The sequence below is a fragment of the Canis aureus genome, chromosome 22 (assembly GCF_053574225.1).
Source record: "Canis aureus isolate CA01 chromosome 22, VMU_Caureus_v.1.0, whole genome shotgun sequence".
In the NCBI taxonomy this organism is placed as follows: domain Eukaryota; kingdom Metazoa; phylum Chordata; class Mammalia; order Carnivora; family Canidae; genus Canis; species Canis aureus.
In genome coordinates this window covers 10,531,171-10,603,259 of record NC_135632.1, presented here as the reverse complement: position 1 = coordinate 10,603,259, position 72,089 = coordinate 10,531,171, and the positions used below count along the sequence as shown (strand labels likewise).

Sequence of the window (72,089 nt, the reverse complement as noted above, 5' to 3'; positions counted from 1 at the left end):
GGCACTCACGCCTGGGGTCATTCATGCCAGTGTAGGGTCACGTCGCCCCAGCCTTGGCTCTGGGAGGCACAGAGCAGCTGGTGGCTAGCTAGCTCACTGGGATCACTTGAGGTTCAGCAAGATTAGTTTTCAGTAGTGATGCTTACTGAAGTCTGGCTGTCCAGGGAGACCCTATGTAGGTAGACCTTCCCTGGCAGCGTATCCTACAATAGGACAATAGGTCACCCGAAGAGCTGTATAGAGTAACTGAGCAGATATCTCTTGGTGCAGTCATTCCTTCTAACTAGACCGTGATAGAGCCGTGTTATAAACGGGTGGGTTTCTGAAGTAACTCCTATGAGTTGCTTCAGGCTCTTATCCATAGGATGTATTAATCTTCTAGGGCTGTCATGGCAAAAACATCACAGACTATGGGACTTAAACAATAGAAATTTATATTCTTACAGTCCTGGAGCCAAAAAGTCCAAGGTCAAGTTTTCAGCAGGTTTGGTTTCTTCAGAGGCCTCTCTCCTTGGCTTATAGATGGATGCCTTCTTCCTGTGTCCTCATGCAGTCTTTTCTCTGTGCACTTGCACGCCTCGTGTCCCATTGTGTGGCCAAATGTCCTCTTCTTGTAAGAACACCAGCCAGATTGGATTAGGACCAAACTAGAACACCCCGGAGCCTCATTTTAACTTTGTCACTTGTTTAATGGTTCCATCTCCAGATACACTCTTATGCTGAGGTACTAAGGATTGAAGTTTCAACATATGAATTTGTGAATTTGTGGAGGACACAACGCAGTCAACAACACCATGGGTCTAGAGAATTACAAGCTCTCACAAGTATTCCATGATGGCTAGCCATGTGCGTTAATAAATAATAAACATCTAATTTCCTCATTCATCAAAATCCAATTCTGATAACATCTAGGGAAACAATAAAATTTCTTGAATCAATATAATTGTTAGAATAAATGAATTTAAGTTTCATATCTCGGATGGTCACCATCACACTAACTAAATAGTGAAATTAAAGAGTTAGAGATGTTGCTGAGATGCAAATTGATAAATCATCCATTTTTTTATTACTTAAAAGTTAACATTTTAAGGAATTGAACTTAAGCAATGCTACAATTAAGGAAACAATTCTATATAGAAACATCAGTCTATTTTTAGTAAATATGTAGAATTGAGTTTTTCTCACTTCTTTATTATTAGCTTCAACCAGACCTACTTCATATACTCAGGTATAAATTGGGTATTTATTAACCTATATTAATACTAGATCATTTTGGGACTGGCTTTCTAGTTTCAGATTATCTTAAAGAAAAAAAAAATCACATTTAGTTTAGCTGCCAAAAAGGCATTTGCATCATCCATGCATACTTTAAATATTTATTTAACCCATTATGCTAATAATGGATAGCTTTCCTCGTATTTTTATTTATTTTATTTTTCAGATTACACATCTTCAGTCAAAAGATCAGCATCTTTTCTCTTATTGCTTTGGCTCTAAGATCTTCTGATTTCTCTTTTTTACATAGCAATAGAAGGAAAAGAAAGAAAAATAATTGTGTAGTTTTCTTATTTTACACATTACAGTGTACCACCAACATTCTTGTCAACATTCTGTCTATTCAGAAGATTAATTTCCACTTGACTCTTTAAAATAAAATAGCTCATCACTCATCAATTATTACTAGCAAAAATCACTGACTTATTTTAACTTGAAATTTAAATTGAATAGTTCCCTCTCAGCAATATGCCAGCAGCAGTTGAGCTCAGAGTGTAAGCAAAAGCTCTCAAAACATCTGTTTTTGGTGAAGTCATATTTTTATTTATTAAATTTATTTTCATATTCTTTTTTACTTATGAAAATTGGGACAGATTATACATTAGGAGATGAAGCGATATATTCGTATACCAAGTAGAATTTCTTTATGAGTTTTCACAAGATTAATTTAAAACAACACTTAGCAAATAGAGCTTGTGCCAAGTTTAAAGGAGTACAAAAGACATAAATTCATGGATTATAATAATTATTCCAACCATTCATTTTACGGATAAAGAAACTGGAGCTGAGATAGTATAGGCCAAGTTGTATACGGAAGAATGATGTTGAAAGGGCTTTGATTTTTAGGTTCAGAAATTGCTTAAGAAACTTGTTCCAGATGGGACTGTTGAGGAACAAATAACTGCTTGGAGGTAAGCATGCATGCACCCAATATAACCCACTAGGAGGAGTGTTGAGTTACTAGCGGTAGGTTTTAAAGCCAATAGGAAATTGAGTTTTGCATTTTGGAAGAAGAGAGTCAGTTGAGAAATGGCATGGCGAAAGTTCAATATGACTTATTGGCATAGCCTGTGACAATGCTGGCTAACAAAGTGGACTAGTGATGGGAGAAGCCAATGCCACCCATGAGAACATAACTACACTGGATGCATCTGTGAATAAAATGGGATCTGGGGAAAGACTACGGTGATGAAAATGTGGTGGAGAAAAACAAAAGGAATCGCATCATGCATTCTCATATTAAGTTCTAAAGATAGCCTCATGACTACAAATCAGTCACGTCAAAATTTCAAGAAGTAATGATAAGAAAAAGTAGGAAATTTTTAAAAAGTTATCAAAGAGAACAAAGACAGTTAAAGATGAAAACATCTAAAATTTGTTCCTAATTATTTCTTGTAGAATAAATGAACCAACTCCACATTCATCTTTCCCCAGGAATTATTGTTCACAAATAGCTTAAAAATAGTAAAACATGGTAGGTTCTTTAAAAAAAAATCATAATATGTATTTCAATTGGTCATGTGAAAAGACTTTAAAAAAGCACCTCGCCCTTTATACTTTGTTTCTGTGTATAGCAGCTCTATTCAGAGGTCTTATATTTTATAGACCTGTGGGCCGGTCTGCATAGCAGCACATATTTGCAGTGATGAGGCCAGGGGGGAAAAATCCTCTTTGCTTTCACACATCCTTTGTGACCAAAGTCATTTGACAACAAGGAGAAACACCCTTTTCTTTCTTCCCAGTGGTGTTTACGGGAAGGAGGCTGCATATTGTTTCACAGTATGCATTTGCACGTTGTTTGGAAGCTAAGCGTCCCACCCCAGAGAACCCTGAGCTGGTGGGAAAGCTTAGAGTCAAGTCACTTGAAGTGGGAAAACAACTCTGATGTATTGCCCCCTTCTCTCTGTTTTCCTCAATTGCGCAGCCCCCTACAGTGTGCTCAAACCCAGAAGTGTGAAGAGCAAAGCACCGTAAAAATATCACCAAGGCTAAGGCTACGTCTCATCTAAATTCGTTCATATGCATTTAGTCATTAATTGTATAACACTTTCTGAAGAGGGAGCATATCACAGTTAAAGGCTGAGCAACTTCATGAAAAAGTACTAACTTAATTGGGGTTGAAGAAATAACTTCTTTTCAGGTGCTTCTCTGAGGTCATGAGACTTGATGGTTTAATTGAATAAGAAATATCCAAGGTTCGTTACTTCACCCCTTTTTTTAGTAGATGATTTGGCTTGTGGAAATTAGGGTTGAAAGGCTAATAATTACTTGATAATTATCTATAGTGGGTTGAATTATGTTCCCTCAAAAGGCTATGCTGATGTCCTAACCCCTGGTATCTGTGAATGTGACTTTATTTGGAAATAGGGTCTTAAAGATATAATCAAGATAAGGTCAGACTGGGCCCTAAATCAGATGGCCGGAAATTTTATAAGGAAAGGAAGATTTGGAGACACAAAGACACACACAAAGGGAAGAGAGCGGGTGAAGGCAGAGGTAGATATTGGAGGAATGCAGCTACAAGCCAAGGAATGGCTGTGACTGCCCACAACCATCAGAAGCTAGGGAGAGCCAAGGACAAATTCTTCTCTAGAACGTTCAGAGAGAGCATGGACCTGGAAATACTTTGATTTCAGATTTCTAGCTTCCAGAACTGTGAGAGAATACATCCCTGTTGTTTTACGCCATCCAGTTTGTAGAAAATGTTTACAGCAGCTCTAGGAAACTAATATATGCTCCAAACTACAATTTTTCACTGGTTATAAATTATCTACTCATTGTTACAGTTTTTTGAGTTCCTCACTTAAAAAAAAAATTCAACTCCTGATTCTGATTTTTTTAAAGATTGATTGATTGATTGATTGATTGATTCATGAGAGACAGAGAGAGAGAGAGAGGCAGAGACACAGGCAGAGGGAGAAGCAGGCTCCACGCAGGGAGCCCGATGTGGGGCTCGATCCTGGGCCCCCAGGATCAGGCCCTGAGCCAAAGGCAGATGCTCAACTGCTGAGCCACCCAGGCATCCCCTGATTTTTTTAATATAGAAAATATTGAGATATCTTAAAATACTTCTGGTAAACTTGGGGACTTCTGAACATAATATGCAGATTTAAAGGGAAAGAAACATTCATAATTTTAATGAATCAACATCAATTGTGTGAAAATAAATATCTTCATTCCTACCTGCAGGCTGGCCTTGGCCTGCTTTTACAGGCCTCCCACAATTAAATCATTTGGTCTGTTACCTTTCTTTGAGTCTCAGGGGGAGAGACTGATGATGGTGGTGATGGTGGTGGTAATTACTAGAAATGGGATAATTCGTTTCTTAAATCTTTTAAGGTTGATAATAATTTCTTAACATGTATTGCTATGTCACACACACGTATGTACAAATAGTATAATGTGTGTGTGTATATTTGTCTTTTATTTTTTGAAAGATTTTTATTTATTCATGAGAGACACAGAGAGGCAGACACAGGCAGAGGGAGAAGCAGGCTCCTTACAGGGAGCCCGATGTGGGACTCGATCCCAGAACTCCAGGATCAGGCCCTGAGCCAAAGGCAGATGCTCAACCGCTGAGCCACGCAGGCGTCCCATATATTTGTCTTTTAGATAAAGATGTTGTAAGTTTCCCTTTCCTTTTGTCTTTGCTTGGGTTCCCTAGAAAACAATGTCTGAGGTAAAAGAGTCTGTGAGAATTTTCTAGGAGGATACGAGATACAGCAGAGAAAAGCATGGAAGGAGGGGCATTTACTGTAGTTTTTTTTTTTTTTTTTAAATCAAGTTGAGCACTTCTTTGGACAAACTTGGAGTTCATACCTTATGATAAAGCAACACCTCTCTATCCACAACAACTGTAATGAGTATGGCCTTCCATCTCCTTGACTGGGATAAGCTGGGCCTCCAAGGGTCACCACTTTTCTTGCAGTGGACCCAAGCAGAGAGCTTAATCTCTCACGCTCCACATATCTATGTCCCCAGTGAGATCAGAGATTTTCCTGACTTCCCTTGTCATGTTGTTACCCGATCTGAAGTTTGTGAATCCTACCCTTTGAATCTCGTGATTTTCTGTGCACTTCGGCTCCTGTCAACGTTGTAATGACTTCAACATTCACATGAAAGATGCACCAGAAATGTGGACTCAGTTCCCAGACCTTCTAGTTTCCAAAGACCTTGAACACTGGAGGTTAGCTAATTAGCTAACCTTCCACTATTTTTATCTTAACCTTTTAGTTTTACCAATACTTGAAACTACCTGGCCTCTAAATCTCACAAATGAAGGCCCACATCTAGAAGACACTCATGTCCAAGCTGTTTCCCAGAAAGCTGACTGTTGTGTTTGAGCTGTAAGGAGGGGATGTGGCAATGAATTGAGGGCAGCCTCTATCTATCCCAAAAGCCAACAAGGAACTGGGGCTCTCAGTCTAACAGCCTGCCAAGAAGTAAATCCTGCCCTTGACCACAGGAGTGAGCCTGGAAGCAGATCCTTCCTCAGTTGAACCTTGAAATGACTGAAGCCCTGACTAACACCAGGATAGCAATCTTGTAAGAAGCCCTGAGCCAGGAGTACCCAGCTAAGTGTGCCCAGATTTCTGACCCACGGAAACTGTGAGATAATAAAAGTTGTTTTTTAAGTCATTAAGCTTTGGTACAATTTGTTATTCAGCAATGGATAAAAAAAATGCCATTATCAATGGCCAAAAAAGAAAGTCCTCTGTTACTCTGGAAACTGACATGAATGCTGGGAACTAATGTTTTGCAATTAGGTAATTGTTAAGTGGGAAGTAACAATAGAGCCTCTGTGAAAAAGAGAGAAAATAGCTGAAAGGAGGAACATACACCCCATGATACACTCCATGAATGCATCCAAATTTCTGCCTTCCCCATAAAAGTGCTGTTGTTGCCATTGCTACTTATGATCAGCTCCTAAGGACTTGCTTTTCTAGTCAAACAGTACATAATGTGTAGAGTGACTCTAATGCATTCTTTGTGTCCTCTTTCCAGATTATGTGAACAATTTAATAACTACTTATTTCTTCCTGGTCCCAGCCTTCCCCTGCTCAGACAATTTTATTTTGTAATATTTTCATCTTATCATCCTATCCCTACTAGTAGAAGTGGAGGGATAGGATTTCCCAAATTCTCCTTCGCCACACTTTTCTGCCTGCTGCTATTTCCATGGACTATGATAATAACACTAACAAAGTGATCATGACATAAAAATCCAATCTTATGCAGTGATGGGCCATTCAAGAGCAAATCACTATCATTAACCTTGTCCTTCCATGACTGGACTCCATTGTTCCCATATGGACAATTCAGACGTTTAGAGTCTCTATTCTAACCTCATCCTGAGATTGTCTGGTACTGTATTTTAAGGACTTGTACCTCAAAATGGTATAGCTAAACCACTTCAGACTCCAGTCTACTTGTCCCGTAGCATAAGTATCTTACCAGTTTAGTCAGTGGCATCCATAAAACTTCGGTATAACATAAGGATTAACAACATGGATGAGTTAGTCGCTTAGTGTTTTAGTTTACTGATGATCTGTCCCCAACAGGGACAATAATCATCTCTACTTCATGGTGGTTGTGAGGATTAAGTGAGTTAAATACTTAAATCGCTTAGAACAGTATCTGGCACAGAGGAAGTTCTAGATGTCAGCTCTATATACCAAATATAAACTCCCCAGAAATAGGAAAACCTCACTTTTGTAAACAATCCTAAAAAGGTTCTCACACACAAGTATTTCACCCTACTGTGGCAAAAAGCATTGAGGAAGAAATGGCAGAGGGTATTTTACAGTATTTTCATTTTACAGATGAAAAAAGAGGTTTAAAAAAATTAAATAGCTAGTATCAAATCTCTTGTCAGGGATAAGATTGAAATCTAGGTTTTCTCGTGAAAATTCTTCTGAAGCTTCATCAGCCTGTCCTAGAGAGGAGATTAGGTGCCAGCAGATGGTCTCATCATATTGGATGAGGTTCAGTGGGTTGTGATTTTCCCACCTTTCTCCAGCACATGGTCAGCCTCAGGCTTTCATTGCAGAATAAGGTGGGAGGTGTGATGAGATTTAGCAACTGAGGTGAATACATGTAAAAGTCTTGCCACAATATATGGACATCCTTTTGGACAATCATTATCTAGTAGCTCAAGCTTGAGATGATGTGCTCTTTATTTTTTCATTTGCTTTACTGTCATTGTTATTTATTTCTTTTTCAATATCCTATGGTAACATAGTAATTTGTGGCCAGTGTTAAGACTGTTGGGATAATGATGCTTGCGACACCACTTCTCAGTCTTTCTTGGGAATGCAGATTTGTTTTGTGTTTGTTTTCAGAGTAAGAAAATGTCTACTATCACCATTTGATAGAAGGAAATAAAACCACAAAATAAAGCATGATGTACACCTTATATTCTATGGTATTTGAATGTTTCTTGCTTTCACGTAAGCCAATATATTCTTTTTAGCCGTACAGAAATACAATAACACAAAAGAAAGTACACATGCTAATGGAAGGGAGCAGACCATGTATTAACCAGGGAGTTAAATCCCTCTTTTTTTTTTCCACCTCTCTCCCATTTAATGCATCATTGCCAAGAGTTCTGGATATCATACTTATAAAATATCAGAAGAATATAATGAAAAATATCCAGAAGCTTGCTTTTATGTCTGGATTTAGTGTCTTTTTATATTTTACTTTTTTATTTTTATAGGAATTCACTGTCAGCAGAGAGCTATCAGGTCCTAGTGTTTATCTATAGTCCTGGTGAAAGCTCCGCCTGTCTACTTCTGGCTTGTGAGAGTTTCTTTCCTTTGGGGTGGTGGCTGGTGCCAGAATGAGAGGAAATATCATGCCCTCCGAGAGTCAAGAGCAGCTGGCGCAATTGCCCTGGTGTTTATGGGATATTATAGGCATAAAGGCACATTTGGAACTGGTTGGGGAAAGAACTTAATGCTTCTTTCTTTTATCTTTATAATCCACTTTCCTAGCAAGGATTATCCTACCGTTCATACTAAATTTAGCAAATGCAGATTAAAAAAAAAAAGCTAGGCTGCCACAAGGTACTGTGAGAAGGCAATGTATGTGCTGAGTAGATAAACTGGCTTTTATCAAATGAAACAATAAAACACAAAGAAACTTGTTCAAATTGTTGTGAGTTTTTTTTTTTTTTTGAACAATGAAAGCCATTTTTGTAAGAATTAACCAGAGGGAGTTGTGCATCTGGAAAGCGGTGAACACATAGTTTCTGTTGGGGAGAAAACTGGCATTATTGCCAAAAAAAATTATACATCCACAGTATGATCCAAATTTGTCAAGCTGGGGGTGTCATAGAGAGGAATTTGATACTAGAAATTTGCATTAGATGGCATTTTCACTATTTATTTTCAATGACATCTTTTGTTTTTGGCAGAATCTCTAGTGTTTGTTTTGTAAAGAGCTACAGAAGGAAGCCTAATATAATAAAATAAGTGAAGTATCAACAGGGCAAAATTAGGGCCGTAGGGTCATAATGGTGACTTTTGCTTTACTCCCTATAGAAGTCAGGTCTTAGACCAAATTTTGTAAATCACAGAAGTTATTCCTTAGTGCTTTGTTGTCTGTTTTTTTATACTTCATATTTTCCATTATTCTTTCTAATTATTTTTTTTTCCTAATCCTATAAGGTAGGCCATTTTGAGTGCTTATTCTCCACCTTTCTAACAAAAATCAGTATTTTGGGTGTTTGTGTCTGCTTTATGCACTTATAAATAACTAATTCAACAAACATTTGAGCAACTGTGGTACACATTTGAGGAGGTACTGGAAATACAAAGGTGAATGCATATCAAGTCAGTATGGCAGAGTGAACTTCTGCTTCAAATACATAAAAATGCTGTAGAGATAAAAACTATTAAGTATCATATGGTTGAGCTCAAATAATAAAAATGAAAAGGAAGCTGTCAGCTGCTATGAGTGAGGCAGGAACACAATCAATGCAGAACTAAAGTCAAGGTGGGGCTAGGGTTTTCCAACATAAATTTAAACCTTATGCGGTGGTTGGATCATGGGTTTTGATGCCCAAATAAGGATGTGAGATGAAGCTCTCATGCCTTAAAAGTCAGGAAGCCTCCAAATACATTTAGGAACCAAAAGGAATAGTCTGTGTATCCTGGAATATGGAATGGAAGCTTTCCATTTATCCACAGTTCTGGTAGAAGAAAGTCACCTGGGGGAAATGGAAACCCAAGCCTACCCACAGGCAGGTAGGAGATTCAAATTCTTCTCAATGTTTTGAAAGTGAATTTTGCCTCTCCCAGGGGCAAACTTAAAAATCATGTGTATGCTTACACCTGTCAGACAGGTTTTTCCCAGGAAAGACAATTCCCCCTGGAAATAATCAAAACACCAAAAATTGCCAACTGCATAATGAGGTAAACATCTATGAAAGAGTCAATAGATGTAACAAAGATAAAGCAGCTGGAATTCAATCTTAATAGTTGGTAGTCAATGTAGAACAATATTAGGAACAATATCTTCCTCTTTGTTACAATATTTTAATTTTTCTCTCAGAATTTCTTTAAAAATATAGAGGAATGAATTCTCGTTCCTACTTATGTATATCTGTTGGCTTGCCCTGCACTTCAGTTGGAAAAATTTTGTTGGATTCTGGAATTTAAAGGGAGATTTAATTTGCTTGCTTACTCATTCCTTTAACAAAACTTTATTGAGAGCTATGTTGTACCAAGTACAGTGCAGCATGCTAGAGGTACAGATTAAAGATGAAACTGACAGTGTGGCTATGGAGACAATGTCTGGTTGACAGAGAGATGAGAAAGTAGGAAGTTATAGTTCAGAATGATAGATGACATAATTAAACAGCATGGCACACACTGCTCTGGAGTTAACTCTGAAATTCTGGAGAAGTATTGGGTTAACCTACCCTGGTTACATTTTTTTTAATTTTTTTTAAATTTTTATTTATTTATGATAGTCACAGAGAGAGAAAGAGAGAGAGGCAGAGACATAGGCAGAGGGAGAAGCAGGCTCCATGCACCGGGAGCCTGATGTGGGATTTGATCCCGGGTCTCCAGGATCGCGCCCTGGGCCAAAGGCAGGCGCCAAACCGCTGCGCCACCCAGGGATCCCCCTGGTTACATTTTTAAATTTAATATATTTTTTAAAACATCCGATAAAATAAACATTTGCCTTAATAGAAATTATATATTGGATTTGCTTTAAATGTCTACTCTCTAACCAAACCTCCAGAAGATTTGATGATGTCTGTGGAATTCTTGGTGAAAAAAATGGGTTGACCCAAAATTCCATACATCTAAGTTTTTGATCACATGAGAAATTGACTGAAAAGACAACCTTACATATATAGAAGCTAATTCCATGCATCTAAGTTTTTGATCACATGAGAAATTAACTGAAAGACCACCTTACATATATAGAAGCTCAGAAACTATGTCACTATGTTACCCAATAAAAATAGTTAATGGAAAGCACATGGCAGTTAAACCAGAGATAAATCGCTTCTCGGCCTTTTGGCTAAGATCAAGTGTAAACCAGAGATAAGCTGAAAAAAGGAAAAGGAAATTTGGGTTATAAAAGGATTTAATTTTGGACCACTTAGGTAGCTCAGTCAGTTGAGTGGCTGATTCTCCATCTCAGTTCAGGTCTTGATCTCAGGATGGTGAGTTCAAGCCCTACCTTATACTCCACACTGGGTATAGAGCCTACTTGAAAAGAAAAAAGAAAGAAAAGAAAAGAAAAGAGAAAAGAAAAGAAAAAAAGAAAAGAAAAGAAAAGAAAAGAAAGAAAAGAAATGAAAAGAAAGAAAAGAAAAGAAAAAAGAAAAGAAAAGAAAAGAAAAGAAGAAAAAAAAGAAAAGAAAAAAGAAAAGGAAAAGGAAAAGGAAAAGGAAGTAACTCCAAAGCAGGTATAATTTCAAAATAAAAGCAAGTGTTAAAAAGTATTCTTGAAGAAGAAAATACATGCTTCAAGCTAATTTAGCAACAATCAAGGAAGGCTCTTTGGCTCTTAGGGTAGCATCATAGTAATCAGTAATATAAAGCACCTTATGAAAGCTGGCAAAAAGAAAGTGATTGTCTTTTCTTAAGTAAGATTGATATAATGTGAATCTGTGTTCAACATCAGAAATATTCTGAGGTGCCTGGGTGGCTCAGTTGCTTAGGCATCTGCCTTTGGTTCAGGTCATGATCTCAGGGTCCTGGGATCCAGCCCCAAGAGTTGAGAAGCCCACCTCCCCCTTTCCCTCTGTGTGTGCATTCTCTCTCTGTCTCTCAAATTAAAAAAAAAAAAATCTTAAAAAAAAAAAAAGAAATATTGTGGCAGCATTAGTGACAGGGGTCACAGAACCAGAACCACATTGAATAGTCTCAAGTTCACTTTTTTTTTTTTTTTTTTTTAATGAGCCTTGTCAGTTTTCAGATGAGGACACTGCATCTACAAATTTCAGATTTAATCTAATTACTGAGGTTGTATAGAACAAAAACTGCCTGACCAACTTCCCTGAAATTGATCTCTTCCATGATAAAATGTGTATTATTTATTTTTTTAAGAAAGGTAGCCTGTGATTTTAAATTCTTGTTCACATCAAAACCATCAATATTCATTCCTTTTCCTATCTTTCCTGTGTGCTTTACTAAAAAGTACCACAAATAAATACCACAGGCCTCTACAAGTAGTATCAACAGGTTCATCAAATCTGGAAGAAGAGGGCAGCTCCGGTGGCTCAGCGGTTTAGCACCACCTTCAGCCCAGGGCATGATCCTGGAGACCCTGGATCGAGTCCCACGTCGGGCTCTCTGCATGGAGCCTGCTTCTCTTCTGCCTGTGTCTCTGCCTCTCATTCTCTCTGTGTCTCTATGAGTAAGTAAATAAAATCGTAAAAAAAAAATCTGGAAGAAGATAATGGAAAGCATGAATGATCCAAAAGATAGGGACAAATGATTCAAAGTAAGTGGTCAGGCTTCTTCACCATTTAACACTGAGAATGATTAGAACACACTTGCCAGTGTATGTATGTAATATCTATTGTCTTTATCTTTTGTTTATTAGAAAAGTTGAAGAAAAAGCCCAAGTCTACAGTGAGAATTCTTTTTTTTTAAATATATATATTTTTTAAATTTTTATTTATTTATGATAGTCACAGAGAGAGAGAGAGAGAGAGGCAGAGACACAGGCAGAGGGAGAAGCAGGCTCCATGCACCGGGAGCCCGACGTGGGATTCGATCCTGAGTCTCCACGATCGCGCCCTGGGCCAAAGGCAGGCGCCAAACCGCTGCGCCACCCAGGGATCCCTATAGTGAGAATTCTAATAGAACTCTATGATGATGTGGTTCTGGGGAAAAAAATTTATCAGTAGAAAATCTAGTCTGGATCAAAATACCAGTTAATCTGAACTAAAATTCAGAAGTTGGAAAGGCAACAATTAAACATAATAAAATTTCAAGGGCCATGTTGATGGTTCAGTCAGTTAAGCATTGGACTTTTGATTTCAGCTCAGATCTTGATATCAGGACCGTGAGTTCAAGCCCAGTGTTGGGTTCCATGCTGGGTGTAAAGCCTACTTAAAAAAATTTAAAAATTAAAAAAACAAATAAAATTTCCTTATCTTATATAAAAGAGAACTCAACCACTACCGTAACTTGTGATTATATAATTTAGAGAATGATCTGTGTTTTAAAATTGTAAATGAAAAGTCTAGGAGAATTAAAGCAAGCTATTTACTCTTCAAATCACCAAAGAATTAAAAATAAACATGAAAATAGAAGAACATAATGTAAAAATAAATTAAAATGAATAAAAGTGACTGGAAAATCTGAAAATAAAAAGAATGAATACTATATTCTAACATGACAGTGAAACACGTAAACATAATTTCTCAACCACAGTCTAGCAAATTTATCCTAAATATATATTTTTATCCTAAGTATTTTTGGAGTTCATAGAGCAGAATACTTTTCTGGACCTTATAAATGTTATTATATAGAGGATTTAAGGAAGTAATTAGCTCACCATATTAAAAAGAAAGACAAAATTGTAAAGATGTAATGGGTAATTACATTCAAATTAAACTCAAATTATTTCATTATGATTTAACTTGCATTGTACGGTGATTCAATCAGTTTTCATATTTTGTAGTTGGATTCATTATATTATTTGTCATAATCAAATGATATTTATTCAGTTTTGTAAAAGCTGTCATTATAAAAACATATTGACTAAATGCCCATGTGTAGACATTTAAACAGCTAATACAAAATACCTTTTTTTGTCAATGAGTGCAGATTTCCCTTTTCAGCTAAAATTAAAATTAGATGTGATACAAAGGAAAGACATCAACTTTTAAACCAGGGTAAGAGTTCTGGGATTTGAATATCCTTTAAATATGTTAAAGGGAAGAGCCTGCTTTCAATTTATAGGAAGCTAAATCTTGGAAACAGGTTGAAATAAGGTTGTTATAACGACCACTCTTTTCTTAATTATACCTTTTTAAGGCCCTGTTTCTTCTTGCTGTGGGATCTTTGCACATGCTGTTCCCTCTGCCTAGGACACCCTTGCTCTCCCCCACCCCTTCCACCCCTGCCCTTTCTTCAGATCTCACCTCAAAAATTAGTTCCTCAGGGGTTTTCTCTGAGTTTCTTAAGAAGGTCTATTTCCTCTTTTATGCTTTCATCACATTTTTTCATTTACTTAATGAATACCTACCATATTTTATTGAAACTAAAACAATGGTGATGGTAAGATATACCTTATTTTATGTGTTGTCACTTGGGAAGACAATGTGATGCCAATTAAACTATGACACAATGTTCATAGGATTCAGAATTTTTATTTTACTCTTTCAACTCTTTCAGAGATAGTTAGACCTCCTTTTACCATATATTCCTCTTGTGCATACATAAAAAAGAACTTTAAAACGAAATAAATATATTCCTAAAATGTTCACATTCAGGATTCAACTTTCAGTTCCTTTTCAAGAAAGATCAATACCCATGTATTTCCACATGCTATTGTCTTTTAAGCCATCAGAAGCATCGTTGGTATAGCGCTTCCTAAAAGTTTGCTCCAAGCTTTAAGTCACTGGCTTTTAAAAGTTTGCTCCAAGTTTCTATTTCACTGAAAGCCTTGCATAGGTAATTTACTGATTTTACCAGAAGATTTCAAATTAAGTTTTCCTGATATTATCAGGACTCCTTTCTTCTTCAAATGGATCTGAAAAAAATGTCTAATCAAGCAACCAAAAATAAACAAGTCCAAGCACATGTGGATAATGACAACTGTCACACCCTAGGTTAGTGAATATGATATCGTTGATGATGAAAATAGTCTGATCTCCAAAATGTTAAACTACATAATTTACATCGATGAAATATGCTACGTATGTTAATGTTCCAAACCTTGTTTTAAGCACTGTATGAATATTAATTCACCTCATCTTCATGACCATCCTATGAGGTGGGTACAATTATTAGTCCCTTTTCATCTAAGAAGAAATAAGCACTGAGGTTAAATAACGTGCTCAGTAGTCAGAAAGTAACAGAACTGCGTAAACTTGTGTATCTCCTGTAGTTGAAACCAAGTTGTAACTTACATTATCTGTTTGAAAAATGAATTTTTCTACTACTAGATTGTAAACTCTATGAGGGCATATTGTTCTGTCTGTTGAAACCCCAGGGGGATATCACAGTGTTTGATACGAATTAAAAGCTCAAGAGATATTTGTTGTAGATTGGGCATAGACACCCTTCTCTGTACTCTCTCCAACCTCAGCATCTCTCCTTCCCTTTCTTCCTGTTCACTTTGGCTTTTGTAATCTAGCTTTGTGAAAAGAGAATACATTTCCTCAGATGTAGTATGATTTGAGGAAAGTCAAGAGATTTTTTTCACTTGAAATGATCTTCTTAAGTGATTAATGAAAGCCCATGATTAGTGATCTGCACCTTTGTGTTTGACATTTTTCTTAGAGGTCCTTTTTAAAAAATGTATACGTGTGAGACTGTGATACGCTACATGATATTGTGTGAATTTGGTAGGCCTATCCGTCCTGTCGACAAGCAGACTAAAGATGGGTGTAATATGAGGACTCAAGATGCCCCTGCTATGGGAATCAGTGAATTCAGGGAATCTGGGAGGATTAAACTCAAACATAAAATAAGAACACACACAAAACAAAACAAAACTCCAAAACCTTTCAAATCTCACCAAACTCAGATGGTTTTAACCTCTATAGAAATATATAATATACACACAGAAAAATGTGCCATTCATAAGTGTATATATAGCCTGTGGGTTTTCACAAAGTAAACATACATTAACAAAACACAATATTATCAATATCCCGAAATGCCTTGTCATTACACCTTCAAGAATGAGACTTTCTGAGCTGTTTCATTATTGATTACTTTTGCCCATTTTTACACTTTATATACACAGAATCCTAAAGTATGTACTCTAGTGTGTATGGCTTCTTTCAGTCAATTTGTGTTTGTGAGACTCATTCATATTTTTATGCGTCATCATAGTCCATTCATTCTCATTGCTGTATCATATTCCACTGGGTAACTACATCATGATTTACTTACCCATTTGATTGTTGGTAGGTATTTGTGTATTTTTCCAGTTTGGGTTTATTGTAAATAATACTGTTATGAACCTTGTATCTGCCTTTGGTAGAAATAGATATTAATTTCTTCTGGGTATATACCTAGTGGAATTTTGGGGTCACGTCAGCTTCAGTAGGTAAGCCAAATGTTTTTTGAAGAGGTTACACTGGGGTGCCCAGGTGGCTCAGTCAGTTGAGTGCCTGACTTGGTTTTGGCTCTGGTCATGATCTTTGTGTCGTGAGATCAAGCCCCAGGGTGGGCTCCCCACTCAGCAGGGAGTCTAAGATTCTTTCTCCCTCTTCCTCTGCACTACCCCCTGCACTCTTCCCAAATAATTAAATAAAGTCTTTAAAATTTTTTATTTTATTTTATTTTTTTTAATTTTTGAAGAGATTGCACTATCCATCCTTTCTTTTTCTTCTCCTCCCTGTTTTTCTTCTTTTTGGTGATAAGGCGGGCCTATCCTGTTTGTCTTGCCTTATTTAGAAGGGATTCATGGCACGTGGAGTCTTCACTTGACATGTACACACTGAGAACATTCCAGGTACAAGGAAATATCAATAGCAAATTTTATGCTTCCGGGTTGAAAACATGCTTGTATATCCATCTCCCATTCAGTCATCATAGAATCACTGTAAATTAAGTGGTAGAAGGATTACCATTCTTTTATATATTTGGATCATGTTGCTCAGGAAGATTAAATGGCTTACTGTTCACAGCTGGTAAAGGCAGTGCTTGAACACAAACCCAAGGGCTCTGACAACACATCCTATGATTATTCGACTTTGTCATGTCACCTCATCTTAAGGATATGACATAATTTCGTCTATCAATCTACTTGTCATCTTTGAAAGGGCTGAGAGCAGGATACTTAGGGAATAATTTTAGCAATCAACTGTACTCTATTGTGACATCAGAGAAGTAACCTCTAATGGCCATCTACCAGCCGACCAGTGGAGTAGCTGGGTGCAGGCACAGTTTGGGGGTAAGGAGGTCAGCTCTTCTTCAAGATGTCCAGAAGTAACCCAGAGGTGAAAGGAGGCCTAACTTTTCTAGTGTGGCAGGTAAAAGCATCCCCCTTGAGACAGAAGAGGCAGGCAGGGAGACTAAACCATCATTGTCCAGCTTGCTCAGCACTGCTGTTTTTGACAACCCCTTATTTCACAGACTTTACTTTTCTTCCTCCCTGACCTAATTTTACAAATTAGTAACTATTTTATCACCTAAAACAAAAGAAACTTTGACTAACAAAATTTAGACTGGATGGAAAGATAGCCTGATCCAACAGATGGATTGTAAGAGGGAAAAGATAGAAGACAAAACGGAATAAATCTTACTTTTGCTCAAATATTGATACAGTATAGAAACTTGATATCCAATATTACTTCACAGATGAAAAATCCCCAGTTACAAAGTACTTTTCCTAAAGAATCAGGCCAAATTACACCTTTTATATGATATACCCATACATTTATGTCAGTGATCCTAGATTCGTTCGGGGTACTGAATAATGTGCTTTAATTGCACATAAAAATCCTGGAACCATCTTTTGTTTCTTTATTTACCTCTATTATAAAATGTCTTGGCAGACTTAGCCATTAACATTTTCTGCTTTCTCAAGGAAAAGATAATTTACCCGCTTAAAGATATTAGGCTCCTGTGTATTGTTTTTCTCCATTTGGTATCCCTGATTCCCCCTCTGAACACTTGAGTGCTTGCAATCAGAGCACATGACACTCACTAATAACAGCAGAACCACTGCACCCGTCATAACGCTGTGCAGCTCCCACATTCACGAGCACTGAGCCCCAGCTACATGCAACAGCACCCCAGAGCAGAGGCCGCTCTTCTCCACAGCTGCATCTGCTTCCCTTCTCCCCCTGGAGCATCTGCTATGAAGTTTAACTCCTGCTGAGCACATGGAGACCCAAACTTGAGCATTTTTCTCTCAATACACTCAGATCCTAAAATTCCCCTTGAACTTGAATACTCAGACTCCAACAGCCATTGGAACAATACTGGTATTCAGAAGAAGTAGTGTTCTTGTTTTCATTAAGGGTGTTTTTCCACCGACAGAAATAGTTACAAGAGGTTAGTGTGACTTTTCTGGCAGAAAAAAAATATATACCTATATTTCGATTTTTCTAATAGGTGGTATCTTTAAAAAAATATAAAGACCATATGAATGCACAGATTGTCCATACTGGAGGAGTTTTGACACTTGGTCAGTTGTTTTATTTTATAGTGCCCTGCCTTCATCCTCAAGGGAAAACATGTCATGTTTTATTTTTATTGTTTATGAATTTAAAGGACTTGACCATTGAGCATCAACAGTTCGCATGATCCTCTTGAAATAATGAAGATAACCTACTAAATTATAAATCAGAACTTCTAAATTAAATTAAATCACAAGATAGGATGGAATTTCCTCTTAGAAACAACAGAATCATCAGGTTTCTCCTGGCTATTTTGGGTCTTTGGGGGAAGATCATATTCAGCATTCAGCGGACTATATTGTGGCCGGGCTCCCTCTCCACTATAATCTCTTAGTCCTTTTAAAATGATAACAAATACAAATGGAAGAGGGGAGTGGGGTGAGGTAGAGGGCTACATCTTTTTGTTTTTTAGAAAGAAATCCATCTTTCCTCTCTCCAGTCAGTGCTTCTAATGTTTCATTAGCCTAACAACATTCACATCTGCTTATAGTGTCCCGTTTTTCTCAAGCATTATCTGGCCAAGTGGATCATCTAGTCTATAAACCCCCTGAACACAGGGATCATCACGTGTACCATCCAGTAGCAACCGATGCGGCAGCAAAGCTTGCAGTAAATATCTATTGAATAGATGCATGATTAAAAACATGAATTACAGGGTTTTCCACATGCTCAGACTAGACATTGGCCTTAGGAATGCCTATGATTTTAATGCCAAAATATAGTTGATGTATAATATCATTTTTAAAAGTATGAGTTTCCACTTGTTCTTGTGTGAGTTTCCACTTGTTCTTGTGTGAGTTTCCACTTGTTCTTGTGTGAGTTTCTACTTGTTCTTTTGCTACAGCTGGTGCCCTGTAAAGGCCGACAGACATGTACCCTGAGATTAATCAATAAGCACTGATTTACCTCTGGTCCTCTGCTCACCTCCTCTTTCACTAACCAGACAGGTCAGCTATGAACTGGGCTCTGTTTCTCCCCAGGCCAGGCTGAACTAGTGCCAAGCTGCTGTTGGCAGGATTTTAGCCTGTAAAGATATTTGTCCAGGGATGAGACAGCAGTAAAATATTGCAGACACTTCCTCTGCTTTCTCTTAAAGCCCTTTCAACTTCCTTTTATCCCCGGATTTTTGTGATACCTGTCACCATGAGCAAGACCTACTGGAAGCAACCCCTTCAGCCCAAAGCACAAGGGTTCCCAAGTCCCCGTTCTCTGGGTTGTGTACCCAACACCACAGGGTTTTCTTCAGCATTAACCGACATACTCTATGTGTTTAGTTTGTCTCCCTCCCTTTTCATGGTAGAAATTAGATATAAAGCTCAGCGTTTATATGAACTCCATCATTACCTCTCAGAGGGTTTGGAGGATCAGCTAACTAACATATAAAGGGACCAGGATGTCTTTGGGGACAAGGCATAACATTAATTACTGGCATGCACCTCCTGTCCCCTCTGCAGTAGCAGGTCTGCTGCCTGACAAGCACCTCCACAAGGGCCTGGAGGAGCTCTCATTCTGCAAGTAGGAATTCGGCCGAAATTACCATCCATAGTCAGAAAAGCCTTTCAGCAACAGAGAGACTCTTTGTATGTGCAGAGTGTCCTGCCTGTGGCTGGTTGGCGTGGCCAGCCAGCTGCGGGGCACCTGTGGGCACCAGCCAGGTAAGGCCACAGACCAGTGAGGAGACCTGAGTTCCCACACCCCCTCCGCAGATGGGTGCAGCAGGGATCTGAGATGCAAGGAGTTGGAAGCGTGTGGGGTAAGGCAGCGTCAATGAAGATAATGGATCCTCACAGATAACCCAGCCAGGCTGCTCAAGCCAACAACACATTTATATCTCTCATTTTTACAAGGCACTGGTGAGATCACACACACACACACACACACACACACACACACACACAGCATGCTGGCAAAACAGAGAAGTGACTATGCAAAGCTACAAAACAGCAACTGTTTTTTTTTTTTTTCCTCACAAATAAGCAAAGGTTTAAATCACTGCAAAGCTTGCTATTTCCTCTTTTTTGTTTGTTTGTTTTCCGTTCAAATTTGGCCCAAATATCCATGGCAGAGGGAAGTGAGATGGAGAGCTCCAGTCAGGCTCTCTCGTTAGCTGCTTCTAAATCCTCTCAGCCCTACAGGAACCCTGATCTGTGTATTCTGAAAACGGCAAGAGATGCGTATTGTATATTCAAATAATATAGCAGTAAAACCAAGATTCAAGGGTTGTTAATCTCAAACATATTATGGGATTGCAGAGCAACTAAGGTACTGAGTGTCTCCATTTTAATTACCAGGATTGGCAGAGGAATCCAATTATGTTTCTGTGTCCCCAACATAACCCTTTCTGTCTTTGTTTGCTGCTCAGCTATTCTGAGCATGTTTTGATCACCTTTATTTGTTTGTTGTGTTTTGTTTTCTAGTATGCAAGCCTCCTGCTCTAATTTGAGAGATATTTTTGGAGGTTTTATTCTTATTGAAAGAGCTGCTCATCTTCCTCCTGCAAGCATGAAATGTTTCACGTTAAGAATATTTTTCCTTTTATCATTCCCTAGTGGAATTGAGGCAATGAGGATGACTGGCTTCCCATATGTGCCAGACCATTGTTTGAATCTGATGGTTACAGGCACAAATTAGTCTAACTCTGAGCTTCTGACACCACTGGAAATTTCAGGCTAGGAGTAAATTTTTATTCCATATGAATTCTTAGTGCAGTGCAAAGAAAGGATCCTTAGATTTTCTGATTCTATTTTTTTCACACCCTAGGATCTGTAAGATCCCAGGACTGAGTGGAAGTAAAACAAAATTTTTAATTCAAATGATCAATCACTCTCATTGCGAGTTGAGACAAAACATTATCTGCGTGGGTGATGGACAGCACTTTTATGATAAACGTTAAATTAGGCACCAATTTCTTTACATCCTACCCTCTGTTATCCCTGGAATCTAACCTTTCATTTCTGTTCTTATTGCCACTATCTGCCTTATCCCTCATTGTGCTTCGGCAAATATTTCAGTAATTTTCTAACTAATTTCTCTGCTTCTAATCTGTCCTTGCTCTTTCCCTCACTCCCATTTATTCCTCCAAAGCACGGGCATGACCAGCCCATTTTTTCTGCTCAAGAATTTTACAAGGTTCCCTGCTGTCTATAAAATATCACTCACTCTCCTCATCTGACATTCAAAATCTTGTCTGACATGGTGCCGATGTAACCTTTCTATCTGCACTCTATTTCCCCGTACTCAACACTTCCCGCAAACTGCATTTTCAACTCTCCCTCAACAGGCAACATATTTGCCTGACACTGCCTTGTTGTTTTTCTCGTGCTCTATTATTAGTCCAAAATTAGCTTTCACTTCTATTTCCTTACATTCAAATCTCATTGATCAGGATTAAGCAGAATTGTTACTGTTGTCCCCCTCAAATTCAAAGAAGTCTTTATCATAATATTTTTATACCCTATTTTGTGCTTGTTTTATCTTCATTATGTTCATAGTGATCTCATCTAACATATCATGAACTCCTTGATCATAAAGGTTATGCTTTACACATTGTTGTATAGCCCCTATTGCCTTGGTACTCTAGCATTTGTATAGGTGCTCATTCATTCATTCAGCAAATATTCATTGAGCTCCTATGTAGTGTCAAGTGCTGTACTACATGCTAGGGATGTTACAATGAACATAAAAACAGAAACTTCCTGTGCTCATGGAATATATATTCCATTGAAGGAGAACAGATAATAAATAAGAGAAGTTGATAAATATGTAGAACTGAGGAAAACTGTGAAAAAGGTGGGGAAATGTCATTGTACAGAGGGTGACATAGGGGAAGGTGATGTTTGGAAAAGTAGGAAAGCTGAAGAAAGTATGAGGAAAGGTCAGGGAACATCTAAGGGGAAAGAGCGTTGCAGGCTGCTGTGATAGCAAGTGCAAAGGCCCTGTGGAGGTGTTGCTGAAGGTAAGAGACAAAGGGGGAGAGTAGTAGAAGATGAAGTGGAATTGTAGGGTGGATGGAATGGATAGTGATGAGAAGTCATACAGTAGGTTGGAGTTAATTGTAAGGACTTTGGCCTTAATCTGAATATTATGGCAGATTATTGTCAGATTTAGTGCATTCCCCCATTTCTGGAAAGGAAAAAGGTATCAATTATAATTTACAGTATCACATCACTTTCTGAAATTGTAATGGATTGAAGGGGGCCAAGCGTGGAAGTAGAGGGAAGAGTTACAATGTTATGAACCCTTGAATTTGAGTAGGGGGTGTGGTGCATTCTGGATATAACTGCATTGGATCTCTATTAACTCCTCTTTCTAACCAATAGCATAAATGCCAAAAAAAAAAAAAAAAAAAAAAAAAGCACTAGATATACACTCTGTGATCTTGGAAAAGAATGAAAGTTTCCATGCCTAATCTTTGTCTATTATAATGATGCTTTGAATGGCAAAGTTAACTAACCATTATATAATGTGACCTAATCAAAATGAGATGAAGAAGGAGGAAGAGGGCAATGGAAGGAGAAAAACAAAAAGATCCTCTTCAAGTATGGCTGCACTGATCCGTGACTGCCACTTGCTCCACTAGATGTAGTTGATAACAGAAAATATGCCATAGCAAGTTGTTGCAGCTTCTTTGATGAATTGTTTTCCGTATATTTTTTTTTACACGCACATGCTTCCTAAAAGAAAAAAATATCTTAATTCTATTTTTTCCACTTAAGACAGGGAATGCTTTATTCAAACTCATCAGGAAAATGGACAACTTAAATCATATTTTGTTTTTTGTGTTTTTCTTTTGTCTTTAAAAAATTTTTTTAAAGGTTTTATTTATTTATTCATGAGAGACACATAGAGAGAGGCAGAGACATAGGCAGAGGGAGAAGCAGGCTCCTTTCAGAGAGCCTAATGTGGGACTCGATCCCAGGACCCCAGGATCATGCCCTGAGCCAAAGGCAGATGCTTAGCCATTGAGCCACCCAGGCATCCTTTAAAAAAAAAAACTAATTTAAATTCAATTTGGTTAACATATACTGTATTACTAGTTTCAGAGGTAGAATTTAGTGATTCATCAGCTGCATATAACACCCACTGCTCACTACATCAAGTGCCCTCCTTAAGAGACATCACCCAATCACCCAATTACCCCATGCCCCCCACCCACTTCCAGCCAGGTGGGGAGATGGGGTAATTGGGTGATGTAACAAAACATGTTTTAAAGCACAGGTCAGTAATTGTATATGAATGTATATACTGCTATATACAAATTAGCTGATCAGAGCACAACTGATCAAAGCTGTTCATGGTAGGCTTTCTCAGCAGAGATGACAGGAGCATATGCAGTCAGAGGGAAAGTGGATGTGGGGATAGGGTTCCAGACCAACCTGGAGCCCTATCCAGATCAACATTCAGGGCTCCATCAAATCTTAGGCAAGTAGTGATGGAGAACACAATTTGACCTATCAATCTATTCAGGTTAGTGTAGGTTGTATATTCAATATCAAAGTTTCTATAACAGAGGACCTAGAAGGCCTCATTGTCTACCATGAAGGCACAATATGAGTGCTCCAGGGTGCTGTGGGTAGTGAGGATGGAGTTGTAGGACTTGGATACAGCTGTGGAAATCTGGGGGACAGAGTAAATGGGGAACTCTACCTTGGACTTCTTGCCATAATTGACAGAGAGATGTTCCCTCAGCAAGGAGGTGAACCTAGAACCAGATCCACCTCTGAAACCGTGGGAAACCAAGAAGCCCTGAAGACCTGTGCACTGGTTGGCCAGTTTCTGAATTCAGTCCAAAAGAAGATCAATAATCTCCTTGCCAATAGTATAGTGTCCTTGGCATAGCTATTGGTAGCATTTTCTTTGCCTGTGATGAGCTGCTCCAGGTGGGAAAGATAGCAGTAGGTGCCACTGTGAACTTCATCAATGACTGTAGGTTCCAGGTCTACAAATACTGCCCTGCGCACATGCTGGCCAGCACCAATCTCAATGAAGAAGATGTTGAAGGAGTCATCTCCTCCCCCAGTAGTCTTGTCACTTGGCATCTGACCATCGGGCTGGATGCCATGTTCCAGGCAATAGAGCTCCCAGCAGGCATTGCCAATCTGGAAAACAGCCTGGCCAACATGGAGATGCATTCATGCATGGTTGCTGCTTTGTGGCTGCCAAGCAGATGGCAGAGAAGAAGAGGAGAGATTGTTGCCTCTTACAGTGTGACTCTCAAGTTGATTGATATAAGAGAACCTCTTAATTCTATTCTTAAAATTCAGCTATTTTGTTCAGTCTGTGGATACAGAAATTCTCTTTCCTTGGCTGCTCATCAATTCTGTCATATGTGAATCAATAAAAATTACAAGATTTAATAAGCACCTTCAAGGCATAGTTCTATGCATAGAAGCAAAAGTCTCATAGATTACAATGCAGTTGGGAAGACAAATTACGACATGTGTCCTGAATAGGGTAGTGGCTCAACACTAGCAACTGAAAAAACGAACAAACAAAAGCAATGTATAGCCAACTGGTTGTGTCTCATAAGCAGGAAAAAAACCCATAAAACACACTAGTGATTCTGTACAAGGACCATCCATCCATTCTTTGCTAATGTATTAGAGAGATTCTATCGAAGAATGAATAGGAATAAGATAAATGTAAAAGAAGAAAATTCTAGGTGTAAAGAGTATATAAAGAAATTCTTGGGAGAGTGGGCAATACACTATCAGGAATGGATCAAATAAGTTGGAATAGAATAAAAATAAGATTGTCCAGAAATCTTAAGCTCTAATAACAAGAGGCTTAAATACCCAAGTGAATAAAGATGAAATCTGGCCAATACATGAAGAATATCTGCTAAAAGATTTTTAGGAAGTATAAAAGGGAAAGAAAAATTTGAAATTATAAAAACTTCATTTAATAAAGATCAACCAGGAAGCCAGGTGCAAAAAAAAAAAAAAAAAAAAGAAAAAGAGTTCTGGGCCCCACATAACTTAAACATTGATAAATCTGAGACACCTCTAAAAGCCCATCTGCCATCTTAAATAATATGTTTGCATGCAGTCTTTGCAAACCTTTACACTGACATTCCATAAACCATAAAGGAGCAGAATTGTGGTTGAATCGCTTTTGTATTTCTAGGTCACAAAGCCAGTATTTAATTTAGGCTAAATAGTAGCTTGGTCATTTCACAGTCAGTAAAGAAAAGCACAGCATTTAGAATGGGACTTTTCCTGTTATAATCTTGGCTAAAGTGACATTGCTTATGCTATTAGTAGTTAATCCAAAGGCCACAATCCAAAGAGAGGTACTCCATGCATCACAAAGGGACTGTTGAAAAGAAAGCCAAACTGACCCAGCTCCCGTTAGTTCCCTGAAACCTATATAGATTAAAGCTAGGGGTGCATTGGTGAGGACAGGATTTCTTGAGATGAAGGAATTTGTAAGAACAAAGATAACTGTCAGAATTTCCCTCTCTTCCTTGTAGGTACCCCTTAAAATGAGTTATAAAGTTCTAAAATTCTTTGAAGAAATTAGAAGTTGGGGTCAAGGAGCAGAAATGAACTTCTCACTCCCTGATTGCATGTTCCTGAGCTCAGAAATCTAGGGTGTTGCCACCTGGCTGGAGACTATTGACATTTTAGGAGAGCTTGACCTGTTGCCTCCTAGAGTTTTGGCAGCCCGGAAACTGCAACTTGACACTCACACCGAAAGTTTTGAAGCTGGGAGGATGCCTGAAGCACCCCTACACTAAAGAGGTAAAGAGAAGAGAAACCATCATAGAAGCAAACTACAATTTGACATTCTACAATTTGACAAACAAGGGGGTTTACGTTTCTTTGAGTCAGGTGAATACCTGCAAGATAGCTAGGCTGAAGTATTATGGAAGGTACTGCCCCTCCCTCATCAATAAATTTAAACAAAGGATACTTGCCTCAGTGAGGACCTAGTGTGGTAAACTGCCAGAGGCACTAGCTAAGAGTGAAATTGAAAGGTTAGCTCGGCATTGCCATATTTTTGCCAGAGAACATGTAATAGTGGAGGTCATCACAGGGTGGAGAGAGAGAGAAGTGGTTCCTAAAGAACCCAATAGCATGCTTCATAAAAGCCCTAGTGTTTGGATGTCTGCCATGACGGAGGGCAATAACCAGCCAGTGTGAGCCATGAAAGAATAGCCAGTAAAGCCACCTGTGAAACAGACCTTTCATCTCCTTGAAGCCTTCTTTATTATACTTTAGTTCTTGGAAGAACCAAGAGGATGAGGAGGAAGAGAGGAGTGCAAGGTGAAGGCAGGGGTGGATTTACCTTGAAGCTAATGAGGCTCAAACGTCAGAGCCCCTCCTTTGCACAGATTTCCTTGGGATGCCATGGGACACATTTTGTATTATTAATTTATAGTGCTTTTTGGTAAAAGGGGTGCCTTTCTCCAATTGTAAATGCTCTAGGTTCCATAAAGCCTGGGTAGAAGAAGAGACAGTGCATGTCCTTTTCCTTGATACTACTTGCCTGGCCCTATGTTAGACTAGGTTGGGGCTAGTATTTAAATGGAAGGAGAAATTGATGTTTTAATATGGGTTAGGCTGAAATTTTAATATCAGAGATTAAGACACTTCTATTATCTGAAAGTCACTGTAAACTCATGGGATAGGCTTAAGTTGCTACTAAAAGGCAAGGGAAAGGAAATCAGAAAGAAAGTTGGAAGGCTGTGGAATAGAGGGAAAGATAAGCTGCTTCCTGGTGTACTTTAGCAAGTTCAACCAATTGAATATTGTCAATTGAATATTGTTCAACCAATTGAATATCTTGTTAAGAAAAAGATACACAGACAGTATAGCTGTATTTTATGGTGAGACTTAAATGTAATTGGGAAAGAAGGGAAGTGAGCTCTCTCCTTCCCATTTGCATGCTTTATTCTGGGACCAAATTCATATCCTTAGAGCCAAGATTCTGGAGTGATTCAAGGGAAGATGGCTTAAGTGCTACATGCACATGAACACGTACACACACATAAACATACACACATGAATATATATGTTTTTCTAAAAGAGCACGTGAACATATGAGCGGGAGAGGGTAGGAGAGGGGCAGAGGGAGAGAGAGAATCTTAAGCAGGTTCCATGCCCAACATGAAGTCCTATGCGGGTTTGGATCTCATGACCCTGAGAACATAACCTGAGTGGAAATCAGGAGGTGGACACTTAACTGACTGAACCACCCAGGCTCCCACACATACAAATATTTCTAATGAACATCTGTCTAATAAACTGTAGCAAATTTATGGGAAAGTTAAAATTCCCAACCTCATGCTGGTCTCATGCCCAAGGAAATCATTAAAAAGGTGAGAATTTTATATTTTTGCCTCATGCTCACACTAGTGTAATTGAAACATTTGTACCTCGATGAGTGACATATTTTGTTACCTCAGGAAAAATGCTCATTTTGCCTAAGAAACTTCTGCTTCTATGTACGCATAGATATTGTTGACATGTTTATCATCTGACAATAAATAGCTTCATTTAGTCTATAATAAGCGAAAGAGAAGAAATGTTCTCTACGGACAGGAAAACGAAGCAATAGGTTATGATACTAGTGGTAATAAAATGTAATATGTGAAGTGGAAAAAAATTCTGAGCAAAAACTAAATCAGATAGTGAAATTTCAGATTTGGGGTATGTAGAATATATTATTTCATGTAGCTATGCTGCCGTTGTCTTCTTATTTATAAAAATATTATGCACATATTATAATTTGCCCCCCACTAGTTATAATCAGTTCATCCTTTATGTGAGATATGTCATTTTTTCTTCTTAGAACATTGTGCCCTCAAGTCACATTTGTTATACTTCTGGTCCCATCATAAACCCTTTGGAATACAGAGTACTATTGAATTGAGTTTCCATTTGGATTTCTTCCAGAGCTATTGCTTTGAGAGCAGCATATGAAATAACAAAATTGGCATGGGCTGGTTTAACTCCATGGCTAACTCTGTTGTTTCTGTTGATGATAAGTGTGCGGCATGGTTGAAAATGTAATCTACAATATCGTTCTTTTATGCAGGCAGATTACATTATATATAATTTAGCATTTATCTTTAGTTATATTCTGAGGCTTCACACATTTCAGTAAACATGTCTTTTATAGCTTTTGATAGATAATTGATAACACTAGAGTATTGAAAATAGAGAAGCAGAAATGATAGCACTCTCATTCACTAGCTACACATAATAGAACCTTGGGTTTTTCTTTTTTATAGTGACAGTTTTCTGGCAAAGGCAGTAACATGATTTGGGAAATTGAGATTCTCTTTATATTGCTATGATATCAGATAATGGTAAACATCTTAGAATTAATATAACTTGAAGAAAGACAGAGGATTTAGGTAGTATCAGAGTACTTCTGAGATAAATGTGTCAGGATACTATTGGGGAACTTGAGGTCTTCCTTTGGCTTGCTAAAGCATCATTCCTGAAGCATGCTTCTAAAAAAGTCAGTATTTAGTAAAAACACATACCAATGAAGTTTGATATTCAAAAAAATTTACAAAACATGTTTATTCTCATAACCTAGGATGTCAGCCTGGGTGCATCTAGATTTAAGTGAAATTGCCTCAATTCCTGTTTCATACCACATGCCCATGGAATCTTGAGCTCCTGAGTATCTTATAGCTACATCTAATTCCCCATTTCTTGATTATGTTACCTGTAAAATGTATCATTTCACTTGTAATAGTAAAGGAAAAACAACAGATGGATATCATGATGAGAACCTGAAGACTGGTCGACTATATGAAGGCAATGCTTTCAATTTCAACTTTGTCAAGGAATAAATATTTCATTAGTTTACATTTTAAAAATATGTGAACCTTTATTAAAAGCTACTAAGTATCAATTTGAAATGCTAGAAATTTATTCATGTTTAAGAATTAAATTTTTTCTAAAAATTGAATATGAATAAGCCTCAGGTTATTTAAGGAGAAAAGAGAACATAGTGTTTTATTAAGCTGGACCCTTCCCTTCTTGTGAATTAGCTGATGATGTTCAAGTAGTAAATAACAACTAGTCCATAAACTTAAATTCTGATCCTAAATCCTCTGAGATTCTACCCAAACATGTTTCTACGTATTACATCCAATTGGATTCCAGGAGGCTGAGTTTACTTTTACGGTACCTGTATGGCCCAGGGTGTGATCCTGGGGTCCTGGGATCGAGTCCCACATCGGCCTCCCTGCATGGAGCCTGCTTCTCCCTCTGCCTGTATCTCTGCCTCTCTCTCCCCCCCTCTCTCTCTCTCTCTCTCTCTCTGTCTTTCATCAATCAATAAATAAAATCTTAAAAAAAAAAAAAGAATGTTAAAAGGCACCACAGTATGGCAGGATATATTTGCAATTCATTATCTGACAAAGGACATCTCCAGGTTATGTACATACACACATGCACACACACACACATACACACACACACACACACACCTTCTACATATTGATATTACGAAGACAAATAGAAATATAAGCAAATACTTAAATAGGAACTTTATTTTAAAAGATCAGAATTGCCAATAAACATTTAAAGAGGTTTGACTTCATCAGGGATGGGCCCCATTAATATGACAATGTGAGGCAATTTCATAAGTACCATAATGGCAAATTAAGAAGACTGATAATTTCAAGAGTTGACAATGATGTGGAGCAACTAATAGTCTCACACACTTTGGAAACCTATTTTTGCTAGATCTATTATAGTTGAATTTATGCAATTTCAATCCTATATAAATATCAGATATATGAACATAGGTGAACCAGGATCTTCATAGTAGCAATGTTTGTAAAAACCAAAAACTAGAAAGAGCCCAAATGTCTGTCAACAATAGAAAGGATAAACACACTGTAGTATGCCCCATATGCCATGAAATACTATACAGCCATGAGAATGAACTGTTCTTACGTGCAACAATATGGATAAATCTTACAAAGGTTCTGTTAAGCCAAAGAAGCCAAATACACACACACACACACACACACACACACACACACACACACAAAAGAGAATACCTATTTATGATTCTCTTTTTATAAAATTCTAAACAAAAACTAATGGTTATAGAAATCAAAATCATTTTCTAATCTTTGAAATCAAATAATGACTGGGAAGAAGTAGGAGAAGGCTTTCAAATTGTATATTATAATTACATTTATTGATTTGATTGTATATTATAATTACATTTACTGATTTGGGGGAGGTAATAGGGTATATTCACTTGGTAAAATTCAATAAAGCAGATAGTTGTAAATTGGGTCTTTTTTTGTGTACATACAGAAAAAATCTATTTTTAAAAAATTCTTTTCAGTGCTGTAACCAACAGATGCCCGAAGGTATAAGGTATAGTAAGGAAAGCTTATATTCTTTTCTTACACATGAGTGGCCTCGATCCTCATTCAAAACCTTCTTACTTTTACTTTATATACAATGGATACCAAATCACCTCTCTTGATTTCGAAACAATAGGAGGGTAAGGTAGGGTGGGAGTATTAGTTTCTTAAAGAAGGTTTACTGTCAACAGAAAGATAAGTCAATGAGCCTAAGAAAACCAAACACATGAGCACTCAAAATATACAGAAATCTGGAGACTTAAAGTTCCAAAGGAGCTTACCATATTGCAAGAGAATAAAGTAGCAAATACTCAACATGATAGTTTTCAATCAACAATAAAAGTTAAAATAATTCATTCAGTAAGTTAATTTAACTACATTTTGTATTAGCTCTTATATTAGTACCTGGCATGGGAAGTATATATGAAATATCTGGCATGGGAAGTTACAGTGACTACAATGGGCAGGTACTTTGCTTTCATGGAGCTTGCACTTTAGGCAGGGAAACAAAATAAACACAGGCAAACAACTGCATAAGGTTTCAGATAATGCTAAGTACTAGGAAAAATATAGAATGATGAGATCAGAAAATAACATTTGGTCTGAGACATGAATGAAAGGTAATGGTTTGGGTAAAAGCCATGAAGTCAAAACAAACTAGATGTATTCAAGGACAGAGAGCATACAAGGATGGATGAAATGTGGTAACCATGGGTGGCAGAGGTTGGGGGCTGCTGGGTGCTGAAGATGGGGAAAGAAGTAGAGTCAAAGGAGGAAGCAAGATCCAGATCAAGTAAGGTTTAAAGACATGTTTTATTTTATGTATGAATTTAAATTACCTGGGAGTCTTGAGCAGGAATGATGTAAAATAATCTGATATATATATATATATATATATATATATATATATATATATTTGAAATATATATACATATATACATATACTTTAAAATTAGTTAATGTAGAGAATGGCTTGTTGTTGGGGATAAGTGGGAAAATGGTACCAATGATGTACTATCATTTTGAACTATTTTGATTTGTGACATAGAGAAGTAGGAAATAGTGTTTATAAATATAACCGGTAAAGATGACGAGTTGTATGGCTAATCGTATATATCTTTAGCTATGCTGATGCGCCATATATCTGGTTTGATATATTCCCCAAGTTTAATAAAGAACATGTAAGCATGTTTTTAAGACAAATGAGCCCAAGACAAGTAAAGACATATTTATTTTCATAACTGTGATTTAAAAAAAAATAATGGAAGAGTTGCAATGAGGAACCAGAACTTTGAAAATTTCACTAGGAATCAAACTCAGAGCATCTTTCAATAACTTTAAGTATGAACTAAGATTTTACTACATTTTATGAGGTTTGCTGCTCTATAGCTAAGAAAGTCGCTAACTCTCTAAGTGTTAAGTATTTGGTTTCTAATCATAGAGCTGCTGTTAATGTGAAATTTGAAGGATTAAGTGATCATTCAGGATATTATTCCATGATCAACGTCATTAATTAATTAATTAGTTAATCAATTAATTAGAGAGAGAATGTACAAGCAGGGGAGCAGCAGAGGAAAGGGGAGGAGCAGGCTCTCCGTGGAGCAGGAAGCCCAATGCTGGGCTCAACCCCAGGACCCTGGGATCATGAATTGAGCCGAAGGTAGACGTTGAGGCTTACAGGTGCTCCCATCATCATGAATTTAAGTGATTCTTTCAGATAGAAGTAAAGAGCACAATTAACTATATTATTATAGTTGTGTAGAATTGTTACCCATTACTAGCACTTAAAACAAACTATCTCTGAAAGTACAGTATTAGCTTATAAAAATCTTTTGGGACTTTCACTTCTGGAAAGATGGACAAGGCATACCTCATTCCTCCCACTAAGCACAGCTAATAATCTTGAATTACATATAAATAGCCATAAGAAGACTGTGAATGGTAAGAGAAGGCAGACCAACTATGACTTGGGAAGCTAAGGAAAGACAGCATGGTCAATTGCTGGAATTTTCTTTTTGCCTCATATATCCTAGCTGAAGCTGGCCTCTCAGAAATACCAAGGGTTATAGACATTAAAAATTCCTTACAAAAGTCTGCCCTCTTTTAGCCAAAGAATCAGAAAAGGGGGCAGCCTAGCAGAGAGAAGTTTCACACATTATTCAACATGTAATTTGTAAAAATTCATACTACCATTTTAACAATATACAGAAATGTGTGTGTTCATAGACTTATAGATTCAGAGTCCACAAAATCACCAATGATGAAATTTCCATATAACCATAGATAATCAAATATAGTTAACCTTTCAGTTTGAATTCATAAGATGACTGTGCCCTTTCAGGGAATCAACTAATCTAGGTCATTCATTCTTTTAAATGTTCCCATTCCCAATTCAAATTAAATTCTGGTAATAGTTTATTTGATTATGAATCAAGCACTTATTTTTTCTCTGGCAAGGAATTTTAAAAACATAATAACAGTAGTGTAATCATCTCCAACTTTTTCAAATAATAAACCTAAAGTACAGCCATTTACAAGAAAATCTGAATATTATATGTCTTTAGAAGAGAAATAAAAGGAATATATTAAAAATACTTTAATTGTGAGGTTTTAAAGTACCCTGGACTTCTAAAAAAGATCTCTATTAAAAATTACCATGTCTTTTTTATATGTATATTTTTATATGAGTTCAATTTGCCAACATATAGTATAATACCAGTGCTCATCCCATCAAGTGCCCCCCCTCAGTGCCCGTCTCCCACTCACCCCATCCCTACCCCCTCCCCTTCTACTACTCCTTGTTTGTTTCACATGCTTTGTCACCTTCTCTGATTTTTCCCACTCATTTTCTCTCCTTTCCCCTATACATTTACCATGTCTTAATATAACAATGATCAAAAGCCTTTCCTGTCAAGATCCCACCTTTCTAAAGGTGGGTTTCCTAATGTAGTCTAATTTTATTGTAGAAATAGATTATAGTTCATACCACCAGCCTTTAGTATTTTGTGATCATGTTGGTTAATTTGGTAAAATCACGTTCTTGAATAGTTTTCAATTCTTTGCAAACAATTCTTCAATTTCATTTTCTCTTGACCATTACATATGAAGGAGAAAATTAAGAAAACAGGTCTAAACTTCAAAGAATTACTGTATAAATTATTTTTAAAATCAGAAAGCTTTCTTATCCTTGGTTGTCTCTTCTTTGTTGGTCTCCACAGACCCTTTTCACCCGTATCACCATTAACTGTATTGTTGATTACATTAAATTTAAAGAACTTGGACACCTGAGTGGTGCTGTTGTTTGAATGTGGACTCTGTTTGGGCTCAGGTCTGATCTCAGGGTCATGGAATGGAGCCCCCTCTTGTGTTCTATCTCTCAAATTAAAAAAAAAAAACATGATGCTTTCTCTCAAATAAATAAATAAATAAATAAATAATGAAAACCTTTAAAGAACTCATAAAGCTATTAAACTCTATGTTCAAGGATTGAAATTTATCAAAATTCTAATTTCCCCTTTTTTTTTCTCTACCCCCAGTCTATTTGCTATTTAATGTGAGGACAAGGAGAAAAATCATAAACCTGTGGGAACCAGGAAACCATTCACTTAACCTACCCCATTTAATCACTTAATTATATGATATTTAATCCAGACCTTTCCTTCAAATGTCATATTTGCATTCTTCTGGAAACTATATGTTTTTCAAGCAAATATGGGATGTTTTATATTTCTACACCTTGCTATATCCATTTACATGAGCTTCTTAGCTTAAAACCATATTAGCCTTATAAAACTTTATTTTTGTTGGTTACCATATACATTTTACACTTAGGAACAGGTGTAAACTCTGACATCTGGGACATCCATCAGAAAAGAATCTCCCTGAGGCACTTACACAAGAGGATATCAATACACATTCCCACAATGACATTTCAGACAGATAAGTGCCCTTATATCAGTGCACCAAATAAGAAAAATAGAAAGCATGAGCAAAGAGGACATGACATAAAATGAAATACATATGTAGGGACTGACCATCATTCACAGGGTTAGAGCCCTCTTCCATAGTGAAACCGAAGTCCATTTTAAAATGGAAGTTTTAACATTTAACAGCTAAGCACATAAAAAGGAATTTATAACAGAAAAACCTACATCAATTGAAGTGACCTTTCTCAGAGATATCTTTTACAGATTTTCCTTCTGGCTGTCTCTTTTCTTCTTTGCTCTACTTTAGACCTTTTTCAGTAGAGACCTTTTTCTTTCTTTCCTTATAGATAACCCATATTTTAACATCTTTAGTCTTATGAATCAGATTCCACTGTGGAAAACTTTAAGATGATATTTCTATCCTGGTGTTTGACAACTTTGGGAATCCCAAAATCCTCTGTATTGTATCAACTTCCTTCTGTCAGGAATTGGTTCAAATTATGACAGCAGGGAAAAGGGAAAAAAGAAAACCATGAAAGCCTATCACTGTTGATACATATTAAACTCTTCAAAAAATTTTGTCATTTTTTCCCTTTATTTTGTCCCAGCCATGTAAAAGGCTAAGGGACCCCATTTACTAACTCCAACTCCTTGAGCTCAAAGTCAGGGAATTAGAAGGAAGATACAAATTTGATATTTAGAAGACTCCTTGAATGATTGTGTATAGCCTCATTATTATAATAAATTTGATTAATATTCACTAAGAAATGGATTAAATAAATATAGAAATATCAAATTGTATCTTTTTAATTCTTGGTCAAAACCTTTGTTTTCATTGCAGTTAAAACCTACAGAGGAAGGGGAGGTAGGCAGGGGATGGGGGTGACTGGGTGGTGGGCACTGAGGTGGGCCCTTGACGGGATGAGCACTGGGTGTTATTCTGTATGTTGACAAATTGAACACCAATAAAAATAAATTTATTTAATAAAAAAAACGTACAGAGGAAAAGTTTTGAAAATTTACAAAAGTAGTCAGAACAATATGTAAAATTTAATCAGGTTGTGTTTTACTACCATAAGCTTAAAGGAGGCAGTTTTTGGAAGAGACTACAAAAAAATATCATGCGTGGAAACTCTTATGACCAGGACTTCTGGAACCTCCTTCACTTCCTTCTTTTAGGTATACGCGCAGATGGTGAGAGGCTTAGGTGTCTGTCTAGAGTGAAGACTGAATCCTAAGCAAGATTAAGGGAGCATCAAGAAAGGGCTTTATAAATTTCTTATAGGTCCTATCACTTAGGAATGCCAATATTATATGGTTTTTATATATAACAATATATAAACCATGTCACAGGTAGACTTAGTCTACAATTTCTTACTAGATCAATATCCTGTATATGTATTTTTTACAGAATGTGCAAAAATGACGAGGCATCATTCATGTATAATAGTTTTGAAAACGTGAGAATGAACAGTATGGGCATGTGCAATGATTTATTTGTTGTACATAGGATTAGAAGTGACTGAGTCTAAGAAACATGACCAAAGTCTATAATGGCAAAAAGACTAATTTATTTATTTATATTTAAATAAAGATTTTATTTATTTATTCATGAGAGACACAGAGAGAGAGGCAGTGACATAAGCAGAGGGAGAAGCAGGCTCCCCGTGAAGAGCCCGATATGGAACTCGATCCCAGGATCCCAGGATCACAACCTGAGCCAAAGGCAGATGCTCAACCACTGAACCACCCAGGTGCCCAAAATACTAGTTTCTTAAAGAAGTGCTTCTTTGAATAAATCATTGTAATAAATCAAAATGGTGCACTTGGTGCTTCAATCCCCTGAGAGGTCTTGAGAATGGCCAACATGATTACTCTTGGGAATAGCACTAATTCTTTCCAAGAAACTCAGTCAGTTACCCTGGTATCTTTCCATTCAAAATGATACTAAGAATCAGTGATCCCTTTGTTCCTCTATTAGAAATGTCACAAACACATGAAAAAATGTTCCACATCACTTGCCATCAGGAAAATACAAATCAAAACCACACTGAAATACCACCTCAAGCCAGTGAGAATAGCTAAAATTAACAAGACAGGAAACAACAAATGTTGGAGAGGATATGGAGAAGGGGTAACCCTCTTGCACTATTGATGAGAATGCAAGCTGGTGCAGCCACTCTGGAAAACAGTGTGGAGGTTCCTCAAGAAGTTAAAAATAGAGCCACCCTATGACCCAGAAATTGCACTACTGAGTACCCCAAAGAGACAGATGTAGTGAAATGACAGGACATCTGCATCCCAATGTTCATAGCAGCAATGTCCACAATAGCCAAACTGTGGAAGGAGCCATGATGCCCTTTGACAGATGAATGGATAAAAAGACGTGGTCTATATATACAGTGGAATATTACTCAGCCATCAAAAAGGATGAATACCTACCAGTTGCTTCAATGTGGATGGAACTGGAGAGTATTATGCTGAATTAAATAAGTCCGTCAGAGAAAGACAATCATCATATGGTTTCACTCATATGGGGAATATAAGAAATAGTGAAAGGGACTATAAGAGAAAGGAAGGTGACTGAGTAGGGAAAAATTAAAGAGGGAGACAAACCATGAGAGGCTCCTAACTCTGGGAAGCAAACAAAGCATTGCATAAGGGGAGGTGAGTGGGGGGATGGAGTGACTGGGTGACAGCCACTAAGGAGGGCACTTGATGGGATGAGCGCTGGGTGTTATATGTTGACAAATTGAATTTAAATAAAATATTAAAAAAATTAAAAGGGAGGAATAAAAAGAGAAACGTCTGTTGGTCTTCAATGTAAATTATGGCACATTAGGGGCAAACATGATAAAATAATTAATTTGAGCCCATTCACCATTTTATTTAAAATAATGAAGAAAATAGCCTGTTCTTGAATAGAATTTTATCATGTTAATATATGTACATATATGATGATGGCAACTTAGCTTGAGAGATCAAGTTGAGTTCACCCTAGGATCCAGATATGGTTCAGTAAGTCTAGTGAATCTGTTTAAATGTCTACCTGGGTCTGTTTGCATAAAGGACTAATGAACTTCCTTGGAAAGAACAAGTATCTTTGATAAAGAGAGTCAGTGCATGCAAAAATGAACTTTAAGTTTTGAGAAAAGATGGAAAATTTGTGTACAGATCAGATGTTATGTGTCTGCTTGCTTCCTTTAAAGACATATAGCAGAGATCAGAGTGTAAGGAATATATATTAAACGGAACTGACTTCTTAAAATCTCGGTAAAACATGAGGAGAATAAAGCCACCACAGCTTAGTAGTCTGTATAGCTGAGTGTATTTAGGTAATTATTGATCTCTGTAGTCACATCAGCTGAAACAGCAAACCAATCCAGCCTCTGTGTAGAATCAAGGGAAAGAAAAGAACTCTATCAGGGCTGGAACATCAGAGCTTTAGAAGAAAGACATATCCTCACAGCAGCTGGACTAGGAGACAAGAGAAATAGAGGACTCCCTGGGGTATCCAAGAAGAATATGTAAGAGGAAACCATACTCGCTGTGTGTGAACTGAATGGACTGCGTTTGGCTATTCCCAAGGGGACGGCTTAAAGTCTGTTGGAGAAATCTAAGGAAAACTGAAGCTTCTGAAATTTTATGCATAGTGACAAAAACAGAAATACTCTTTTATTACCCTTGTTAGGCCATTATCTCAACTCCTAGACTAGTTTATTTTTGAAAAACATGAGTTACAAATACATGTTGTTTGGAGATATTTTTTTCCTCCTTTAGATTATTTTTATAATGATCTCATCTTGGAAAAGCTGAAGTAAAGTCAGCCTGAGTAAGTTTTTTCATACAATGCACTATTTTGATCAACTGAGATAATTTTGTATTGTCAGAATTGTAAGAGCTGGCTGGAAATAGAAGTCTGTTTTCAAGATTCATTAGACTTCGCCTTCCTAATCAATGTCTGATCATTAATGAAGAAGTCTTGCCTGTATGAGTGGATCTTAAACAAATGAACAAATATGCAAGAAATGTCCGCATTTGATACCCTAAGTGACAGAATCAGGAGGCAGATTTAGTGAAAGGACTTTCCCAGTCACAGTGTGGGAGACACCTCATGCTTGCACATATGATGCTATACAACTGTGTGTGAACCCACTAGCTTTTCCTCTTGTACAAGACACTGAAATCAAGGGGCCCAGAGGTCAGAGTCAAGGTCAAGGTTTCCATTAGTTGATGCCATGTCTTTTACTGTTCACTTCCATTCCAAGGTAAAAACACTTTGGGTACAGAGTTGGAAGATGGGGAACTGGGGGATGGAGAGGAAGACATAGAAGTCTTACGCTATGTGCTTCCCTGCCTTCTCTTCATGGTCTTTATTTTGTTTGTTTCTTCTCTTTATTGTTTTAGCTCATCTGATACTGAGTACTCGAGTAATGTGGTACATATTGGTGCCTTAGAAAGGATTGGTATTTGCTCCAAATTCCTCTAACTTAAAAGGAGCCATCTAAAATATATATGTAGTATTCTCTTTTCTCCTCTCTCTTTCTCACACACACACATACACACACACACACACACAAACCATACACATATATTTTCATAGTAAATGTACTTGGGGGAAAAAGTAGACATACACACAACCATTTTCATTCCCTATTTTGATATTTTTGCATTTTTGTTTTGTTATCCTATTCTTGAGAAGAAAAGAAAATGAATAACTTAGCCACTGGATCTGGAACCATCAACAGTCCCCTTTTAACCAAGTTTTCTATTATTAGGTCAACATCATGAATTTTCATGATCAGAAAAAAAAAGACAGTGTTATTCATGGAAATTAAATAATCCCAAACTGTTGTCTCTGTTGATGTTTTTCTTGCATTGTTATATGTCTGGTGTCTGTAATATGATGGTCCCAGTAGAAATAACTGGGAGGATAATTAAAATCACAATCTCAGAAGAACTTTAGTTTTTGGTCTTTCTAAAAAAATGTTCTTTCCTCCTCACAGACATAATATGCTAATGATTTATATGGCATAATTTAAATATTAAATAGAAAAACAAAACAAAACAAAACAAAACAAAAAAAAAAAAAAGAAAGAAAAACAAATGGCCCAACCTGATTGAACATCATGCTAACTTACCAAGATCAGAATTCAATGTTTAGTAGACTCTTTCACCCTTTTCTGTTTCATGGTGAAGAAACAACACCATTTTATTAACCACAAACCACCTTCAAATGACTACCTTTAGCTAAGCTGTTTATTAGGTAAAAATCATCCCAATTAGAGGGAAAGTACCTCACCAATATCATATTCAATTAATTCATGAATTGAGTTATTTCATTGTTTAAATGGAAAACACCATGTTTTGATCAGTTTTAAAACATAACCAGTTTTTTAAATACATCCAATATCTATTAAAACCATGATTTGGGTATGCCTGGGTGACTCAGCAGTTTAGCACCTGCCTTTGGCGCAGGGCATGATCCTGGAGACCCAGGATCAAGTCCCGCATCAGGATCCCTGCATGGAGCCTGCTTCTCCCTCTGCCTGTGTCTCTGTCTCTCTGTCTCTCTCATTCTCTCTCTCTCTCTCTCTCTCTGTCTCCTCTGAATAAATAAAATCTTTAAAAAAAACCCATGATTTAGTGAATGTTTAATTACTTTCTAAACAGTTTTCTATCAATAAACTTGTTTTACCCTTAACATTAAAAGCAGGTTTCCCCCAAACTTCTCTCCTCTCCCCCAAATGGATAAAAACAAACCAAAAAGAAAAAAATCTTCCCTTTTTATTTTTAAAGGTTTTTTTTATTATTTATTAATGAGAGACACACAAAGAGAGAGGCAGAGACACGGGCAGAGGGAGAAGCAGGCTCCATGCAGGGAGCCTGATGTGGGACTCGATCTCAGGTCTCCAGGATCACACCCTGAGCTGAAGGGGGGGCCAAACCGCTGAGCCACCCAGGATCCCAAATCTTCCCTTTTTAAAGTAGAGAAGGAAACATTTACAAACAGGTATAATTAGGATAGAAACTTAACATGATTTCAATTTGTCAATTCAGTGGAAAGAAAAGGTCACATTTTAATGCATGTTCTGAAATGAAGTTTTTTTTTTTCTGTCTTTTAAATAAGTAAAGGAAGAGATAATTGAGACTGGGGAATATAATGTGCTAAGAAGTGCTCATGTAAGGAACACACTGCCTTTGAGATTCTAGAAGTCTTTCACAGAGCTGAAATATCATGGGAGATTCAGGATGGTAGGATTCAGTCAGTTTCATTCCCATTGTGAAAAAATTCTGATTAAATATAGTTTTATTATCTCTTAATAAAGTTTTAACTTTTCCTACAACACAAGAGTTTAAAGTTAATCTGAACTAAATTCTTCACCTTGGAAAAGAACAAATTTATTTTTTGTGAAAGATAATTTATTAACCAACAACCACACAAACGGTTTTTTCCCCTCAATAGAAAGCATATTCATCAGCAGACAGGTTTATTTACTTTTCAATTTTGATTAGATTCACACAAGTGCATTGGGTGAAAATTGATTTTTATTTCCCTTTTGTTAAACTGACAATCTTCTGTACTTTCTATGTAAGAATCAAAAGTGTGACTTCTACATGTGGATAGCATCCTGGCAGCACTCTCTTAAGTATATTTTGCACAATAAAACACACACAAAAATTGTTCTTTATATTACTTTCATGTCACTCCTTGTGTAACAACAATTGACACTGTGAGCACAATTGAGAAAAAATCAAATACATAGGGGGCAATTCTGAACAACTAACTTTTTGAAGGTTCGAAACTGTGTTTTAGTTAACCATTTAGTTCATTATACTTTATTTTTAGACTTACACATTTGTACAGATTTATTTTTAAATAGGAAGATCTATGTAAACAACAAAAATAATTAAAAATGCAAAACCTCTCTAGTCTGTACCAATCTGGTACTATCCTGACATAACATTGTATGGGAATAAATCCAGAGGGTTTTACCTAAAAAAAACCATGAGCATGTGCCCAAACATACACACAAACTTCCTATTTGGCAGGAATAACAAGAGGGATGGAAGTAGGGCTCTGTCTTCTGTTACAAAAAGACAATGAGGGGACATGGTCATATAGAAGGCAGAGTGACAAGATGTGTCATCAACTAATCAGACACTTCCTCCCAGGGAGTCAAACCTTGAGAGAGTGAGAAAAACAGTGCAGGGTTCAGTAGAGATTATTTTTGGCAGATATAGTAGAGTAGCAAAGGAGCTGATATCAGAGACACAAAAAGTCCCAAACTACACAATGTTCCAAGTTGACAAGTGTTAGGGTCTTAGTCTTTCTGCCTAAGCCTGGTTTTCCAATCTTCCTTTCTATTCCATGATGTGTCTTTTTTTTAAAGATTTTATTTATTTATTTGACAGAGCACAGGCAGAGGGAGCAGCAGGCAGAGGGAGAGGGAGAAGCTCGGCAGGGAGCTTAATGTGAGGTTGATCCCAGGACCCTGGGATCATGACCTGAGCCAAAAGCAGATGCTTAACCAACTCAGCCACCCAGGTGCCCCTATTCCATGATGTATCTTTCCAAGAAATTCCTTTATTTCTTAGCTACCCAAAATGATCTCTGTTGCTTACGTCCAAGAAGCCCACTCATATAATGTTTCACCTTCCTTATGCATTGAAATTAATCCGTGATAGTTTAGGCTTGGCATGGACAAATACAGGGATAGAGTAAATGAGTTATCCTGAGTTATCCCTTTGGAATTAAAACTCACAAGAGGAAATGTAGTTAACATTATTCATGGAAACACATTTGGTGGTTATTTAGTATGAAATGTGAAATTGCTGATATTTTATTATTTTTGACATTTAGCAGTGATTTCATATAGTTCAAACAAAAAGAGTATCTTACAGAGTTGAATACATCCTTCTATGACATACTTTATTCTTTTTTTAAATCTATTTATTTTTTTAAATGTTTTATTTATTTATTCATGAGAGGCACAGGCAGAGGGAGAAGCAGGCTCCATGCAGGGAGCCCGATGTGGGACTTGATCCTGGGTCTCCGGGATCACGCCCTGGGCTGAAGGCAGCATTAAACCGCTGAGCCTATATGGGATCCCTGGGTGGCACAGTGGTTTGGCGCCTGCCTTTGGCCCAGGGTGTGATCCTCGAGACCTGGGATCAAATCCCACATCAGGCTCCTGGTGCATGGAGCCTGTTTCTCCTTCTGCATAAGTCTCTGCCTTTCTCTCTCTCTGTATGACTATCATAAGTAAATAAAATTAAAAAAAAACAAAACAAACAAACAAACAAACAAAAAAAAAAAAAAAACGCTGAGCCACCCAGGCTGCCCTACATACTTTGTTCTTAAGAGTCACAGAATAATGGATTTTTTTCCATGTTAATATTCTTATCTTCTAGATGTTACTGGATTTCTGTGATTACTTATAAAGTATCAAAATGTTACCTGGGTTCCAGAAGGAGGCTTTCACGATTAGAAAGGAAATAAATTTTGACCATGATTTGTTTAGAAAGAATTATATGGTGGTTTATTTTGAAAAAAATTATGTATTCTATATAACCCACATATCAAACATACCTTCCCATGAGGTCACTAATTTCAGAATATGATGTTAACTAGCATATTCTCTTTAAAGAGACTCCTGGGTCTATCTCATATAACAAATGGAACACCTTAAAATATTTGCAAAGTACATACTTACTTTAATACTTAAAATGGCTAATATTTATTGGGTACCTCCTATGTTTCAGGCACTATATATATGTTATGTGTCTTTATATGTGTTATTTCATTTAATTTCACAGCAAGCCCATCAGAGGTATATTATCATTATTCACTATGCTCATTTAACAAATGAAGTATTAAATCATAGAAAGATGAAATAATCACCTAAATATCACAGAATAAAAAGTGACATGGCTAGGATACTAACATAGGTCTGTCTGACTCTAAAATGCATGATTACAAACACTATTTGCTGAATGCTACAAGTCATCAGGCTTTTAATGAGGAGAATTTCTATGAAAATTTTTTAAAAGCCCGAAGATTAATAGTTGAAAACCCAGTTTCTGAATCCAGAGGACTACCAGTTGAAAAGATTTCTGGATATTGAGCTTGAAGTGTCCTCAGATAGTGGAGTGAAAACAGCAGTCTTCTGGAAGACTTATCCATGACCATCCACCAGTGCCACATTGCCAGCATCTGCTAAATGCTAAATCTGCAAAACTGCCTGGGTGTGTTAATCCTTATTACTAGTTCATATGCTTCACTTTTGAGAGGGAGGAGATAGAGACGTTTTTCCTTAACTAAACTTCTATCCTGTTCTAAATAAGGACCATCATCAATTGTTCTGTAGCTCCTAAGCCTCTGGTTCCTGCCGTCCGGTCCAGTCCACACAGCCCAAAAGGATCCTGAAAACATTCCATTTAAACATTCCACTTAGGTCTTTGTTAATTAAACATCTGCCCACCTTGAAACAAATAGATCAGTTTAAGATCAGGTTATGTTTGTTAACTTCTAGGCTAGGCAGCTGGTGACTTCTAGAGAGTTTAACAATGCATAGCCCAGAAAACTTTAGGACAAGGGAAAATATCTTATGACGATATGAGTTCCTTTCTGTTTCTGTGGTCTTTATGCCAAGTGTTCAAAGGTTCAGCATCCTCAGTTTCCATTCATATCTACAACTTTGAAATCCAAATTTGCGTCCACAAAACAGTAGACATTTGCCCTGGAGATGTTTATATTTGTCTGGTAGATTAATTGCTCTCAAAAGGGCTTTAAAAATAAATATATATATATATATATATACACACACAATTTATCATCTTTATCATGTATACAACATCATTGCTGATTAAGAATGTATTGCCTCTGTCATAATCTATGGTCATTAGGAAAGTCTAAACCTGTCCTAGCTCTTTGATGGGTCAGGAACAGTACCATGAAGGAGCAAAAAGGAAGAATGCTAAAATGTACCATTTAACTTCTTCCTATTATTCACTTGAGTGCCACAATATAATATAAGCTCTGCAAATATATTTTAAGAGAGGTTTCCAGGATACAGAACGACAATCTACTCTGATGCAAATTAGTGGTCTCATTCATTAGCTGTTGAAAGCATCTCCAAAAATAAAAAATATTCTCTTGTAGGATGATTGTTTTGGTATTATCTTAATTTCTTTCTTTGTGTATGAGAAGAATTGAGGGTGAATAATAATGAAAGCATACTGTGCACAACAGTTCAAGTGGCTGTTTAAAACCTTACTCCTTGTTTCATCAGAAATAATCAATTTCACAATGTTTCATTTCCTTCCTTCTCTTTCTTTCTCTCTCTCTCTTCTTTTTCTCTCTCTTCTTTTTCTCTCTCTTCTTTCTCTCTCTTTCTCTCTTTCTTTCTTTCTTCTTTCTTTCTTCTTTCTTTCTTTCTTTCTTTCTTTCTTTCTTTCTTTCTTTCTTTCTTTCTTTCTTTCCTTTCTTTCTTTTTCTTTCCACTCTTACTTGCAACATAAACCTTTTACATTTCAGGTCATACTTACAAAGTTTCTCCTCTTCAATATGTGTGCCTGAATATGAGGGTGGGTTTTTTGGTATATATTCGTGTGTGTGAGAGAGACAAAAGGAGTCAGATAAGAACACAGAGAGGAAAAGATAATCTGCTGTTTCTGCATTTTAGCAATCTTCATTCTCAAAGAATTTTCCTAGATTCGGGAGACAATAGTTATGCAAGAAAATAAATTTATTCCTTTAACCAAAATTCATTGAATGTGTCAGGTATTTGGAATGATGCATAAATGAAAAAAATAGTTAAAAATAAATTTCTGCCTTCATTAAATTTGTATTCTTGTGGGAGAGGCAATAAATAATAAATGGTACAATTTTACTATGTTATAAATATATGTAATGCTGAGAAACAAAACTCAGATGGTGAATGGCATATATAGTGTTGGAGACAGGTTGTAGGGATAGGTCTAATTTAGAAGACAGCACTGAACAAATACTTAAAGGAGTGAGTGGGTGAGCCTTATAGATATGGTAGTGGAGGGATCCCTGGGTGGCGCAGTGGTTTGGCGCCTGCCTTTGGCCCAGGGCGCGATCCTGGAGACCCGGGATCGAATCCCACATCGGGCTCCCGGTGCATGGAGCCTGCTTCTCCTTCTGCCTGTGTCTCTGCCTCTCTCTCTCTCTCTCTCTGTGTGTGGCTATCATAAAAAAAAAAAAAAAAAAAAAAAAAAAAGATATGGTAGTGGAAGAGAGTTCCAGGCAGACAAATGGCTAGAACAGATTGAATTGGGAACAGGCATGATATATCCAAAAACAGCAGGAAAGTCAGTATAGCTAATAAAGAATAAACCAAGAGAAGGCTTATAGGACCTGAGGTCAGAGAGATACTAATGGGAAGGAAGCAGATATTGTAATATCTTACAAGGACTGTGGATTTTTTTTAGGTATAACTGACAAATAATATTATATTAATTTCAGGTGTATAGTGTGAGTCTACATTTATATACAGTGCAAAATGTTCACCACAGTCATTCTAGTTATCGTCTGCCACTATATAAAGTTACAATTTCTTTCTTGTGATAAGAACTTTTTTTAAGTGTGGTTGACATGTAATATATTAACTTCAGGTATATAACTTTCCCCTATTTTGCCCATCTTCCTACCCCTTCACTTTGGCAACCACCAGATTGTTCTCTGTATCTATGAATCCATTTCTGTTTTGGTTTTATTGTTCATTTGTTTGTTTTTTTAGAGTCCACGTGTAAGTGAAATCATGTGGTATTTGTCTTTTTTCTGTCTGACAATTTCATTGAGCATAAAACTCTCCAGATCCATCCATAATGTTGTAAACGTCAATATTTCATTATTTTTTATATTTTCTTGTGTGTGTGTGTATATATATACATACTTATGTCTTTGTGTCTGTGTGTGCTAAGTCTTCTTTATCCATTCACCTATTTACGAATACTTAGGTTGCTTCCATATCTTGGCCGTTTTGAAAAATGCTGCAATGAATATTGGATACATAAATATTTTTTGAATTTGTGTTTTTGTTTTCTTCAAATAAATACTCAGAAGTAGAATTGCTGGATTATATGGTAGTTTTATTTTTAATTTTCTGAGAAAATGCGATATTGCTTTCTATAATGACTGTACCATTTTGCATCCTCACTAACAGTGCACAAGGGTTTCTTTTTCTCCACATTTTTGCCAACAGTTATTATTTCTTGTCTTTTTTGGTAATAGCCATTCTAACAGGCATGAGGCGATATCTCATTGTGTTTCTAATTTGCCTTTCCCTGATTACGAGTGTTGTTGAGCATTGTTTCATGGGTCTGTTGGACATCTGTAGGTCTTCTTTTTGGAAAAATACATATTCAGGTCTTCTGCCTATTTTTTTTTATTTTTTTATTTATGATAGTCACAGAGAGAGAGAGAGAGAGAGAGAGAGGGAGGCAGAGACACAGGCAGAGGGAGAAGCAGGCTCCATGCACCGGGAGCCTGACGTGGGATCTGATCCCGGGTCTCCAGGATCGCGCCCTGGGCCAAAGGCAGGCGCCAAACTGCTGCGCCACCCAGGGATCCCTCTTCTGCCTATTTTTTATTTAGTTTGTCCATTTTTTGGTATTTAGTTGTGTGAGTTCTTATATATTTTGAATATGAACCTCCTATTGGTTATATTATTTGCAAATATCTTCTCCCATTCAGCAGCTTGTTTTTAATTTTGTTGATGGTTTCCTTTGCTATGAAAAAATTTTTGGTTTGATATAGTCCCTTTGTTTATTTTTGCTTTCATTGCCCTTGCCTATGGAGACAGATCCCCAAAAAATATATTGCTGAGATTGATGTACCAGAGTGTACTGCCTTTGTTTTTTCTAGATTTTTTAATGGTTTCTAATCTTATATTTAAGTCCTTAATTCATTTTGACTTTATATTTTTGTTTGGATGTAAGAAAATGGTTTAGTTTCATTCTTTTGCATGTAGTTGTCCAGATTTCCTAACATCATTTTTTTTCTAACATCATTTATTGAAGAGATTCTTTTTCCCCTTAGATTTTTGCCTCCTTTGTCAGAGATTAATCATGTACACATGGACTTATTTCTGAATTCTCGATTCTGTTCCATTGATCTATGTGTCTGCTTTTGTGCCAGTACCATTCTGTTTTGATTACTATAGCTTTGTAGAATGTTTGAAATCAAGGAGCTTGGTACTTCCAGCTTTGTTCTTCTTTCTCAAGATTGCTTCAGCTCTTCGGGGTCTTTTGTGATTTTATATAAATTTTAGGATTGTTTGTTCCAGTTCTGTGAAAAACATCATTGGTATTTTGATTGGGCTTGCACTGAATCTGTAGATTGCTTTGGATGGAATGAACATGTAAACAATATTAATTCTAATCTGTGAGCACGGTATATCTTTCCACTTGTGTCATCATCAATTTCTCTCATGTTTATAATGTTTATATTTGGTAGAGTAATTGCTCTTCAAAGGACTTTAAACAAAATATTTCTCTATGTATAGACACATATATCACCTTTATCATATAGACGATGCCTTATTAATTAAGAACTCTGATAAGAATGTATTGCCTCCATCATAATCTATGGTTGTTAGGAAATTCCAAATATCTATTAGCTCTTTGATGGGGCAGAAACAGTATGGCAAAGGAGTATAAGGGAAGAATGCTAAAATATACCACTTAACTTCTTCCTATTATTCACCTGAATGCCTCAATATGAGCTCACAAAATGTATTTTAAGAGAGGGTTCCATAATAGTCAATGACAATCTATTCTGATGCAAATTAGTGGTCTCAGTCATTAGCTGTTGAAAGCATCTCTAAAAATAAATAAATAAATAAATAAATAAATAAATAAATAAATAAATAAATAGATATTTCTCTTGTAGGATGATTGTTTTGTTTTATCTTAATTTCCTTCTTTATGTATGAAAAGAATTGTGGATTAAAATAACAAAAGCATATTGTGTAATGTCTTACACTTTTCAGAGTACAGGTCTTTTACCTCATTGGTTAAATTTATTTTTAAATATTTTATCAATTTTGATGCAAATGAGAATGGGATTGTTTTAATAATTTCTTTCTTTTTTTTTATTCCAAGGTCTTATTTAAATTCAAGTTAGTTGGGGATCCCTGGGTGGCTCAGCGGTTTAGAGCCTGCCTTTGGCCCAGGGCGTGATCTTGGAGTCCCAGGATCGAGTCCCACATTGGGCTCCCTTCATGGAGCCCGCTTCTCTCTGCCAGTGTCTCTGCCCCTCTCTCTCTGTGTCTCTTGTGAATAAATAAAATCTTTAAAAAAATAATAAAAAAATAAATTCAAGTTAGTTAACACACAGTATAGTTTCAGGAGTAGAATTTAGTGATTCATCACTTATATACAACACCCAGTGCTCATCACAACAAGTGCCCTCCTTAATGCCCATCACCCATTTAGCCCAACCCTCATTTCCCTTCCAGCAACTCTTAATAATTTCTCTTTCTAATAGTTCATTATCAGTGTATAAAATGCAATGGACTTATGTATATTAATAGTGTATCTTGCAACTTTATTAAATTCTTGTATTAGTTCTTATATTTTTTTGGTGGAATCCTTAGGGTTTTCTATATGTAGTATCATGTCATCTACACAAAATAACTGTTTTACTTCTTCTTTTCTAATTTGGATGCTTTTTATTTCCTTTTCTGATTGTTATGACTAGAACTTCCAGTACAATGTTGAATAAAAGTGGTGAGAAAGATCCTGCCTTGCTCCTGATCTTTTCACTGCTGTGGTTTTGTCACATATGGCTTATATTATTCGAGGCATGTTCCCTCTATACCTACTTTGTCGAGAGTTTTTATCATAAATGGATATTTAATTTTATCAAATACTTTTTCTACCCTATTGAGATAACAATATGATTTTTGTTAATATGGTCATATTTGTGGTTAATGATGATATATTTGTGGATATCAAACCATCTTTGCATCCCTAGAATAAATGATCAATCACTTGGTCATGGTATGTGATCCTTTTAATGTATTGTTGAGTTTGGTTTGCTAATATTTTGAGGATTTTTGTATCCATGACTAATTTATTTGATAACTGGAAGTCTATACCTTTTGCCTCTCTTCATCCATCATGCCCACCCCTCCAACAATCTTTGTACTCAGAGATCACCATACCGATCTCTGTAGTTATAAGTTTTGTTTTGTTTTTAGACTCCACATATAAGTGAAATCATACAGTATTTGTCTTTCTCTGACTTATTTTCACTTAGCTCTCAAGATCCATCCAGGTTATTGCACATGGCAAGATTTTATTCTTTAGTGATGGAGTAATATATCATTATATTATATTAAACACAGCATTTAGGTTGTTTTCATATCTTGTCTGGTGTATTAATGCTGTAACCAACATAGAGGTGCATATGTCTTTTCAAATTAGTGTTTTCATTTCCTTTGGATAAATACCCAGAAGTAGCATTGTTGAAGCATATGGTAATTGTGTTTTTAATTTTTTGAGAAATCTCCACACGGTTTTCTATAGTGGCTGCTCCATTTTTGCATTTCAACCAATAGTGCATAAGGGTTTCCTTTTTTTAAGATTTTATTTATTTATTCATGAGAGGCACACACACGCACAGAGAGGCAGAGACACAGGCAGAGGGAGAAGCAGGCTCCATGCAGGGAGCCCGATGCAAGACTCGATCCCAGGACTCCAGGTTCATGCCCTGGGCCGAAGGCAGATGCTAAGCTGCTAAGCCACCCAGGGATCTCTGAGGGTTTATTTTTTTCACATTCTCACAAACAGTTGTTATTTCTTGTCTTTTTTTATAACAGCCATTCTAACAGGCTTGAGGTGATTAGTGATGGTGAGTGTCTTTTCATGTGCCTGTTGGCCATCTATATGCTTTCTTTGGAAAAATGACTATTCAGATCCTCTACTAATTTTTTTAATTGTATGAGTGTCTTATGTATTTTAGATATTACCCCTTTATTGGATATATAAATTGCAAATACTTTATCTCATTCAGTAGGTTGACTTTTTGTTTTGTTAATGTTTTCCTTTACTATGCAGAAGCTTTTAAGTTTGATGTAGTTTCACTTGTTTATCTTTTGTTTCTGTTGCGTTTGTTTTTAGAGTCAGATACAAGGAATTTGTATTTTATTTTGAATTGAAATGAGCCCCTGAAAGATTCTGAGCAGAGGAGATATGGGACCCCTCATTAACATTTTGAAAGTGGCACTTGGTTTGCAGTACTGGGAATCATGATAGAAGGGGAGACCATCTAGAGGACTGTTGAAGTAAATGAGGTGAAAGATGATGGTGATAGCAAAGGCTGTGGTTAAAAGTGAACATTTTGAAGATAGACAAAAATAGATTTTCCTAATGGATTTGATATAGAATATGAATAAAAGAGAGACATTTGAAAAAATACTAATACTGTGGAACAGTAGCTTTCCCATCAACTGAAGTCAGAAAGATTGTGAGAGGGAATCAAGTGTGCAGGGAAAGTTCAGAAGTTCATTTTTGGAGACAAGCAGTTTGAGATTTCTATTAGCTATCCAAGTGGAGATGCCCAGTGGGCAGTTGCATATATGAGTTTAGAGATTTAAACTGGGGATTTATTGGCACAGAGATAAATATATGTGTAAATGTATAAATCTGGGTGAGATCACAGAAGATGAGACTATAGATAGAAGAAGATGAATTACTGAACTCTGTGACAAACTTAAGAGGAGTAAAATGGAGTAAAATGATGATCCAGTTAGGAAACTAGAAACCATTTGAGTATTTTCAGGTAGAGTAAAATGAGAATAATTTTACCCAGAGACTGGAAGAACAAAAAAAGAAGATAGCACTTATCCCAAAGGTTAGGTACCACAAAAAGATGTTAAGGCTTCCACAATAGCAAGAGTTTGTTTAAACTACAGTACCCTCTGCAGCTGTTTCAGAAGCTCCATAATCTGTTGGATATTACTAATGAAGAGCCCACATCCACAGCAATGGTCACTGCAAAAACTCTAAAATATTGGAAAATCCTGCAATAACCTTCAATGGTCCAGAGTCACCCATCACTATCACTAACTCAGCTACATTCAGAACTCTGACACAAATGTTAGAACCTCCTGGGCTTTTGCAGGAGCCTATAGTCATTCACCTACTGCTGTCAGAAAAGAAGTTTCTATCTGACAGGTTTCTCAAATAGTGCAGGGTCTCCATTAGCAGTAAACAACCAGAACCTCGTTGGCAAGATAGTATGTGAAATGTAATTTGCAATCTTCAGCCTGGCTGTACAAAAGGGATTATAGAAGAAGGAAAAGAATGACAGGGTCAAGTTTAAGTAATAATGTCTGTTAACTCTTGACCCTTTGATTGCTCAGCATCCATATACTTTCTTTCCATATTTAAACTTCTGAACAGTAATAATAATGTAGCAGTATATTTTTTTACTAATGTGACCCAACTATTCCTCATATAAATGATGGCACTTTCATTCCTCCCAACAAAAAAAGTAGGAAAATAGTCTTAGTGGTTATAATTATTTTTGGAGAATGTTAGTTCCTCTTCTAGTTCAGTCATAGTTTCATCCTCAATACTCTTTATTTAAAATAATAGGAAAAGGAGGAAACAAATGTATAATTGATCACAAGACAATGTTTGAGATTTATGATTTCCTTCTTCCACTATCCATTCCTTTAATCCCACCTGAGCAGGATTTTCCAAAGTAGGATGACTTAACAACCTGAACATGTATTTGTTTCTTTTATTTCTCAAGGTCTAAAAATAAGTAAACCTTCCTTTATTGTTTACATGTAGTCTTCTATTAACTTTTACCACTGAGTACTGAAATACTGAGAGATCTCACATAACATTGGTTTCTATACAAAGAGCTCTCTCCTGTTAATAATTTCCATTTATTACAATACAGTTGATTACTTTCTTTGCCTATCAGCATGACGAGCCCCAAATACTCAGGTAGTTATCACAATTTCCATTTTCAAAAATCATTTTTTGTCCTTTATTGAAATTTTTTCTCCCTTTTGAACTAAGATTTTTGAGCTAGTAGAACCCAGAGGCCCTAGATAGGAAGCAAAAAATTAGCAAGTGAGTTATTAACTCTATAAGTGAAAGGACATTCTAACTCCCACCTGTTTATTCCTAGATCCGTATTACTGGCCATAAAAACTGTTGGTCCAAAGCATGCACTGAATTTTGTAGGAAAGTGACCAAATTTGCAAGATTTCGTTCTTCAGCTATCACTGAATCTCCAGCAAATTATTTCATGTTCCATTGTTTTACAAGGCCACTTGCTTCTAGTAGGGTATGTTGTCGCAGCAATGAGTATCACAGGCATGAGCCCATTGATTTTTTTTTGTAATAAATACATTCCTTAGCCAGAAACAACATTATCTGGAATGCCATGATGGAAAATAAAGCCTTTAGTAAGTCCATAGATGACAGTTCTATCAAAACTAAAGCAGATAGGAAAAGAAAAAATTAAATAGAACAAATATCCATCTCTCCAAGGACCCCTCCATGTTGCAAGTATCCAATGTAGTCACTTTGTCATCAACAGACAGATGGTCACCAAAATTCAGGTGCCATATCTTGAGTTCCGTTCTGGCCTTTGCTAATGGCAAGTTGGCCACTCATTAGTGGCAACTACTAGAGAAGTTTTGTTGAATGAGAATATTTTTTGCTGAGCCTTTTAAAAAAATATTTTATTTATTTATTTGATACAGTAAGAGAGCACAAGCAGGGGAAACAGCAGAGGGAGAGGGAGAAGCAACCTCCCCACCAAGCAGGGAGCCTGATGTGGGGCTCAATCCCAGGACCCCGAGATCATGATCTGAGCTGAAGGCAGATGCTGAAATAACTGAGCCACCCAGGCATCCCTGCTGAGCCATTTATAAAACATCTTTTCATGAGGCCATGATCAAGCTGTACATGAACCCATTGGTCTTAAGTTGGGATTACTAGGGATAGAAAGGTCAACTGGCATTCATAAAATGGATCGTCATCTCTATCGAAAGAGTCTTCTTTGCAGTGGGTGTTCTTTTGTTCATTTGGGGAATATAAATAATAGTGAAAGGGAATATAAGGGAAGGGAGAAGAAATGTGTGGGAAATATCAGAAAGGGAGACAGAACATAAAGACTCCTAACTCTGGGAAACGAACTAGGGGTGGTGGAAGGGGAGGAGGGCAGGGGGTGGGGGTGAATGGGTGACGGGCACTGAGGGGGGCACTTGATGGGATGAGCACTGGGTGTTATTCTGTATGTTGGTAAATTGAACACCAATAAAAAATAAATTTATTTTAAAAAAAGACCAAAAAAAAAAAAGAACAAAATGTGAATATCCTAATATGCTGCGCCCTTTCCCCAATAACTTATCTACATACATTATTCTTTTTCTGTAATCTTTCCGTCTTGTTTTTAAGTCTTTTACTATCTATTCAGATTAAAGAAATAATGAAAAATATAATTTAGAAAAATATGCTTTATTTTTCTAAAAATAAGTTTGGTTACCTGTATCTGGGACTCTCCTGGCTATTGGTGATATTATGGTGACTAAAACAGCAAGGGATCCCTTTTGCTCAAACAATGCTGAGCAAAAGGGATCTTTTATCAAGGAGCTTACAGTTTAGTAGTGAATATACTAATCAATTAATTGCACAAGAATGTAATTCCAAACTCTCATGGAGGAGTTTTCCTCTCTATGGAGGAAAAGTTCATGGAGTTATAGAAGCATACAACAGATCTAGAATAGTGGGTCAGGAACAGTTTTCCTCAAAGTGGTATTTGAGCTGAGATATAAAGCTGTGCTCTGCATGAGTTAATTATGAAAAAGTTGGGGAGTGGGGATATATTTCTAGACAGAGGCATGTATAAAGGCCCTGATGTGTTTCAAGCATCTGAAAGAAGGCCAAGTTACCTGGAGTGCATGGACTAAGAGGAAGAGTGGTTTGAGATGATGCTGGAAATGTGAGATGCGAGAACCAGCTTATGGAGTACTTTGAAGAATAGATGAAGAATTGGGGTCTTCAAACACAGCAAAGGAAAACCTTTGAAGAAGCAACAGAGATATAATGAGATTTAAAGTAATACCTCTGGCTTTTATATTGAGAAAAGATTAAAAGGAGTAAGAGAGAAAAGGAGGAAGTCATCAGTGGTTGAAATATCACCATTAGTAATGTAATTCTGCTATATTTAGACTAAATGGGCTTTGGGGTGTTGGCTTTGGAGGTCAACTGCCACTTAAAATACTGAATATATGGAATAACCAGTTCTTCATTCTACTTGACAACTCAGGTATGTAGGGTCCTCTGCTTCTGAAATAGTAATCACTGTTCTATATAACTCTTCTCTGGCCACAACTCATTCAGTATCTATGTGGCAGAAAAGGCTGCACAGACACCCATGATATGAGAAAGACCTTCCTAAAGTTATGGTGGCAAAAAAAAAAAAAACCCTCTAAAGACACTGGCACTCTATAGGGGTAGGGTGGCTAAGAAAGACATGGACTTCAGTGAAAGAGTAACTTGATTTAGAATATCAGATTCATCCCTTGTTAACCATATGACTTTGTATAAATTGTTTAATTTCTTTAAGATCTGGATTCCTTAGTTTGAAGTAATTGTTTGGTTTAAGATGTAAATAATAAGAACTACTGCAAAGGATCATCACAAGGATTGACAGAAGATAATGGGCACATAACACCTAGCATTGTGTAAAGTTTATAGAAAACAACCTATACATGTTTACAACCTTTGATAAAATCATCTGAATGTCTGGTGATAGAATCTTCAGATCTATTAATATTGCTTCCATATAAAGATATCATTACAATTTATTATTTATCTTTTGCCATAATTGCATTCCATTTTATGCAATTTCCATTGTTCAAATTATATCATAAACAGAGCAAAGTAGGAGGAACCAGATCTTTTCATTCTTTTAATTAAAGCTAAAACACCTAGGGTATGGGAATTATGATGGACAATAGCTCAATAAATACTGGTTGATACTTTTATAAAAATGGAAAACACTTCATCTAGGGAAATGACTTTATTTCTGTTACATTTAGAGGTCTTAAGATTTTAAGATTTTTCTTCACTAAATAGCCAGCAATGCCTTTATTGTCTTCTTTATCAGAGAGGAGAAAATAGTAATTTAAAGTCTCATAGAAGTCAGACTCTGTGGAAAGTATTTCATAAATTTGTCCTATATTTCTTCTGTCTTCTGAAATATTTGTCATTTGAATTTTCCGTGGTATTTGCCATGTAAAATTACTGTCATTTTACACTGAATAAAACTAAAGGGGCACAGAGAAGTTAAGGTCTGTAGCCTAATGGCATTCAACCAATAACTAAAGGAGCCAGAATTCCATTAAAGACCAAACTAACTCACATTCTTTCCTTTCTACCCAGTTGCTTTCTGGGTCAGCTACCTAGAGGTCCTGAATTCCCTTTGTATACTCTCTCTCTCTAAGGCTGACTCAGTTCCCCTGGGGGACCTGAACATCATAAGGGATGAGAACTACTCCATAAGCCGATGCTTTCTTAATGTCATGAAATCTTCAACAGCACTCAATAGATAACAGGAGCTCAGTACCAAAATATTTTATGTAAATTTTGAAAGTAAGCAAACATTAATAATTCTTCTTTCCTACTTCTCTTTTCTTTTATCTATTCATCTCAAGAGAAATTGCCCTTATGAGGAACTACTAGAAAGTACTTAAATGTGGTATCTAAATATCTGCTAGCCAAGAAGTAATAATAATGTATATGATGTTTTTATGACAACATGTTTCCACCAGCTGTTTAAAACCACATATGACTTTGTTATTGTGGAGTGTACTAAGAGCAGACTCCCCCCCCCCCTTTTTTTTTTACCTATATAGGTCCCTTTGGGAAAATGTGACATTTATCCAGATGTTTAGCCAAAATCAGTCTAATTAATCTGTATATGCTTACAAAGGAAACAAAAAGATTTAAACCAAAAATTACTTGGAATCTAATCTGGAAGAGCGAAAAAATAGAACAATTTTTTTTGTTTTTGTTTTTGTTTTTTTTTTTTTACCTGAACAATTTTAATGATAATCTGTGACTCAATTAAAATATTATTCCTTGCAACTTATGAATTTTAATGATGATTGGTAACACTTCAAAATCTTGTTTATATATGTTACTACAACTATGTAGATGGGTTCTTTTTAAATTGTGAAATGAAAACAGTTTGGAAATGTTTATATAAATATTAAATTCAGAAAATGAGATTTCAGGAGTTATAAAACAGAGTGTAAGGTATTAATTTAAAAGTGTCTTCATGAATTCTGCCTTTAGGATCCAAAACTTAGAAGATCCAAGTGATAATGGTCCATGTTTCTCCATGCTCAATGAGGATTCCTTGTTCAGGGACCACTGGCCAGAGAAACCATCCATGCTTCCATGAAACCTTCTCTCTCGTCTTTAGTACAAGCTTAATGAATTTGTATATCAGAAAATGTTAAACCTAGGATTTTTATCCTGAGCATGAGCACACACAAACATGCAACACACAAATGAGAATTATTACATATTAAAGCAAGTTATTTTTTATTAGGAAATTTTTTTTCTCGGCAACTTTACTCCATAAAGGAACCATCTTAGGAAACTTACTATAATATTAAGTAAATCTTTATCTTTCACCTTACACAAAATTGAGAAGTTTGAAAATCATTTCACTCTTGCTTTGCAATGGTCTGTTTGGGCTTTCTCAAATAAATGTTTTATAAGAAGGAAAAAAATCTATTTTTTTAAATTCATATAGTACAATAATTCTTTTTTAGAGGAAAAAATACACTACCCCAGCAAATCAATCTCTGCTTCTTGTATGGAAGATAATCTGTTTGTAGATGACACCTTAACGCTGTCCATTTTGATGCACAGTGGGTGAACACAGTTACCAGAAACTATTCTCTCCCTTGGCATTCTTTTGGTGACCCAGTAGATAGACTGTGACATCACTGGTAGAGCTGTGCACATAATGTAAAGGTCATCTCTAGTATTAAACTGAGGTCAGGGAAGATTTGGAGCACTATGAGACATCCTTAAAGTGCTTTATACACACCAGGCCATAGAATCCATTTACAAATGTGTTTTCATTGTACTTCTAGTCAGTGATAGAATTAACTGGATTTGCACTTTGATGTGAAGTTAAGAGAAAATCTCTTAGTACTGCTGACCTTTTTAAAGCACACACAGAATGTCTGGGGTTTTTTGTTGTTGTTGTTAGGAAAAATGCAGAATATTTTGTGTAATTTGAATGTCCTTCCATTAAAATAGACATTATATGTAAGGTGATTTAGGTCCCATGCTCTTCATAGATACTGCTCTAAACTCTTGGCTCTATGAAAGAACAGAATAGAATGAATTGCTTCTGAATGGAAGAGGCGAATGGAGATAAGTGACAAGATAAACAATGCAAATTGATTTTTGAGGAAAATGATAAAATAATCGGCTCTTGTATAGTTTTTGAACCAAGTTTCAAACACTGTTATCAGGATGTTTTTTTTTCCCTCATCTCTCTGCTCTGTTTCCTCAAATATACTTCCTTTCTTGGGAGTAATTCCAACCATATTCTTCGGGGTTCAAGTAAAGAGTGAGAGAACACCTTTGTTTCCAGCCCAAATCCTGGATTAGTTCTGATTGGCTCTGACTGAGTCATGGGCTTATCTGTGACCCAATTTTTATGGCAGGAAAGGAATAAAAGGGCGGCAGGTAGTGCTTCCCCAAAATGAACTCAGGGTGTGTTACCCAAAAAAAGAAGGAATCAATGGCAGGCAACCAAACAGACAAAACATTTTCTTTACATCAAAAATGACTTTGATGGGTCTGAAAATTAAAAGATGCCTCTGTAGGTTTATCAAATTGTGAGCTCAAAGAAAAGAAATTTCAAATGTATTTGAAGAATAGGTGGATCAAAATAGCTAGGATATATAAAAAAAAATTATTTAAAACTGTAAGGAAAAAAAAAACTGTAAGGAAGTTAAGACTGAGTTCAGAGTGTGACAAAAATTTCATGAGCCAATGAGATGGAGTTTTAGTTTTGTTATCTATGAGGGATCAAAATTAATAATTTGAGGGACAAAATTGTTATCTGTGCCTAGGGTATATCTTGTATACACTCAATGAAGGATGCATTTTAAGAAAACTAATATGATAGTAATTTATACCTCGGAGTAGTGAGCTAATAGGATTCTGCTGAAATAATTCAGTAATGAAATTCAAATAATCTATCAATTCTAATTTGTCAGAGGATTTTTTTTTTATGTCTGTGCTAATAAATTCAAACTACATTGAAGCTTTCAAAATTGGCTTAAAACTGTTAGGAGAGTGACACCTGGGTGGCTCAGTGGTTGAGCATCTGCCTTTATGATCCCGGGGTCCTAGGATCGAGTCTTAAATCAGGCTCCCTGAATGGAGCCTGCTTCTCCTTCTGCCTATGTTTCTGACTCTCTCTATGTCTCTCATGAATGAATGAATGACTGAATGAATGAACTAATGAAATCTTAGTTTAAAAAACTGTTAGGATAGTTTAAAGTAGATTCTCTCCTTTTTGTTTTGGATACTGACTCCAACTGGTTCAACAGATTGTAAACAACTTGAACCAATTTAGAGCTAATTCAAAATTGTTTTCATATTGAAACTGAATATTTGGAATTTTTTAAACTATTGTTCTCTTGAATATTCATTTTCTTGGAATTAGGGATTTTTAGAACAGAGCACTAAAAAATAATTGAAAATTTGACCAGCGAACTCTGCATGGATGAAAAATTGGAGCAAGCTGTGAGGACTACAGAGTCTACCCAGGGCCTCCTTTTCTGCATACTGAAAATCAGTCCTTACTTTGGAGAGAAGACACTTAACAACCCATTCCCTCTCATATTAAAAAGAATGGAGAGAAAATTCAGTCTTTTGCCTGTCACTTAGAATCTGTTTTCTACTTTCTAGTTTGAACTTTGTACCCTGCCCATTTTTCCCCTCCCCAATGGAAGACAGGTGACACTTGTTCTCCACTCATGCTTGTGTCATCCCCCTGGATCTGGTTCCTTGACCGTCAAACAAATCCTATCTTGAAATGGTCTCTCATGGAAAAAGCTCAGTTCAAGCATCCCAGAGGCTACTGAACCTCACTCTTTCTGGCATTTCCAGTCTGTGTCTAGCCACAGAAGACAAAAATGTTTGCTCTAAAGAAGCAAAGGCCGAGAATGGAGTCAAGAACTTTCTTTAAGTAGTAGTTAGGTGAGTTATTTCATGTGAATAGTAGAGTTCTCAAAATCGGATGACTGGGAATAGTATAGCCATGTTTCAGGAATGATCTTACAGATTCCTGGTGCTTAGTCTCTTTAAGCCTCAGCTTCCTTGCCCACGTTTTAAGTGTACAACTGAATGACTTTTATATTTTACTTTACAGAGTGGTGAAACTACCACCATAAATTAGTCTTAGAATATTTTTACCCCCTCACTAAGATTCCTCATGACAATTTACATTTTTTTATTTTTAAATTTTTAATTGAAGTATAGTTGACATATAAAATATTAGTTTTGGGTGTACAATCTAGTGATTCAGCAATTATATACATTACAAAATACTCACCATGAGAAGTATAGCTACCACTGTCATCATACAAAATTATTGACTATATTTCCTATGCTGTACTTTTCATCCCCATGACTTATTTATTTTATAACTGGAAGTTTGAATCTCTTAGTCCTCTTCAATTATTTCACCCATCCCTCCATTCTCTCACCTCTGGTAACCATCAGTTTGTTCTCTATATTTGAGTCTGTTTCTCTTTTTTGTTTGTTTGTTCACTTGTTTTGTTTTTAGATTCCACATATAAGTAAAAATCATGTGGTATTGGTTTTTCTCAGCCTCTGTTCTAAAAATCCTTTAATTCCAACACTTAACATAACACTTTCTAGGTCTATCTATGTTGCTGCAAAATGCAAGATTTCATTCTCTTTTATGGCCGAGTAATATTCCACAGTAATATTCCACCACATCTTCCTTATCCATTTGTCTTTTAGTGGATACTTGGATTGCTTTAGTATCATGGCTATTGTAAATAATGCTGCAATAAATGTAGGGGTGCACATACTTTCGAATTAGTGTTTTTGGTTTTGGGGGATAAAAACCCATTAGTAGATTGACTGGATTATGTAGTATTTTTATTTTTAGGTTTTAAGGAACATTTATACTGTTTTCCACAGTGACTGTGCCAATTTACCTTCTCATCAACAGTGCACAAGTGTTCCCTTTTCTCCACATGCTTACTAACATTTGTTATTTTTGTGTTTTTGATTCTAGTCATTCTGACAGGGGTAAGGTAATATCTCATTTTGGTTTTGATTTGCATTTCCCTGATGATAAATGTTGTTGAGCATCATTTCATGTCTCTTTTGGCTATCTGTATGTCTTCTTTGGAAAATCTCTATTCAAGTCCTCTACTCATTTTTAATTGGATTGTGTCGGTGTGGTGTTGAGCTGTACGAGTTCTTTATGTATTTTGAGTATTAACCCATTATTAGACATAGCATTTGCAAATATCTTTTCCCATTCAGTAGGTTGGTTGACTTTTTGTTTTGTTGATGACTTCCTTCCCTGTGCAAAATGTTTTTAGTTTAATATAGTCTCAATTGCTTCTTTTTGCCTTTGTTCTCTTTGTCTGGGGAAATATATCCAGTCTGCCTATTATAGGGTCATATTGAGCCACATGGAGAAGAGCTATGCTTTAAATCTTCTTTTTCTTTTTAATTTTTTTTTTTTTTTTGCTTTAAATTTTCTGACATGGCCATCTCACCTGTGCCATCAGTCAACAAAAGGGTAGGGTCAACTCAGATTTAGTAGGTGGAGCTAATTCTTTCAAGGTAGTCCATTAAAAAATTTTATTTGAGAGAGAGAGTGAGCACATGCACACACAAGAGAGTAAGGCAGATATTAAGAATTTCAAAAGACAGATATTTTTCCCAAATACTTTTGATTTATTTAATGTTTTGAAGTTTTAAAAATAAGAGTGCTTTTTTTTTTTTAAGATTTTATTTATTTATCCATGAGAGACAACAGAGAGAGGCAGAGACATAGGCAGAGAGAGAAGCAGGTTCCCTGAGGGGAGCCCAATGTAGGACTCAATCCCAGGACCACGGGATCACAATCTGAGCCAAAGGCAGATGCTCCACCACTGAGGCACCCAGGTGCCCCAAGAGTGCATTTTTTAAAAATTCGTAACTACAACATTGTGCTAATATTTTTACCATTTTTAAGTGGAAGAATGTAGAAAGGATATTTTATAATGGCTGTTTTTTATCTCTTTCATTTCTCTTTGATTCAGTGTAAGCCTGAGATTTCTATAATTTTTAACAAATATAAATACATATATAGATAACTGTTTACTGCTAAAATTTCTATAATTTTTAACAAATATAAATACATATATAGATAACTGTTTACTGTTTACTGTTACTATTCCTGGTGAATAGTCTTTTCATCTTTTCAGTAAATTTCTGTTTGTCTTTTGTCTAATTCTATTTTGTTTGAATCCTATTGTTAAAGAGTACATATGTCCTCTAAAGGAAAAATAATTTCAAGCTGGTTATAAGAAAACAGTTTGATTATAAGACGTACGCCTTTTGTTCCACAAAGTTGATTTATTTGGTTCCTTAAATAGATTGGGGTTAAATTTGGGCTTTTCCCTAAACTTCCCCAGAGCAATTATGAATACTTTCTTTGGTCTCTGTGCTCTAGCAAAGGAGAACTAACCATGGACTGGCTCTAACAAAATGCTATTCATGAGCATCCAGACCAAAACTTGCAACCAGTCTTAAGGGCTTGTGAGAGTCATGTGATAAATGACTGCCAATTCAAAAAAAAATAATTCAAAAGAAGTTAATTCAAAATAAGTTAAAATAATTAATAATTAATTAAGTTAAAATAATTATTTAAAATAATTCAAAATAAGTTAAAATAATTAATAATTAATTAAGTTAAAATAATTAATCCAAATAATCAATTCAAAATAAGTTAATTCAAAATAAGTTAATCTCATGGTCAGCAATCTGTGGGCCAGATTCCATTCTGTGGTTGTTTCCATATTTACTTTGTTCATGGTTTGAACCTATAGTCATATTCTTTGCAAAACTGCTACACTGGCTTCCAGGTACTGGGAACAAGGGCTACTATAGTAAGAAGTAAAACAAAAACTGCTGGGCCTGGCTTTTACTATCACAGCAGTGAGTCGAACACTGTAACACACTTCTGAGAGTATTAAAGTGATTATTATTATTACCATTACGGCTGTGGAAACTTGAGATTTACTGAGTCCTATCATATTTCTGATCCTTATTCTGGCTAATTAAAATGACTGGTGATACCTGAAGAAAGATGGTGGATTTTTTCACTTGATCAGGTTATGACTCATGCTACTGCTGTTCCTGATGAGGGCGCCTAACTACAGAAAATAAAGTGTCTCTGGTACTTGGTGTGCATTCAACTGGTAAGTACATGGAGTACACTCCTTCTCATGTACAGAAAATTAGAAAAACATCTTAAGGGGACAGCAGTACACATAAAATATTCTATATCAAGGATAAAAAACATTCCAGCTAAATTCTTCAGCCATCACATTTTTCCACAGAACATCAGGCTAATACACTATATTGATGCCATCATTGTAATATGATCTAAAGAGCAGGAAGTAGTAAGTGAATGTGGTCTATTTAAAAAAAAATGTCAAACACCATATCATAGAGTTTTCTGGGGTTCAGTTCGTTAAACATGTTGAATAATCTTCCTCTTCCTCATTGTACTTTGCGTCCTACAACATCAAGAGCGAGGAACAATGCCTAGTCAGTTACCTGGATTCTGATAGCAACATATATAATCTATAAGTGTCTTCCTCCAAGTCCTTTGCCAAGTGATCAAAAGTTGAGTGGGGCTCAGAAGAAGCATGCAACCCAACTGGTCTAGACCACAATCTGAACAGCTCTGCCACTTCTTTTGATCTAATGAGCCAATGCTGCTAAAAGCATCTTGAGGTCCTAGATGGGTCAAGAAGAAAACCCTGGTAGAGCATTCACAGCAAACATCACCAGGATTTTGGAAGTAGGCTATATCCTCTCCAGCAAGTTATTTCTTGTTAGAGAAATAGCGAGAGTCATGTGATAAATGGAATTCTGGTTGGACAGAGTTTTGGTTAGACAGAGCTTAGGAGATCAGCTGACCAACTGACCTGAGCTGTCCATCTTGAATTTGGTACTATGTGATCTGATTAGCCATAAAGAGGTCCTTGCTTGAATCGTTCTGAAAAGTATGGATAAGTCCTTTAGGGAACTGCTTACACTCCCAGAGTATCTTTTCCTATCATAACTCAGTACCATAGATGGGGACCTCATGTGGAGCTCCTCTTCAATTTGGAAAAAGGAAACTGGAGAGTAGATTATAGCTAGCTCTTAGCAAAGTGTGGTCACCTGATGAAAGTAAAAGTTATGATGTCACAGTCCCATTATGATGTCAAGTCCCAAGAGTGGGGCCTTGGAGAGTGGAGAATAGGACCCTACCCAGTGGACTGTAGAACTTGTAGCAGTATATTTCACTGTTATGGCTGAGATGATTGACCCCAACTCTCAGGACTAAATGGAGTAAGCATAGGAAATTCCTGTTGAATACATGCTAATTCTAACTTCTCAAGAAGTAAGAAATATGGCATCCCTATATTGGCAGGGCCTACTAGGAGCTCTGAACCATCAGGAATAATAACTTGAATCACTCTTGATAGATAAAAACCTCTGAAAAGCAGATACTGAATATGGAAAATATGAAATAGCTAGTAGAGGAATTAAGTCAGAAATACAAGCTCTGCCTTTCTGGCTATTTTCAGCAACGAGGAATATAGTCCATTCCTTGCTTGCTGAACATATGATATTTAAAATTCTCTATTATTTTTTCTCTTTTTTGTACATATGATGTTTTGAATGGCAATTTTATATATATATATATATAATTGGCAATTATATATGTGTGTGTGTCTTTACTAGATCAGTTTCACAATTATATGTATGTCATATATATATGTCATATATATGTGTGTGTGTGTGTGTGTGTGTGTGTGTGTGTGTGTCTTTACTAGATAGGTTGCACAATCTCATGAGAAAATCATAGTAGAACTAAAGGAAAATATATTACTCAGAGATACTGGACCGAAAATAACAGTGGCATCATTTTTGCAAGTAGGAGCTGGACATGACTGGGTTATCCCCCATTAGGAGGAAAAAAGCCCATTTGAGGTCTTACATGGGAGAGAATCATGTTCATGTTTTTTAAATCATTTTTAATCATTTTTTAAATCAGATGTTTAGAAGAAAAGAATATTGGAGAAAAGGATTTAGGGAGCTATTCCTTCTATCTATCCTGAATACTTTTCTTTCCTACCTTATAATAGCACATTGCATCCCATGGACCACTAAGATGAGTTATATTTCATGGGTCATAATCAATAAATTCTTAGATAAAAACAGATGTTTGGAATTGGTTATTGAATGAAACAAAAAACACTGAAACATGTACAAAGAAAAGAAAGTAGCAGTCAATGGAAAGGAATCTTAAACACCTATAGTGGCTGGCTGGGTCCTGGGGCTCCTGAAGAGGAAGTTGGGAGAACAGGTAGCTTTTGCCATAGATCCATTCAGAGGATGAGGAATGGTAGGCCCAGTGAGTAGAATGGCTACATCCAACAGGCCTAGCAATGGAATTGGAAAAGGAAAAGCTCAGGCCCTACATGCTTCAAAACACAGGATGAAACTCATAATCATTCTGTAAGTGTGCGGAACAGTCTCTTACTGCTTGTGGTTGTACAGCTAAACATCCTGAAAACTAATTCCAAAGATGTATTTTGTGCATTTCTGAATTATAGTATTAGTGTAATTCACAAACTCCTCAGGTCATTTATGTGAAAGTGAGAACATTGATTAAGAGGGGTGAACTCAGTATAAAGTTGTAAGATATTGGTATCCAAATTCTGGGTTCAAAATCCTATCTCTATCTACCACAGATAACTGCGAGATCCTGATTAAGTTACTTAAATTATATCTTTTATTAGATATTATTACCGAAATTGTTTAGTACATAAATGTTATTTTTAGGGCTGAATTAAGTAATCTACATAAAACCCTTAACACAATGCCTAGGGCACAGACAATATTCAATACATTTTAACTATTCAAGTGTAACCTTTAATAATTTTTAAATAGATGATAGAGGATTTATAATTACACATAGATTTATCAGATGCCTACTCTAATAGAAACTCTTCATGTTTCAAGAAATTTAAAGTGTGGCAATCAGGGAGCTGCCAATTATTCTGGGAAGGCTGAAATAAAATATGAAAATTTAAATGATAACGTAGGAGATAATAGAAGAAATAGAAGGACAGTGTAGTGAGGCAAAAGATCACAAGGTTTTATAAGATTAGTGCCAGAAGAATGCTCTTGTAAAAAAAAAAGCATTATAATTTTTCTTAGATTTCTTCTTTTATCTGTTTGGACTCTATTTGGTTTAGTGTATTCAAATAGCTTAATTCATTTCTACCTATATCTTATTTTTGTTTATATTCTTTTAGCAGGGATCAGTCAAACCTAAATAGTTGTTGCAGAACTTCACACTTTGGGTTTTGACATTTATTTTCAATTTCCTAAGCCAACAAATGAATCCTTAAAATCTGTAAGACAATACAGTAATCCAAGTGGAAAATGCTTTGAAAGCTCTTTGTAGTTGGCAATAAGGCTTTATTAATGACAACTGTTCTCACATGATGGATGTACTTGCCATAATACCTATGGGCTTATACTGTTACTATTAGTATTTCCTTGAGCAATTCCCTAAGTGACCATGTATAATTTAATACACCCAGCCTCTCCAAACATGCTGTCTTGTGGATTTTTCAGTAGCGTATCTTAATGAGAAAAGTGTCCTTAAGTCAAACGTAAATTACTTTTTTGAAAATAATTTAACTACAGGTATAACACACTTTATAAAAAATATGATCTTGCAATGTATTTATTTTAAAAAATTATTAATTGAATCATGTTTCCCATTGACTCACATTATTACATTAGAGATGTGTTCTTATGGGAAGAAATTTGGCCCAAGATAAATAAATACCACAACGTAAAGTATTTAAGGACACATATTCAGAGGGAAAACATTTTGCTAAGATAATACATAAAACTTATTTGTAAAATGTTCTATACCACCATACTCTAATCACAAAGCTTTTATAAGAAGCAATCAAATTAAGACTCTAAATGCTATAAATTCTGTATTGTGAAGTATCTTTATGATCATCTTCACAAACAAGGTAGATGGTCTGTATTCTGCTTTGCTTGCTCTACAATGATCACATGACCATCTGGTACATAATGGTGCTCAAAATCATTTCCATTTCTCTCTTTCTTCTAAATTATTTTATTACTTGTTTGTCAATATTTTTATGTATTGAAGAGCACATCTATTTTGACTATTTTTTCCACCGATACCTGCCCTCCAACAATATCTTGGTTTTCTATTTATTCCTTAAATTTAGTTTGTATCATAACAGGTGAGTCTATCCTTCAATAATGATTAGAGAGAAGGAGTTTGTCATTTATCCTGGAGATTTCAAAAGCTAAGAAAACTTCACTCTGGTTATAAAATGGGAAAAATGACAGAGATATGTTGAACAGACATCTTTCTATTTTATTACTATGGTTTATCTCATGATTCTAATTCAATATCCAAAGTTAGAGTCTCTTGGTGCTACCCCTACATGACAGAGATTACTGAAATGTACTCTTAGCTCTTATGTTTCTTTAAACCCACCCACAAAGCATGTCTCCTTTCTAGTCTGTCTTCCTCATTCTATTTCCATATCTTGAGTTCTAGTGGACTTTTATCTCCCTGAACTAATATGTCCCAACAATCATATGACTACACATAACACCAGTCATTTTGTAACATTGATGATTATCAAGCAACTAGTCTTCCCATCCAATTGACCTTCCCAACTACTAAAGAGTTATATTCTTGAATACAACTTAATCATCTTTCTGCAAAAACAGTAGTATCTCTTCATTGCTTATGGAGTGAAATTTAAATTTTTAAGCCTGCAACTGAAGGGCTACTGTAATCTCATCCTATTTCTCAACCATGCCCCATTTCTCCCTGACATGCCAAACAAATAAGAGCATTTACTCTTCCTTATCACAGCATTTGAGCATTCCTATTTGTGTTTCTTTGTTTGTGTCAAGTCTGGCCAGGTTGGCTCCATCTTTGGACACTGATGATATCTAATCCCTCAGATAGAAGATTTTTCTTCTTTCTCTGAATACCGAATATTTTATTTTTAATGCTTATGTTCATGACTTATTTGTCTTAATTTTTAAAAAGATTTTATTTATGTATTCATAAGAGAGAGTCAGAGTAATAGAGGGAGAAGCAAGCTCCATGCAGGAAGTTGGAAGCGGGACTCGATCCCGGGACTCTGGATCACGCACTGAGCCAAAGGCAGATGCTCAACCACTAAGCCACCCAGGCATCCCTATTTGTCTTAAATTATGTGAGTTTTAGAATTTTTACTAATGAAATGAAGAGATTAAATTTAGATAATCTCTAAGGCTGCTAAAGTTTCAAAATTCTATTCCAGGTGTTCAAATTGTCCTAAAAAATGGAATATTTCTACTGATGAAAATATTACACTAAAGTTGTGTTTGAAAGATATTTATTGATTCTTGATTTTTTGCTATTGCTTTAATACTTGAAAAGGTCACTAGAATCAGATGGCCTTAATCTTCTAAGACACCATGATTTCTCATTTTCCACTACCTATGACAGTGCCTTGTTCTTACTAAACACAATAAGCAAGAAGTAAAAGTTTAATAACTCTTTTTTTAAAAAAATGTAACTCTCATTTGGGTAGTATTTTATCCTTAAATCCATATTCTATTTAGGTTATAACAGTAAATATTTAGTAAACTGCAAAATATTTAGAAATGTTTAGAAATATTTAGAAATGTAGAAAATGTTGCACTGGAAAAGGACAAACATTATATGGCACCAGAAAACATCTTTGAGAAGCTGGTTTCCTTTAGGCTTGATACAAAGACTTCAGACTACCCAAGAAGGGGTAATTCAGAATTTATAAACTCTTAAGCACAGTTGCTTTGAAGTGAGGATTCTCCTTATGAATAATTTCTCAACCACAGTTCCAAAGCTTCGAGAAAGAAGCTGTTGGTGATCAGTTTATGAGGAGTCTTAATTTTAATTAAACTTTGATATTTTGAAGACTTTCTTTATATATATAATTTGACATTACTTGATGGATTTCGGAAGAGAGATTTGAATCATTACAACAGACTCCATGGACAAGAAAGATGACCAGATGAATTTCCATCATATTTACAGTGATTCAGGAAACAGAAGATGAATCCATGCTCTCCATTCACATACTCACTCAACAAACAAATATTGAACGCATCCTGTGTGCAAAGCACTATTTGGGACAGGGTGCCACAGCAGCAAACAAGTAGGCAAAATCCTTGCTTCATGGAGTTTATTTTCTAGTCGGAAGAGACAAACACAATTAGTAAATAAACTGTACACTAGATCAGAAAGTGATATATACTATAAGAAAGGGAAAGGGGGGAGATCTGGATAATAATGAAGGCATACTTTTAAATAAGATAATCATGGAAGACTTTGCTGGTGCTGTGACTTGAGCAAAGCAGCCTCGCCCATATCATTTTCTGGATATTGTTGAAAATGAGAGGGTACTCTAGATACCAGTATCAGATAGATGTTTCCCCCTGACTGTTGACCTCTCCTATGAGGGAGGAGGTACAATTCAGCACCAAGGGGAGCAGAAATGGGCTCTCTAGAAGAGCAGCACAGGGCAGAGGAGTCCAGGTTCCATGTTTAGGAGTAGTCCTGGGGCACAGACTCAGAGAAGGAGAGACAGGGACATATCTGGGGAAAAAACATTCTGTTTGGAAGGAGCTACAAAGAGTTCTGAGACAAACTTGAAAAATGATGGCAGGATGAGTTGAGAGTGAGTGAGGGGAGACAAGGTCAGAGTGAGCGGCAGGATTCTGCAAGGGCACTACAAGGACAGGCTTTTAATCTGGGTTAATTGTAGGGGAGGTGCCTTTAGAAGAATTTGAACAGAAGATTTTCATGATCAGTTCTATGTTTTAAAAGAAGTGTGGCAAATAGCAGATGGTACAAAAGAAGAGCTAGCAGACATCCTTCATTTACTTGGATTCTCATTCAAGGTATCACCTCTGGATAACAGCTGTTATTTGTGTAAATAGATCTGTGAGCTAGGAAGAAGGGCCAAGTAGACATGTTGTTTTGGAAAAGCTTCTCCATCTTGATATCACTGTGGTTTTTTTGTCCTTACCTATAAAGTTAGCCTGTTAGACTAAATGGCCAAATATCATAACTTTGTGGAAAAACATTATTGAAAATGTACCCTAAGAACCTTCTTGAATTATTGTGATTTTTAAACTCGTTTTTCAACATTTTTCACTTAGTTTTAGGTTTCAGGCAACTCCAATAACCATAAATTTCATGCTGCCTTAAGTTTAACAGTTCATTCTGACATTAATGAAATTATTGCGCTACTTAAAATAGAGCATACTCTGGTTGCTTATTGCAGATGGAGACATTTCTTTTTGTTTTTTGTTTTTTCTGTGCACAATAAATAAAGTTCATTAATAAACTCATAACATAAGCAGTTATTGGGAGAAAAACTGTGCATAATTCACTTAAAATAAGAATGGTATGCAGCATATATCACTTTTCTATTAAAAATAGATTAATTGGAGATATCTGAATTTCTGTATTCCTAAGACATCCTTATTATTTTTAATAAGATATTATTATGTTTATAAGCATCTTACAGCAGAATATGTGAATTTGTGATCACAGAACAACTCATAAAAGAAAATATACACAGACTTGAGCATTTGATCACTACTACAAATTATTCTTGCAAACATGAAAGTAACTTTTTCAACCAGAGTAAATTGAAAAAAAAAAAGATTAATGTAATGGTTTATTTAGCACAGTTATAATAAGTAACATCATCGGCACAGTCAGAAATGCAATCTAGATGTTGGGAGCATTCCCTACATCTTGGAATAAACTTTGGAAGAGTGTATCTTTCATTTACTCTTCTGAGTGCCCACTCCACACCCTCTCAGTAACTGTTTGGCTACCACTTTTAAGCACGTAACTGTTGAGTAACTCACACATGAATAGCAACTTCAGAAGAGAGCCCTATTCATTGAACAAGTTGGTGAATAAAATTTGGAGAAAATTAAGGCTCTCAAGTACTGATCAACATTTCCCTTGGCATCCTATTAGTCTCATGCTGTAACTGCTTGACAATAAGACTACGCAATTATCTTACAATTACAGCTTCAAGATTTTAACCTGAATGGGTTTGTTGGGTCCCACTTCCATTATTTTTGCCATATGTCATACTAATGAATGTTTTGTTGTAGTCTTTCTTAGCCAAGTCTTTCTCATGAGACCGTGAAGTCAAAACAGTAATATCTAATCTACTGTATAATGAGAAAGATATACTAATCGGTTGATAGTTTCTTTTCTTGCTTTCTTTTTTCTTTTTCATGATTGACTGGCTAAGACCTTTCTTGTTGAACTTAATTAGACTAGATTTTTAAAAATGAAATAGAAGGAAATGGAAAAGAAATCTAAAAAGGAGGAGGAAAAAGTGAGTGAAGAAAGAAAGATAATAGTGTGTGTGGGGGGGGGACAAAATACCATATGAGAAAACAACTATCGTTAAAAATAACCTGTCAGGAAATGCTTCCCATTTCATTTGTCAGAGTAATCAGAGTATTAAGATCTTTAAACTTTGCCAAAGGAAATGTATTTGCAGTCATTTCTAGAACAAAAAGGCAAATGGGAAAATCATCTCATACTTTCAGTCATTTGTCTCAAACCATTTCAGTCTTCTTGTCTCAAACCATATTCTCCACTAGAATTCCAAAATTCTGAATTAGAGTTTACATTTTGAACTATAAGATGGATTTGTGTTAGAGTTTCTTAGTTTTGTATCTACCAGGTGTAATTTCATCATGAAAATCTTATCTGTGTTATCTGTCTCCATACCCCATGCTTCATTCATTCGTTCATTCATTCACTCATTCATTCACCTACTCCGGCACTTACCAGGTTACTGTATTCATATATAAATTGTGTTTTATTTAATATAAAATTCTAGAAGTTTTATTTCTGGCTAAGTATTTTCTTCACTGAGGAGCATTTACTGAGATGCGAGTTTACTCAGAATAAAAGATAAATGACAGAATTGATAATACAATACATTTTGGGGGCACCTGAATGGCTCAATTAGCTATACATCTGCCTTCAGCTCAGGTCATTGATCCCAGAGTCCTGGGATCGAGTCCCTCATCAGGCTCCCCATTCAGCAGGGAGTCTGCTTTTCCCTTCCCATCTTCCTCTCTCCCTGCTGGTGCTCATGTGCCTTCTGTGTCTTGTGCTTTCTCTTGTGCTCACTCTCCTCTGTCTTTCTAAAATAATGGAATAAAATCTTTTTTAAAAACCTGTTTTGTTTTTAGACAGAAA

General features: G+C 36.2%; 1 long non-coding RNA gene across 2 annotated transcripts; it reads right to left on the bottom strand.

Moving 5' to 3' along the window:
- Window positions 1-16,294: 16,294 nt before the first annotated feature.
- LOC144294298 (uncharacterized) lies at window positions 16,295-57,462 on the bottom strand. Of its 2 annotated transcripts, XR_013361721.1 has the most exons (4): window positions 57,252-57,462; window positions 54,340-54,469; window positions 22,566-22,785; window positions 16,295-16,528 (listed from the first exon to the last, which is right to left on the bottom strand). It is a non-coding gene; the product is annotated as an uncharacterized LOC144294298 (long non-coding RNA). The 2 variants fall into 2 exon arrangements; XR_013361720.1 differs by lacking the exon at window positions 22,566-22,785 and having other exon boundaries at window positions 57,252-57,402.
- Window positions 57,463-72,089: the final 14,627 nt, after the last annotated feature.